At 44.5% G+C, this 72,089-nt stretch overlaps 3 protein-coding genes across 3 annotated transcripts in view; 1 reads left to right on the top strand and 2 right to left on the bottom strand.

Moving 5' to 3' along the window:
• The window catches only part of mmut (methylmalonyl CoA mutase), a 12,046-nt gene extending 8,368 nt beyond the window's left edge, over positions 1–3,678 (top strand). The window contains exons 10-13 of the mRNA XM_068577584.1: positions 925–1,056; positions 1,136–1,283; positions 1,794–1,961; positions 2,601–3,678. Coding sequence (XP_068433685.1) covers positions 925–1,056; positions 1,136–1,283; positions 1,794–1,961; positions 2,601–2,729 — 577 coding nt within the window. The 3' untranslated portion in view covers positions 2,730–3,678. The remainder of the gene's footprint in view (positions 1–924; positions 1,057–1,135; positions 1,284–1,793; positions 1,962–2,600) is intronic.
• A 1,421-nt stretch (positions 3,679–5,099) lies between these two features.
• Positions 5,100–16,513, bottom strand: opn8b (opsin 8, group member b). Its single transcript, XM_068577500.1, has 4 exons — positions 16,444–16,513; positions 9,075–9,368; positions 7,563–7,891; positions 5,100–6,869 (listed from the first exon to the last, which is right to left on the bottom strand). Exons 1-4 carry the CDS (start codon positions 16,511–16,513, stop codon positions 6,537–6,539), a joined length of 1,026 nt encoding a protein of 341 aa, XP_068433601.1. The 3' UTR covers positions 5,100–6,536.
• Positions 16,514–21,834: 5,321 nt separating this feature from the next.
• opn8a (opsin 8, group member a) lies at positions 21,835–32,540 on the bottom strand. The gene is made up of 4 exons (XM_068577499.1): positions 32,468–32,540; positions 26,235–26,528; positions 24,611–24,936; positions 21,835–22,233 (listed from the first exon to the last, which is right to left on the bottom strand). Exons 1-4 carry the CDS (start codon positions 32,538–32,540, stop codon positions 21,835–21,837), a joined length of 1,092 nt encoding a protein of 363 aa, XP_068433600.1.
• Between the last annotated feature and the right edge of the window lie 39,549 nt (positions 32,541–72,089).

Genomic DNA, 72,089 nt, shown 5'->3' with positions numbered 1-72,089 from the left:
CCTCGCGACGACAGCGATGAAAAATGAGACATCATCAACATCTTTCTGCCGGTAAATAAATGCCACAGATAATAAAAGGAAAAACATGGCGTTCAGTTTTACGAGAACAGTAAAAATATAACGGAACAAATGAAGTCACTGGATTACGAGAAGAGAGCCCTCAGCCTGGAAATTATAGGATAACAGCAGCTCACATATCTATAAAGATAAAAAATAAAGTAAGATAAATATACAGTAATAAAACAGAATGAAACAGTAAGAAGAATTATAAATATCCAGATGGTATAAAATAAAAATGTGTATAAAAGTACTTACATTACGGTACATTACCTTACATAATGTACATTACGTAAGGTAATGTACTGTAATGTACTGTACAATAAGTAATGTACAGTACAATATGTAAGGTAATTTACATTACATAATGTACTGTTCATTACCTTACATATTGTACTGTACATTACGTAATGTACTGTACATTACAGTACATTACGTAATGTACAGTACATTACATAATGTACAGTACAATATGTACTGTAATGTACAGTACATTACGTAATGTACAGTACATTATGTACTGTAATGGACAGTACATTACATAATGTACAGTACAATATGTAATGTACTGTAATGTACAGTACATTACATAATGTACAGTACTATATGTACTGTAATGTACAGTACATTATGTAATGTACAGTACATTATGTAATGTACAGTACATTATGTACTGTAATGTACAGTACATTACATAATGTACAGTACAATATGTAAGGTAATTTACGGTACATTACATAATGTACTGTTCATTACCTTACATATTGTACTGTACATTACGTAATGTACTGTACCTTTTCTTATTCATCATCGTGCAGTGAAACACATTGAATTAAGCTTGATTTAATCTAAAAACATATATTTCAGATGTTCAGTCGGTGAGATCACCGACGCCATGAAGGTCGTGTTCGGCGAGCACAAAGCCAGCACCAGGATGGTGAGCGGGGCGTACCGCAGCGAGTTCGGGGACAACGAGGAGATCGTCGGCACCCTCACCAGGTAGCAAACAAACCCAAATTAGCATATTGACAATCATTATACTCGGAGCGATTGCACCGGTTGATTCCTTTCACCACAGAGTCGCCGATTTCAAGAAGCACGAGGGCAGGAACCCTCGCCTGCTGGTGGCGAAGATGGGGCAGGACGGTCACGACCGGGGAGCCAAAGTCATCGCCACGGGGTTCGCCGACCTGGGCTTCGACGTGGACATCGGGCCGCTGTTTCAGGTCCGGCAGTGGAACGGAGAACACACACACACACACACAAAAAAAGACCATTTTAACATGCATTTAAAGCTCATATAGTTACAGTTTTAAAGGTTACTTAGGATTTACCCGTGGACCAAAACAGTCTTCATCTACGTCTGCTCCAACAAGAGGAAGTAGCTTCTTAATTATAGTTTGGCTCCCTACGTACGATATGTGATTAGATCATATTTGAAAAGGGACTTTTTGAACGACATTTGATTAAAAATGCCATAACATCCTGAGCCGGATACCGATTAATTTGCTGTAAGACGGGTCTGCGAGCAGTTTCAGGGCTCGTGTTCTCAGTGTTAAACGTATAAAACCTAACGTACCCGAACATTTCACTGTCGTCTGAAGGCGATGTGGACGTGGCGCTTTAAAAATGATGGCAGCACGAGCAGCAGATGAGAACATTGTCGTGTTTTGTCCTCTCTTGGTTGGTAAACCTCTCTCAGAGTCGTGTTTCTCTCTCTTCCGCCGGCTCGACAGACGCCCCTGGAGGTCGCCCAGCAGGCGGTGGATGCGGACGTGCACTGCGTCGGGGTCAGCACGCTCGCCGCCGGTCACAAGACGCTCGTCCCCGAGCTCCTCAAGGAACTGCGGAAGCTCAACAGGCCCGATATCCTCGTCATCTGCGGAGGCGTCATCCCACCGCAGGTAACCTTTTTTTTTTACCATATCAGCCAATTAGGTTTTTTGTTTGTTTTTTTTTGTTTGTTGTGTGTCTGTGGATGCATCGAGCGAAGGTTTTCTGATAAGGTCGGAGAATGTTTGGCGTCTTTCAAAGTCAATAAAAGTGAAGCAATTTCTCAGAACTCGGGGGGCCGTTTTCTTTCAGGAATTCAAAGACGGCTCTTCAGGATTTTATCTTCTTTTTTAAAAGGAGCCTTAGGTTGCGGGAGTTGCCTGAGTCAGCTTGATGATTACAACCCTCCACCCACACACACACACACACACACACACACACACACACACACACACACACAGTGAGCATTCACGCTGATGAAGCCACCTTTCACTGGGCCTCATCAGAAGCTGATGGGAAAAACTACTCGACCGCTCGAAAAACTGCAGATGCGACGTCATCCTGCCGTCATGTGGCCAAAGAGTCCATCTCTCCTGTTACAGCGCACTAATGCCTTTGATGACAAGCGGCGCAGGCTCATTCCTAATTATATCTGCTCTTATTCTCATCCCTTTTTCTTTTCGAGCATAATTCTGCTTTCTTCTTTCTCTACACGCGCTGCTCATTAACAGTCCGTGTGAACTGTGTTCCCGCCTCCGTGTGTTTCGCAGGACTACGAGTTCTTGTACCAGAGCGGCGTGTGCGCCATCTTCGGCCCGGGAACCAGGATCCCGCAAGCCGCCGTGGAGGTGATAGACAGCATCGAGAAGAGTCTGGAAAACCTCCGGCAGACCTTGTGATCGCACTCCAGCCTCCGAGGACTGTCCCTTTCACGCCGGCACCAACGACGAAGCCGCAAAGCCGGGAGCTCACACTTTTTGTACAGAATCGGTGACTCATGAGATTGTAAAAGAAAGAAAAATTAGTAACAGAATGTACAGCAGTCAAAAAGATTAAAAAACAGTTGGTATTGTACTAACATTGCATTTGATGTCCTCAGTTTGCCGATTTTGGTCCTGTAACGTCCCAAAGAACACAAAGTTATGGTCACAAATGTGGTGTTTAGTTTTGCTCGTTGACCGCTGTCACTTAAAAGCTAAAGAAATCATGTCCCACACGAGCTCTGCAGTCAGATAAATGGTGATTTCCGCCTTTTGCAGCAAGCCATGTGTGTGTGAACTGCTGTGGTGTAAATATCCTAGAAATGCTATAACATAAGAGGCGTACTTCAAATTTAAATTAAACTATAAAATCATGATAAATTTAACACTACATTTAATTAAATTAGTAAATGCTAAACAAACATACAACAGTACCATGGCACCTTGTTATTTTTGCAACACAATAAACCTACTTTGAACTTTTATTGTGAAATGTGTGTGGAATTTTCAACTATACAGCGGGGCGTCGTCAGCACGTTGCCGGTGGTTAGGTAGAAACACGCATCAAGAGAAATATCTTATCCACCCAAGGGTGGATTTTCCGTTGTTGAAAGTGTTTTTTCTTCTTCTTCTCTCTCCCGTCATGTTTAATTCATCCTCTTCAGCTCAGAGATGAAACAGTGGCCGCAATCTCATTGATGATAGCGTTTTCGTACGAGTGATTCTGAAGTGCTCTTTGTTCTAATAAAGTATGTGACTGTGTATGAAGATACTGCGCATTATCTTTGTTGTTTAGTATTCTTTTTGGAAATGAAAGTGTTTTTTTTAAGTAGGTTTGAACTGCATGGCAATAAATATAAGCATTTTATATCACTATTGTATTTTTTCTGCCCAGTAAGCACTGTTAGTTACTCATGGAGTCTTCCCAATTATTTATTTATATATATATATATATATATATATATATATATATATATATATATATATATATATATATATATATATATAAAATCTTCTTTTAAATTTGTTTTTTGTCAAAAAAAACAACTAGTGCCTACATTACCCACAAAGCAACTTGGCCAGCAACAGGTGGATGCGTTATGAGTGTGACGCTAGTAGCAGCTAATGTAGCTTCAAGCAGCTAGCGGACATAATGAGCACGACCCCGAAATGTGTCTGACACGGTTCTCACAAACAATTTCCAAAGGTTGACATTTTAAGTTGAGGTTCTCCACTTTTCCATTTCCTCATGTGTAAACATAGTTTATTTTTATTTCAAGCCACTGTGGGTGTCACACTTAAGCTGTGTTTAACATTTTCATAGTGCATGAAAAAGTATGTTTGTGTTTATGTGTGTGTACGTGGAATGTATGCAAATTTACACATTGACATTTGGGACAGGCTTAAGATAGACTCATACACTCGTTGACAGATTTTTTGCCATCCTCTGGCTGTCTTGGACTTCAGAAAACATATGTAAATGCCAGATCTCAAGAAGAATATACCTCTCGCTCTACAGATGATAGTTTGTTCCCCTTGACGTGTGATTGAGCGATCCTATCACGGTGAATTAATCTTTCACTGTCGTATTGTGTTCAGTCAGTGTTTATTCCCAAACATGACCAATGGATTGCACACACAAATATGTTGAGTGTTCATAGCTCTACATTTACAATTGTGTTTTTGAATAATTCAACACAGTCGACGGTGCTCACAAGAGGACGCAAAGGAAGCTACACGACACGGCAAAAAAACTAGCATTATTTTGTCAGTCGAGCTCATTGAAAGGGGAAGTTTAAAAAGGGAATTGCTTGCAGTGGATATATATATAAATGAAGAAACAAATAATAATCCCTGAGCAAAGCAACAGTTCTCACAGGCAGGGTGTGTAGTGTGAGCTGACATGATTATCACAACATCCACTTTCAAGGCTGGTTAATCTACAATGAAGTGCTGCTGTTCTGGAGCAGTGACGACAGGCGGTACACTGTCATGGGAATTTAGTTAATACCCCTGTGACATGATGAAAACGGCTACGCTGACTTAAAAAATAGCTTTTGTTCCCATAGTTCTAGAGGGTTTACGAGGCTGCAAATGATTTTAAATGATAAACCTTGATTGAAAGCTTTAAAAAAAATTAATTAAAAATATTAAAGAAAATCCAATTATAAGGCAAAAAACAAAACCTATTTATATATATATATATATATATATATATATATATATATATATATATATATATATATATATGTATATATATATATATATATATACACTAAGAACCGTAAAGTAAAAGTTTGAGGTAGCTTTTTGTGCCTCACGTTCAGGCTAACTTAGCAAACCCGATAATGCTAATGCAGGGGAGTTAGCAGGCTGTTTCGTTCACCACTGTTTCCAACGTAACACGTGAACTCTCTCGCTCGACTCCACGTTAAAAAACCTCCAAATACAACGTTTGACATTTGGGGAAATAGACTAACTTGATTTATCTCCTGTGTCGCTAACATAAAGCCACCACCACTAGCTAGCTAGTCTCGTCTAATCTGCAGCTGTCTTGCGCAATAACGGACCAATTGTTGGTCACTTAAAAAACAAAAACATGGGAAGAAAGTAACCCTTCAACATGTCTGTGTTATCTCATTTGTTTTCTTCACACAAACTGAAGCTGAAAATCCCCTTTCTCGGCCGATTTTTGTCACTTTCTCAGACATAGCTAAGTTAGCGGTTTCCCCCTGTTTATAGTCTTTATGCTAGGCTACGCTAACAGGCTTCCGGCTATAGCTTTATATTTATAGTCTCTATGCTAGGCTACGCTAGCGGGCAGACGCAAAACAAAAATGTAAAATGGTGTTAATAATGTTCTTATGAAATCCTCTCTAAGAAACCAACTGTGCATTTTCCCCAAAATATCAAACCGTCCAAAAAAAGAGCCCTAAAAGTATTTTCGTTAGAACCAGTCTAATGGCGATACTTGGCAATTTAAATAAATACAATATCTGGTCCAAATGTTTTTGTAATTAAGAGTGACAATCTTATCTTGTTCTTAAAATATAATAGCTGCTCACATTCTCTATTCTAGACAACATTTAGATTGGTATGAGAAGCCAACGTATACATTCATTATTTAGGGTAAACATGGACAATATGTGTTATTTTTGTAAACATTTTTAGAGGCAGACTTGTGAAACATGATTTACCATCTGTCACTTAATTTACAATTAGCACGTATACTATAAGGGATTCCCCCTCTAAAAGATAGTGATTTGGTGCCACAAAATTAAAAAGCACATTAAGAGTATCACATATTGAACCGAAAGCATTAAAGAAACAAACTTTTCTTTTTTCTGCTCAATAATACTTTTTCTGTGCGTGTCATATTCTGCTGTACGACCTTTGGTTTGTAATGTGTGAAAAAATGCTTGGAAAAATGGTTAATTTCTGGGCTACAAGGGTTTAGACGTTGTTATTTTAAAACCACCGATGAGCACAGACTTGACGCTAATCTATAGCTTGAATTTAAGTTTCACAGATTTCAACATTTTCTGCAAACATGCCCTTTCAACACGCCCTTTCATTTATTTACACATGAGAATCCAGTGCTAACCTGCTTGTAATGTTATGATTGCACACACCTGTTGGACTGGACAAAACACAAAACCTACAACGTGTGCGAGAGAACACTTGACGAGGCTAAAAAGTCTTTCTTGTCTTCCAATCCAAAATGTTTCACTCCGTGATCTCTCTTGCAGCAGTCAGTTCTTGCACATTGGACTTGACGTTAACGCTAACCATGTAAATGCTGCTGTCGTTGATGGTGTTGGAGAAGTTGCAGAGGGTGGAGCTGAAGTACAGCCACAGCTGCTTCACCTCCTTCCGGAAGCTCTGGCTGAAGATGTAGTAGATCAGGGGGTTGTAGACGGTGGAGCTCTTCGCGAACAAGCACGGCAGGAGGCTAACTTCGGGCGGGATGCTGCCGCTGTCGTGCAAAACGGACCACATGCTGACGATGGCGTAGGGCGACCAGCAGACCACGAAGCCTAAGCTGATGAGCACGGCGATCTGCAAGGGAGCGAGAGGATGGAGTCAGAAGAAAACCCCACACATTTTGGATTCTGATGTTCTGCATGTTGCTGCATGTTGCTCGTGCAGCGCAGGTGTTTGGTTCCTATGCTTCAACCACAAATCAAATTTTAATCCGTTTGTTTGCTTAGTTTGGACTTGGCCACTAATTAGCTTCAGTGAGACGCCTGTACCTTCCATCTGGTGCTTGTCAATTAAACAATCCAAACTTAAATACTTTCCACATGTTATTAAACTATTGACAGATTTGTGCAGGTGCCACACACAGAATAACCAGTCGTTAGCCGACTGCAGCTGCACAGCAACTGAGCTAGCTCAAGGTTTTAAGGATTTAATGTTAGCTTTACTTTTGTTTTGCTTGGAACGGTTCTCCTCTTTACCAGTGACTCCCAACTATTGGTACTCAAAGGAATTATATAAAAAAAAGGAAATCATTATGGAATTAGCGAGCCAGCTAGCTAACTATAGCCGTCTGGTAAATTAGCAGTGAAAACTTTGTCCGGCTTGTTTACTGTCACCAGTGTAGCATGACTGCACGCTAGCGCTAGCCACAGCTGCAACCTCACGTTACGCCCCCTCTCGCTTGACCTCATGAAGTCCTCTTCAACCTACACAGATCGACCTCAGACCCGTTATAATAATAGCGCTGTCTCGTCAGGAAGAGCGACTCACCGCCAACAGCCTCCGATGGAGCTTGACAATATTGGGGATCCGGTTGCTGTTGTTCTTCGAAATCCTGTAGGTGTGGTAAAGCTTGATGGCGATGCCGAAGTAGCAGCAGACGATGATGACGGACGGCAGGATGAGGTTGAGGGAGAACAGGGAGATGACGAAAGAGAAGCCCTCGTGTTTCATTTGTCCCCAGGCGAGGGAGCAGGACAGGCCGTAGGGCTCCGGGCCGTACCGCCCCCAGCCCACGAAGGGGAACACGGCCCACACCAGAGCGTACAGCCAGGTCCACAAGCACAGCATCTTCACCTTCCTCCAGCTGATTTTCTCATCTGCAGAGAGAAGAGGAATAGTTGGTTGGTCGTTCAACCTCACTGCACATTAAAGACCTTCTCGCCTTTTATTCAGACACACGTGTGCAGGTGCTTGCATGTCATGAGATGCAGACATCCAAATAAGGCAGCAGTATTCCTATACTGTGCCGTGACGGGAAGAGCTCTGGTGATCACAAGCTTTGGGTAGTTTTTGCTTTGATGTAAAAAAAAAAAAGAAAAAGACACGCTTAATGCACACGAAAGGAGGTTGTTTATATTAAGCCTGGAGTCAAGAGCTTTAACCTTTCCCTTGCTCTTAATTCCCTTATCTCCTGCAAGCACTGTCAAGCTAGTCTGTTTTATCTCCAGATCACTCTCGCTATTGTCAGATTGGACAAGGTGAGCTGTCATAACAGTGTGTTCTTCTTCTTCAGTGTTGACGCACGGCATCAACGAGAGAGCTGAGATGTCAGCTCGTGAAACAGAAAGTGATCAACCCGGGTGCTTATGAATATTTTGACATGTTGGAAAAATATGCTGTTTCGCTTTCTTGCCGATAATTGGGACGGGAAAATCTCAACTACTCTCACATCTGCCCAGTAAAATAAGCCTACAGCAAGCAGCTAGTTAGCTTAGCTTAGAATAAAGATGGGAAACAGGGAGGGACAGTTCGTCTTGCTGACTGTTTCCCTATGTTTCCAGTTTTCAAGCTAAGCTAAGCTAGAGGTGCTGCTGGCCACAGCAATTTATTTACTGGAAAAACATGAGAATGGACTCAATCTCCTCAGATAACTTTTGGCAAGAAAAAATAAAGCTTATTTCCCAAAATGCCAAACTACTGGCGTAAAGAAGCATAAAAGACCGAAAATCTGTAATTTAGAGACTCGAGTGGTCACCACAGGTTCCTTTGTTTGATCAAAAAGAAATACTAATTTGAATGCATACATACTTTTTCTACTTTAATACTAATGCTATTTTACTTTTTTTTAAGGACAGCTATCAAAAACCTTCACTGAAATATTAAATAGGTTTTCATCGCTACTGATCGAATCCCTCGTCACGTCCACACTGACCCCTTGAACACTGACGTTGGGTCATTGACTATAGATTTCCCGCGAGTCCGAAGGTGCTGCGTAAAGTGCCAACTTCTCAGGCGGCGTTCTACTTATCTGTGTTAGTCCAGCCTTTTTCCATTACTCACTGGGCGACTGCAGATTGAGGGACACGATAAAGCGCACGACGGCCAAGCCGGTGAGGTTCATGATGCTGGCGATGCCGAAGAAGAAGCCCGCCACGGCGTAGTAGACGCAGGTGGCGTCCCCCCCGAGCCAGCGGTGCCTCCAGGCAGAGGCCACGGCCAGCGGGTACATGGTGACGGCCGCCCCGAGGTCCGTCACCGCCAGATTGACACTCAGCAGCTCCGGCGGCTTCATCCTCGACGACCTTTTGACCGCCATGATGAGGACCAGCAGGTTTCCTATGATGGAGAAAACAGCTGAGACGGAAAGGAGGGAGTTGGAGGGGGATAAATACATAGCAATGAGCAAAATTCAATGCACAGAAATGCCAGATTTCTGACCTCGTCCAACAACGCAGGAAGGTCACAGAGATGGCGGAGGAGGGTTGCATTCGACACCCTTATATCGCAGTGTACATTTTTACAGAGAGATAAGAAACGCAGTCAATACTGCCCTTTGTCCAGAGCAAGGACGCAAATCTACAGACTCGGAAGTAAAAAAAGACGTCAGAGAGGGAATTGAATGCTCCTCTTAGGGTTTTTAAAATGTCACAGCTACTTTCACATGTCCATTAGTAATTCGTAACACCTCCTCTGAACATCCGCTACTCCGTTAGCCGTAAAAAGCTAAAAGTTGTACGGAATTAAATCCACTTTAGAGTTGACATTTTACACTGGACATGGCTTTTTCTACCACTTAAACCCAACAGTAAACCAATACATTTCAGGCACCTTTAGAGTTCTCAATTGCTCACAGTTTTTTACCAAGTAATGTGCTTTCAGGAGGCAACTACCGCTGTAGTAGCATTCAGAATAATTATGGGAATCAGCTAAGTGTTGAATGAGTTATAAGAAACGTTTTTGCTGAACTGTAGCACTAAAAATAGAGTACCGTGCTTAGCTTGAGGAATTTATCCTGAAAGGTTTTGCTATTCCATTTCCTTTGTCTCAGAGTCAGTGGTGTTTTGTTTTTAATGGGTTTTTGTGTTTGATGCCAGAGATAAGGCCTGCGGTTAACACAAGCTAAAGATATTTGAACATTTCGCCTACGATAACACATCAGTGAATGCCCCCTCTGTTTGTTTTCTAGCCTGACGTCACTTCATGCCATTTTCTGCGTAAAAAAAATCCTAAAAGTCGGGTTTGTTTGGGGGACATTTTCTCGTTGAATAAATGTTTAAGTATCATAAAAGTTTGTTTGCTCCAGACGGTCGTGAACTTGTGATCTACATCAGCCTAAACATCCCGTGGGCTTTTTTTGTGAAGGGAACTATTGTGTAAAGCGAACCGTCAGTTTAACCTACAGCATACTCTGTATGGCTAGAAACACTCTGTATGCTCACGCTCAGTTGCCTTCAGCTTTAAGATGAACCAGTTAGTCTTGACAGTGCTGAATAATTTCTCAGCACTTTGAACTCGTCAGTGACGCCGTGTTCCAAACTCTCGCTCTCTTGCTAACGGTAACTCACCCCGCCCACCTCCTCCGCCGGTGGAGAACGTGTACGCTAACAGCCTTTACATTTTAAACAGGCTTTTAGTGTCATCATCACCCCATCTGCGTTATGTGGAAGCTTTTTGATTTAAATCTGATAAAATTGACATTGACGACGCACCGAGACAGACCCATTCTGCCTCCAAACTGACTCTAAAAACCAGACAGCGCCAGCTTTTGTAATCCTTAAGCACAATGACCAGTGACCCGTTCACTTCCGGCTGGTCGATAATCACGAAAATCATGAAAGTGCAGCCAATCGCTCTGACCGCACTGCAACAAAAACCACAAGAGAATCAATGGAGACACCTCGAGTGACCGCAGGTCTTTGACCGTCTTATTACACAGTTCCTGGAGGAGTCAAAGCTGTGAGCGACTACAGATCATTTATGAGCCCAGACACGGGGGCGTTTGATGTTTTCCGACGTTTGTGGGACTTCCTCAACAAGTATAACGCAAAAATAGTTGTTCATTTTCCATGGTCGATAGCGGAAATGAAAACTGTTTTACAGGAACGTGACCGGATCAGTTTGCGTTAGCTAGTAAGGTTATGTGTTGGTAACGTAGCCGCTCCCCCTTTCTGCTGCGAGACCGGGTCAGTTTACGTTAGCTAGTGAGGCTACGTGCTGGTAACTTGGGGTAACGTAGCCGCTCCCCCTTTCTGCTGCGAGACCAGGTCAGTTTACGTTAGCTAGTGAGGCTACGTGCTGGTAACTTGGGGTAACGTAACTAAGGAGTTCATGGATGCAGACATAGTGAAAAAGGCTTTTGTTTATAGAGTTATTTAAAATGAATGCTGCATTCAACTTCTAAATAACATGCCCTTATTAAGTTACACACACACACACACACACACAATATTAAACACATTTACCGTGTTTGACTGCAGCAGGCAGTCAATAGGCACAATCTGAAAGCAAAAGTAATTTCATGGACCTGCACTAAAGCCAGGCAGGCAGAATCATGAGTGTATGAGTATATTTAGAAAGCTTTCAGTCGCCAATCGGTAATTTTCTACAGAAAAATGGACAAAAGAGTTTGATGAGGACACACTTCATAATAATACTGACCGGGCTTAATTAGGGTCTAATAGGGGTGAGTTAAGGGAGCAGTGGGATCAGCAGGTGGTGAGATGAACGTCATGGACAACGGCGATGTTTCAAAGCAACACAAATGCATTACAAAAGCAATGAGTCAATGATTTTTGTACAACCATAAAGCATGGAATATCTTTTTTACTTTAAAGACGTCTGTTCAAAATGGAGTTTTTATTATAATATGATGAATAATAATAGTAACGCATGATATTTTAAAGTTTTCCTCTGAACTAGAGGGTTTTTTTTAAAGTTATTTTAGGCTTTAATGAGTTAAAACATTAAAATATGCATGCATTGAATGTATCAAATACTATCAAATGAAATAAAACATCTTGATCCTGTTCTCTTTAGAGCGACTCATCGTAACCTTGTGTGGGCTGACTTAAAATATTATTCATAATGTTACAATATTATGTATTTACCTAAAACCTCAAATCTATTAAATCAGTAAGAGCAGTATGGATGTTATTTGGGGTCAGAAAAAGGGGCGGGGCATCGCTGGTTATCTTCCTTTTGACTAAAAATGGCATTAGTCTTGGAACACACTGTCTCTGAAGGTCCATTGCTACACAACACCCTGTAGGTCCATGCGACACGTCACCCTGTAGGTCCATGCTGCACAACACCCTGGAGGTCCATGCTGCAAACCACACTGTAGGTCCATGCTACACAACACCCTGTAGGTCCATGCGACACGTCACCCTGTAGGTCCATGCTGCACAACACCCTGGAGGTACATGCTGCACAACACACTGTAGGTCCATGCTACACAACACCCTGTAGGTCCATGCTACACATCACCCTGTAGGTCCATGCTGCATAACACCCTGTAGGTCCATGCTACACAACACACTGTAGGTCCATGCTACACATCACCCTGTAGGTCCATGCTACACAACAACCTGTAGGTCCATGCTACACAACACCCTGTAGTTCCATGCTGCACAACACACTGTAGGTCCATACTACACAACACCCTGTAGGTCCATGCTACACAACAACCTGTAGGTCCATGCTACACATCACCCTGTAGGTCCATGCTGCACAACACACTGTAGGTCCATGCTACACAACACCCTGTAGGTCCATGCTACACATCACCCTGTAGGTCCATGCTGCACAACACCCTGTAGGTCCATGCTACACATCACCCTGTAGGTCCATGCTACACAACAACCTGTAGGTCCATGCTAAACAACACCCTGTAGGTCCATGCTGCACAACACCCTGTAGGTCCATGCTACACATCAGCCTGTAGGTCCATGCTACACAACACACTGTAGGTCCATGCTGCACATCACCCTGGAGGTCCATGCTGCACAACCGCCGAGAGGTCCATGCTGCACATCACACTGTAGGTCCATGCTACACATCACCCTGTAGGTCCATGCTGCACATCACCCGGTAGGTCCATGCTACACATCACCCGGTAGGGTGATGTGCTACAGATCGATCAGATCTATTTTGACTACACCTTGCAGAAGGAAAGTAGCACCGTTGTAGCACTGAAATGCCTCTTACTGATAGCACTTTGTAGTTTGACTTTATTGACGAAATTGTGCTTTCCTGATTCTAGTTGTGCTGAGTTTGTACTCACGGTTGAACACACTTATTGTAAGTCGCTTTGGATAAAAGCGTCAGCTAAATGAAATGTTATATTGCTGTTGGCTGTTGTCATGTAAATGTTGACTGATGTTATTTTAATGTTGGGTGATGTGATATTAATGTTAGCTGATGTCTTATTGTACCAGGAGAAGAAGAATAGAAAGTTGACAGAGGGCACTAGGAGCCCAGTTCTTTGCCACGTCTCACACATCATTTTATATGAGTTAATGCCGTTGCAGCGCTTGACATTTTCCAATAAAAAGGCTACATTATTTTAATGTCAAATCAACCGCAAAGACGCTCCTCCAGGCGGACGAGAGAGAGATGAACTGCAGACGTGGAGTGAATGTCATTGCTGAAGCGCGACTCCCTCAGGAAACAAGTCCGATGTGAAGGTCGTGTTGCACGAAGGTGTCTCATTGCATCACCCCTCAATCAAAGCCAAACCTCGCACAGATACTCTTAACATATCGAGCTATGATATATATTAAATTAAAATACAGTTACAATAAGAAAATACAACTTTTAATTATAAATTCTTTGAAAAATCTACATATCTTTTCTTTTCGGTGCACTATTATAACTAAATATACCAGTGGCACATATATGAAGGCACTATCTTCCCAAGAGGTTTCTGTGTATTATACTTTTTAAATTATTCAAATAGAGCTTGTCATTGAGGAGATAATCCAAATTTAGTACGTCTATTTTAACCATTCAGGTTTTGGGAAAAACAGGGCTTGATGCCATAAAGTTACGCTCCTTAAATCTATTGATCTGCTGTCGGGTATTCAGCACTAATTACTGCCTGATAATGAAGATGGATATCTGTGGCTGCAGGTTCTCTGTGTGTGTGTGTGTGTGTGTGAGAGTGTGTGTGTGTGTGTCTGTCACATCCTATTGCTGGTTACACCACTGCTTGATCTCATTGGCTGCCTGTGTGAGATTAGAGCGCTCCTGTGGATGAGGAGGACGTGAGCCCTTTTGCCAGCTGCAGGATTCCCCGCCGCGTGTTAGTCGACAGCTGTGTTTTGAGGCGGCTTTTTACCGTCAGTCAGATATGTGAAAATGTGAAATGATTGAGGATTGTAACATGTAGTTACAGTAATCATATCTCTCTGCGAAACCACCCGTGCTGGGAATAATAAGCACCGAGAGAGGGGCGACTCACTGGGCCGACGCTCACCACAAGAAGTGGCTGAACGTGTCCACTAATGAACTGCAGTACACTGCACACACACACACACACACACACAGCATAACACCCGCATGTTTTATATGAAAGGCTCAGGGGATTCACACACACTCTCATTTGTCTTATGTTCCCCTCTGGAGGCATTCTCTAACTTTAATCCCGGCTAACGGTAATCTTAATTGAAGTCTTCACATGTAATGGTTAAATTGTAGATGGTAAACGGTTCATTAACCAGTGAATTAAATGCTACTCTTCGTGACTGAGAAGCTCTTTTGTCCCGGCAGCAGTTTGATCTTTTTAATGAACAACATTTTAGTCGTGGTGTTTAGATTAAAATCTAGCCTCTTTCTTTCTCGGTTATGTGTCTTGTTGTCGTGTTTCATACGGCCTTTTCTGGTGTTTGTTCTTGTCTGTTGTGCACTGTGAACCTTGTCTGTATGAGTCTGTTGTTTGATGACAAATGGGTTTCCCCACTGTGGCAATTTATCTATCTATGTATCTATCTATGTATCTATGTATCTATCTATGTATCTATCTATGTATCTATCTATCTATCTATCTATCTATCTATCTATCTATCTATCTATCTATCTATCTATCTATCTATGTATCTATCTATCTATGTATCTATCTATCTATCTATCTATGTATCTATCTATGTATCTATCTATCTATCTATGTATCTATCTATCTATCTATCTATCTATCTATCTATCTATCTATCTATCTATCTATCTATCTATGTATCTATCTATCTATCTATCTATCTACGTATCTATCTATCTATCTATCTATCTATCTATCTATCTATCTATCTATACTGTTCTCGTGGCTTGACGGAGAGCACGATCGGCCCCTTCCTGTTGAAGTCACGACTGAACCGCTGACTCTCTTTCTCCTTTAAGGGCTTACGAACACTTCTGATTTGGCTTATGAACTGTGTCGATCACTACAAAACACACCACCTTGATGTGAGGTTGAAACATCGCCGAGTCTGCACATCAAGGCGGCTGCAGCTCACGGGGAGAGTCCTTCTGGAGCCACAAGGTAGTCAGTCGCTGGTCCTCCTCGTAGTTTGCATGTAGAATTCAGTTCATTTTGCGCAGCCCCAAAACACAAATTTGCCTCGGAGGGCTTTGCAATCTGTCCACATACGACACCCCTGTCCCAGGACATCACGCGGGATCAGGAAAAAACCTTTTCCTGGAGGTGCAGGAGAGCAACAGAGGGGGACCTCTCCCCTCCCCCCGGATGGACAGAAGCAATCGATAGTCACGTGTACAGAATGAAGCATCCTGGAGCGAGACCCTGAACTCCAAGTTGCTTCACAGCTGCCCACCCATCTAAACTGCAGATCAACCCTTTCCCCCACTGTGGGATTCATAAAGGATTCATTATCCCGTCCGTCCAAGCCGAGAGTGTGCCTTCAATTTGGAAAGCCCCATGTTCTTTAATAAAAGAAGCATCTCTGTCTGTATGATTAGACACGTCTACTCCTGTCATTAATGTAAGTATTCATTCTTTATCTTTAAGTGTATGAAACCCTGGAGGCACTCGGTGGCACCGATTTCCTTGACAGTCACTTTTTGGTCCTAAAAGCCCACAGACACACTCATCTTTGTAGGTTTCCTTCGGTCAACTTGCACCACAGTAACATTATCATGGTGGACTCTATCCTAATCACGTGCTCGGGTCCCCATTGAAGAAGCTTTTGAAAGCAACTCCAAGTGTCGTCTCAGAGTTTCTGAAGAGAAAAATGTGAGACTTTCTCTTGAGTTCAACATCCCAGAAAGACGTTTTATCCACCAGTCAAACGTGCGTAAAAACTGGAATATGGAAAAGTATCATTTGAAGCAGTTTGATCCTGTTTGTAAAAAATACAACCCAGACATGAAACTATTTCTCTCTCACACATTGGTTACACGAATTTGTTTGTTTACTCACCCACAAACAGCAGATAACAACCTGCGCCGATGTCCACCGCCGGCGAGAGCGTGGAGCTGTAGATATCCATCAGGTCTCTGGTCAGCAGCAGAGCATAATAATGCTAATATTAACAATCCGTCTTCGCGGGTTGGAGAAAAAGCAGAGCTGCGCCACTGGTGATGCTCCCCGGTGTCAAATCCATCTGTCCTCGGCAGCCTTTATGCGCGCAGCGGCGCGAGACCTCCTGCGCGCTGGAGGATCCTCTGGAGCTGCGGAATGCCCGCGGATTGCGTAATGCGCGTCCACGTTTGAAGCGCAGCGTCTCCACGTGTGCGTGTGTGTGCGTGCGTGTGTGTCTGCATGTTTTGAGCTCACTCAAAGTGAGGCAAAAAAAAGAGGAGACTTATCCATCTTTAACATAAAAGAAGAAGGAGAAGGAGAAGGAGAAGGAGAAGAAGAAGGAGAAGAAGAGAGCAGCCTTCGGGCAACCATGCACCATGAATGTGAACCAGGCAGAAACGTGCAGGTTTCTTTTTTTAGCAGGCAAAAAAAAAGCCTTTGTTCGGCTCCACCCTCTTATGTCACTTCTGGTTGCAAAGATATAAATACAAAAGCAACATAGTGACGTCACAAACCACTTTACTGAATCCCCAAAGCTTCTTTTTGGAGTTGGCCTGTCAGAAAAAGGTTTATTTGAACCCCAATTGATTAGATTAAAATGCTGACTAACTTCATGTTGTCATCGTGGGCCCTCAGTATTTCTAAAGTCACGGCTGTGGCCGTGCTTGTTGCCCGTGATGTTAAATATGAATTAGCTTCCCAGCGTTCAGGTTTACGACACCTGATGATGCGCAGAAAGAAACTTATGTTTCCTTCTCCGTGGCTGCGAGGGTGTAAAGCGGTTCGATCCCCTTATAGTTTGCATGTGGAGGTTTCCTTGAGCGAAGACACTGAACTCAGTCACGCTACAGTCGCTACAGTCAGCAGAACCGTTAGCTTAGCATAGCACAAAGACTGGAGGCGGGGGGAAACAGCTAGCCAACTAAATCTGCCAACCGTCACCTCTAAAGCTCAGTAAATACCGGCGTTGTTTGTTTAATCCGTGCATTAATCCTGGTATGCATAAACTTTGTTATTCTGCTGCTGGACTTTTACTTTATAAAAAAGTTATCTAGTTTAGTTCTGTGGTTTCCAACCTGAGGGTCGGGGCTCTCTAAAGGGCCACAAGAAACATCTGATGGGTCTGATTTGTGTTTTTTATTTATTTATGATAAGTATATGACGAATGCAGTAATGTTTTCTTTGCTCTTTGACAGCGTACGTCCCGTCACATCACATGGATGAACAGCTCTCACTGTATTTATATATTTTGATATACATTAATTGCCTCTCGAGGGACCTCATTACGCTTTAGGACAACGCGAGCCGCACGCAATGTAATCATTTCATAGTGGTGGTTATCTCTTAATGGAGATCCACGACCTTTTGAGCGACACTGTCAATCACAAGCGAGTAACAAAGTGTCTTTCTCTGACAAATGCTCCGAAAAAAAAGCTCCTTATCTTTGAGATTGATCTAGTTTTTCCTCTTTGTATCGTCTTTGCATCGCTGTCGGCGCCCGCGAGGAGAAAATCCATTGTGGAGACGCTCGGCGTGCAGACTCAATCTGTCAGATGGGAGGTTTGTGATTATCAGCGGGAGAGAGATGTAATATTTTGACCACTTTGTCAGCTCAGGTGAGAGTGAAAAGGTGACAAGGCGGACGAGGTCTTTCAAAGGTTAAACCGGTCGACTTTTCGGAGGTGCGAGGTGTTGATTGGAGGCCGATGCAGCCGGAGGGGGAAGGTGTCGACAGGATGTTGATGCATTAATTAAACGAGCCTGTCGGGGCAACACAGAGAGACTCAACATAACGCCTGCAGAGGCTTTAAAGGACTCTGAGGAGTCTTCACTGTAAAGAAAGACCACAGAAACACAGTGTGTTGGTTTCCTCGAGGCCTCGAATGGACGCAGCTGCTCTCTGAAGAGGCTGCGACGCTTCCTTGTTTTGCATCTTCGCTGTCTGGAAGAAAGAATAAGGGAGAAGGAAGGAGGAGGAAGAATAAAGAAGAAGGAAGAGAAGAAGGAAGGTTGAATTAGGAAGAAGAAAGGAAGGAGGAAGAAGGAAGGAGGAATGAAAAAGGAAGGAAGAAGAAGGAAGGAAGAAGAAGGAAGGAAGAAGGAAGGTTGAAGAAGGAAGAAGAAGAAGGAAGAAAGGAGGGAGGAAAAAGGAAGGAAGAAGGAAGACGAAGGAAGGAAGAAGAAGAAGGAAGGTTGAAGGAGGAAGAAGGAAGGAAGGAGGAAGGTTAAAGAAGAAAGAATAAGGAAGGAGATAGGAAAAAGGAAGGACGAAACAAAGAAGGAAGGAGGAAGAAAGATGGAAGGAGAAGGAATAATGGAGGAAGAAGAAAGAAGGAAAAAGAGAAAAGGAAGAAATTCTTCTTCTTCTTCTCCTTCTCCTTCTTCTTCTTCTCCTTCTTCTCCTTCACTTCTCCAGGATCATACTTGTTATTTATATTTATACGCCTGCACGCTTCGGACTCGACAGATTGCTTGTCGCATGAAATGTGTTATTGACTTGGACTCTCGGTTTTTAAAATCCTCCGTCGGCCATACTTTGATTTATCTGGTGGACGTGTGGTATGGGAGCCCATTTTCTATCATAAAATGGGGTCATGGAAAAGGTCATAATGATGAGATACATAGTCTAAATTATGAGATAATAAGTGCGTGTTCGATTCAGTAATGCTGGCTTCTTCCTTTTTTATTCCAGCAGATAAAAAAAAGAAGAAAAAAAAAGCCAGTGCTAATTCTTCTCCTCCGCTAACGCAGCGCTGCTTTTCCTCTGAATGGAGCAGCTGTTGACCTTTGTCTTGTCTGAGGAGGACAATGGGTTTAATTCATGTATGATGTGGTTACAGTAACGACGAGTTTAAATGATTTCCAGAATTCACATCCAATTTATTTCCAATAGGATAAAAAAAGAGGACGACACGTTAGCGGCTAACGTTAGCGGTGACCAGAACCAGTGAACTCAACACCAGTACAATATCCTAATGCAGCTTATGTTATACTTATATCATGTGTTCATCCAATCATTTTCTGATAAAGAAATAATTGCCTCCCTTTGAAATAAAAGAGCACACAGAGTCTGGAGCATGAAAAGCAATGAATTTAATTATGTGGGCGTCGTAGCATTAAAACATGATTTTTATGACGTACGGCGGTCGGAAAAAATAGAAATTGGACACGGGTTTGGTGAGAATCTTGACTGTTCGAGGTTGACAATGAGAAGAATAGCACATCTTTCAATCCCCACAGGTGTCTCCTCCTCGTTAGCGGACGCGAGTGGGAGGAGAAAGCCCTTTTCAGCCCGTGGAGAAGTAAATGACACTGCAGGAGAAGTAAACAGATAGAAAACACGTTTGTTTTGCCGCATGCTCAAAGCATCATGGGAACTGGTTCATCCGTTCGCCTTGCTGCCGGAGGCGTGAAATCCATTTGCAAAGTTTGGTTTTGTGCTGTGGATACATTTAATTAATGTATTCCCCTTCCCCCCAATTACCTCCCAGCAAACCATTTGATTTTTTTCACTATATTATCCGTATTTCTGCAATGTTTTCTTTTTTTTCTTCTTCTCCCAGAGTTGCTGCAGTTTCCCTCATTAAACTCGCTTATTCAACTAATCATATACAGTAATGTAGCATCATCCGTGGCGGTAATACGTTTGTGTTCTTTGAACTAACCAAACATAGTTTGCCTTGATGTGGCGACTAATACAACTTACTTTATGATAATAATAACCTTCACCCACCTTTCCAGTGGAAAAAAATGGCGAGGTTTTACATGATTTTACAGATTTCTCGAAAGGTTCTCACCTAAAGATAATTACACGCTAAACTAACGAGACGTCGACTGATTGATTGATTGAAAAAGAACCATTTCACCGCGTCTGAGAAATAACACAGGTGAGGTTGATTGCGTATAAATAGCTCTGCAATTACGTTCAGAGCTGAAAGCTTTCAAAGCTCTGTGAATCCTAACAGCAGCCTTTTGAAGCAAAGACGCAGCCGGCGCGCTTAAAACTCTCTTGTGATTCATTTTTCGCTGTTTTAAAACTTGCTTTTCGTTACGGATAAGCTTCGAGTCAACTGCGAAATATTTAGTTTATTTTAAGAGGATGCAGATGATATCTCAGCCAGGCTGTGGAAAACAGAAAAGAAAAAGATAGCTATTTGAATAAATAAAGTATTTGTTTGATATGTATAGTCACAGAAACAAGTGCATCATCATGGCGTGTTTGTTCAGGGTCACGCAGGTCGTTCCATAAAGCAGCATTCTAAGCATTTCAATTGATTTTCTCTGCTTTCTGCAACATAATCACTTCTGTCAGGCGTCTCGTCTTCGAGCTTTATGATTACGCTGTTTGTGTAGGAATAAAATAAATAAAAACCAATGCCGCGACTGTTTTGTGTACAACAAGTTCCTTTGTGCGCGTGCTCGCGTGGCGGGGGGGTTAAACGTTTACAGCGAAAGGAAAGAAACTGTCATCACAAAGTTCATCAAAGACGGTAACACACATAGCTGTCTGGAGGCCGAAGGGAAGGACACACTGACAAAGAATTACACTGTCGCGTCTCTCGCTCCGCTCTCTGCAACTCAAATCCACATTTTCTTTCTTCCTCCGCCTGCGGTGACCTTCCAGTTTGAACTTAAGCCAACCTGGCAGTTTGTTTCACTCCTCTCACACTTCAACGACAAGATTTGACCCCACACCTCACGTCTGTGCGATGGAATATGCAGCCTACCTTAGCTTAGCTTAGCGCCAAGACCGGAAACTGGCACGTAACTGCTCGTAAAACTGTCATTTTTTTGTACTAAATAAACAAAATAACGTAATTGTTAGACACTCTGAGCAACAGACGCAGTATCAGGAGCTAGAAGGTTGAATAAAGTTGAGTGATTTGACAACGTAACTCGACACCGCTGAGTGACCAAGCGCCGCGGTTTGGTGCTCAAAAAGGAGCGCGAGCTTCAGCTACGTCGCAACTAATACTTATTTTGAGCAAACACTCTTTGTTTTGTTGCCCGAACGACGTTTATCACGGGCAGCGGACCTCTGCTCAAAGTGTGACGAGTCGGGATGAGATTGCGTCGTCAAGTTTTGGCGAGTGGGCTTTGAGGATGGTGCTAGCAGGCGGATTTGTTGTCAGCGCTAAGCTAACGGGCGGTTTGCTCTCACTACAGATTCACCAGATGGACATGAGCGTGGATTTAAATCTCTCATTTCGCGCTTGGCAAAGGAACTTCCCCTTTAAATAATGACAACTTAGGTAAAAAAAAAAAAGAGTGCAGACTGCGTCACGTGTGCTAGCCCAAAGGCATCATCTGAGTCATGGACTGTCTGCCAGCAGCTCCCATTACACTCATACTGGTTGCAGCGCCGGTCCCGTTCTCGAAAACGTTGCAGTCGGCATCTTTTACCGCTTCGCCGGCCTTGAGCGTCCCTCCTTCGGCGGGCGAGTCGTCCCAATGCGGACAACAGAACAGCCGTCTCTGCAGGCGGAGGAGCTCCTGCCAGGAGGCGCGCTGGAAGAGGAAGTAGATGAAGGGGTTGTAGACGGTGGAGCTCTTGGCGAAGAGGCACGGCAACAGGGTGACCAACGGCGCGATGCGGCCCTGCTCCCGGGTGTGAGACATGCTCCAGTAGCTGACGGCCACGTACGGGGTCCAGGCGAAAAGGAAACCCAAGCTGATCATCACGGCCATCTGTGATCAAGCAGAGCAAACGGAAAGGGCGTGAGGTGCAAGGTGGAGGTGGAGAGATGAGGAGAATACAACAGAAGATTGAAGGTGGAATACATAAGTTCGGCAAAGAAGATGAGAGAAAACAGAATATTCCTTTGTGGTATATCGCTCTGGAGCAACTAAGTCGCTCGGCACTGATGTCCACAACTATAATTAGGTATCGTCGCGTTACCACGGCTATAAAGGCCAAGATAAAACAGCAGACCGTCGCTCTCAGGGAAGTAAAAAATAGAGGAAGTCATGCAAGATAAGCTACAGTCGATTTATTTGAGCTTGAGTTATTTGTCAGTCATTCTACGTGAGGAATTATGGGGAAATGAACTGGAAGCAGGGAGGTGGCAGTCCTCTCCGAATAGCAATTTCCACCTCCTGATTGCCCCTCGCAGAAAATTAAATAAATATGGTAAATAACTTCAAGGCGCTTTGGGGGAGCGGTGGCTGTGAAATAAGATCTAACAAACTAAAATTAACTAAAGCGCGATGGAGGAGATAACAAGTAGATAAAAGGCATCGATTTAATTCATTAAATCCTTCGACGTCGGGTTACAAATCCGGCTCTTTGAGATTTCATTCTTGAGCAATCATAACCTATTTGTTGAAAGAACAATGCATTTCCGTGGGAAGAACAAAGTGAATGTTACAGGTACCGACACACGCATTCAAACACACTCACACTCTCTGAACAGTCACTTCCGCAGGGCATACGCTCCTACGCAAACTAATCTGTTGTGTTCACAGGGACACACGCTTTTTCGCCTGATTTTACTCGGTCAACTATATGTGGTTAATTTGCTTTTTCGCAACCATTCGCGGCAGAAAGGGGTTGCGGCTACGTTACCCCAAGTTACCGGCACGTAGCCTCACTAGCTAACGTAAACTGACCCGGTCTCGTGGAAGAAAGGGGTTGCGGCTACGTTACCCCAAGTTACCAGCACGTAGCCTCACTAGCTAACGTAAACTGACCCGGTCTCGTGGAAGAAAGGGGTTGCGGCTACGTTACCCCAAGTTTTCCGGGACATAGCTTCACTAGCTAACGTCAACTGACCCGGTCAGGTTACATTTTTTAAATTTGTTTTTCTCAACCATTGCCTCTAAACTCCCATAACCGATATTAATTCAATGCAACGCACTTTTGACTCCCTCGAGGATATGCATGCTCGAAACTAAATGCTTGAAAGGAGAAATTGCATGTTTGCGTAGATACGGCACGCCATCAGAGCTTTCAGAAGTAATGAGGCACTCAGCATCCCCTCTAATCAGTTTGCACTGAAGTGGAGTCACAATTCAAGGGAGCCAGAAGACAGGGATTTCTGCAGTTCTCACAGGAGCCATCGCTCTCCATGTAATGTCGTGTGTTCTTTCATTGCAGTCTTTGGGAGAACATTGTGCTTGTATTTGATGTACAAGCACTACTGTCATCCACTTGGCAAAGTACATTAATGTAATGTATATTTAATTAAAGATATGGTGAGTAATGCCTTCCTGAGCAGGGGCAAAGTTATTTGTAAATTAACGGATGAATCTAGAGTTATTTCCTGTTTCTTTTATTATTAAAAAATCTTATTTTAAGACCAAAACAGACACTTTATTTCTATGAAGTATTACATGTATATGTAGCTAAATCTGGATGTAACTTATACTTATATTCAAAAACTATTGAAAGACATAGAGGTGACCATTCGTTGTTCTTCTATCATGCATTATTCTCATTGATATCCCACACTGAACAAGCTTACTTAAGTTGAATTAATGTGTAAAATTGTTCCGTAGATATGCACTATTTGCGCCTGTTGTGCGTAATGTTTGATAAAATCGTGCCTTGTGTTCCTAAGAATTTATTTAGCCGTCATTTGAAAACTAAACCAAACATATATGACACTTTTATATTGACATAATTGGCTTTATTCCTTTATTTTGTTGTTAGCTTAAAGCACGGGAAATAGTCCAAAGGAAAAAAACTATGCGCCTGTCAAATGCTGCTTTGCTTAGATATTTTTCCTGAACATCGATGTACTCATGATGTGATGTCTATAAATATTCAGCTTTATAAAAATATTCAAAAGAACATAAAACAGACTAAAGATCTACAGAAATGGTCATACTTATATATTTATGTCATACCTCTTTTATCGCTTCCTTCTGTGAAGCAGGTTGTGCTGATTTAATGAGCTACATTATTTGTTACTGAGAGTATAAATATACATGTTTTGCAACTCTCACAATGATTGTCTTTGAACGCAGGTCAGGACCAAGGCCTTCTAATCACTATCTGCTTTTCAAAAACTAGATTTCAATGAGAAAAAACAGTCCAGTCGATGCAGCGTCGTCTCATACTCACGAGAGTGATTTTCTTCTCCACTTTGCCGCATTGGAAATCGCTGCTCTGGATGGACTGGTAGGCCCTGTGCAGCTTCCACGCAATGCCGAAGTAGGTGAAGAGGATGGCGAGACAGGGGATGAAGGTGCAGAGCAGGGACAGAGCGCTGATGAACGTGGAGTGGTTCAGGGACTCTCCGTAGCCGGTCCAGTCTATCGAGCAGGCCAGTCCGAACGGCTCCGGCCCGTAGCTGCCCCAACCCAGCAGAGGAAACGCCGCCCACAGGCCGGCATACAGCCAGATGGCGCTGATCACGATACTGATGGTTTTCCTCTGAAACTTGATGCCTGTGCACAAAGAATTTTAGATTCAGCTGAGTGAATATCATGGCACTTTTTATATTTGTATACTGTAGTATTTCTGAATATGGTGTTTGCCTCATGAAGCAGCGATTTTAGCGGGGTATTCGGTTGGTTGCGTTCTGCAACCTTGCCACTAGATGGCACTGAATCCCACACACCGCTCCTTTAAATCGTGTGTGCGAGAGACCGGTTCGGATGGATTCTTTGCTGCGTTACCTGCAGATCTGCATGCATTTGACTGGAAGTAAGTAGTCGGCTGGTTTAGCCTAAGCAGCGGGACTCAGCTAATGCTAACGCGAGCAGATGTAAGTGCGATTAACTCGCTCCGACGAAACACTTTACGGCATTAATCAAAAAGTTAACTTTTTTCATCTAGCTGGCTCTGATAAAGCGTATAGGAGTACTCATGGGATCAGTGCGTTAGCTGTGAGTTATAACAGTGGATGTTTGAAGCTCAGTGGGTTTTCGGAGCTGATTGTGAAGCCGGTGACAGGCTGCCGCCTTCCGTTGCGTTTACACAATAATCAATTGTATGAAATACCTTCAGCCCAGCGCTCCGTCGAGTGGCAACATGCCTGCTAACAATCCACCAGCACACCGCCAAGCACTGTTCTTCTGCTTTTTTTCTTATTCCCCGTTGTGTTCATTATCGCGGCTCCAGGTTTTGATGTAGGGACGTCTTTGTATGTCTTGTCAGTGTAGGATTTCTATACATCAACTACTGAAAGCCCACAAGGGAATCTGCACCATACCACGTGGCGTTAGACTTAAAGAATACCTAGATCTTAAACCCCCTGTGGATGTGCTTTTGATATATATATGCAGTTTGCTGCACTTAAGGTAATTACAGAATACGCCATATATTCTGTAAAACTTTACTCGGTGAAAAGATTTTTAAAAAGAACATCAGTGTTGTGTTATGTATTTTGTCTTACCGACCTTACTGTATATTGTTCGGCGGGTTTTTTCGAAGATTTAGTCAAACAATATCAGATCGATGAATCACGGCTGTGAGGATCGATCAGGGACTGACTGCTAAATCACTTTGCCGCATGTTCTGCGTTGGATCTCGTCAATAATCCTCATCGTCCACTGGAAAGGTTTAGCATTGATGATAGTCCGAAAGGCTCCGAGGCGATTAGGATAAAAACGGTTTGGGCCTTTGAGAAGATTTGTCTGATTTGTCTGCCCAATCTCATCTGCTTTGATTTCACGAAGCCAGCTGCCATTCATTTTTAAAACTCTTTAATCTCCTCTAATTCCCGTGTGAGATTTGTCGCTACCTGTCCTCGGTGGCCTTCCCGTGACCAGGTACCTGACCGTGCCCATCACAGCCAGCGTCATGATGCTGGTTATGCTGAAGATCATGCCCATCAGGCCGTAGTAGAGGCAGGACGCGTCGCCTCCGATCCACGCGTGGTTGAAAGCCGACGCGATGGACAGAGGGTACATGCTGAGGGCCATGCCGATGTCCGTGACGGCCAAGTTCACCGTCAGCAGCTCGGGAGCTTTGAGCGCCACGGGCCGCCGGGCCGCGCTGACCAGCACCGCCGTGTTCCCGAAGACGGACAGGACGGCTGCGGGGAAAGAAACGGGAGGTTTGCTTTTATCTCAAACATCGGCGGAGGTCAAAAGGTCAGCGACAGAACTGTGCTGTGACGATCTCTCTGAGGCAGTTATTAGTTGATTATTGTTTTTGTGCTGGTCACATGGGGCAAGAGATGAAATAATGTAATATAAAGCAAACGGGGCCTCAGTAATCTGATCAAATCTGATCTGGTCAAGTTATTCTTTTGTCAACAATTACAGAGAGTCAGTTGTTGGCAAATAGATATCAAGCTCCTTAAGAGAGAATCTGAACTTCTAAAGCATAAAATAGTGCAAGTTTATGCTAAGACATAGGGATAAAATAAAACATATACAAACAAAAATGTGATCACACGCTTTTTGTCCAGTGAAAAACAGTATTTAAGGTGATTCAGGTGATTTTTTTTTTACCGGTTTTCACAACCTTCAGGTTACACAACGACCTCACTAATTTATCAACAATGAACCCAAACCTTCTTTCATATCTCTCTCTCTCTCTCTCTCTCTCTCTCTCTCTCTCTCTCTCTCTCTCTCTCTATATATATATATATATATATATATATATATATATAATAAATAGGCTTCATAGCGTCCTTGAATCTTTAGATCTTGACAAGCACTCATCTGAATCCCTGCACTTTTATGACAACACAAATAAAATAATAGTAAATAGACATTTAGTGAGGAACACATATAATTGCATTTTGCCCTTTATCACAAATCTATCACATGTTCATTTTTCCCTCATGGTTGACCATAAGTGCAGCATAAACCAATCATGTTGTGTTGTAGTACTATACACACACATATATGTGTGTGTGTATATATATCTATATATATATATATAGATATATATAGTCACAAACAATTCACTGGCACTCCACCATCTCGGTCTCTTCAGTAGTATTCTCGCAACGTCATTATGAGCTACTTAAAGTCTCTGTAGGATTGATTTTTGTAATTAGCTCACAACTGTGCGGTGTAGAGTGGTGTACAATCTGCTGTAAACAGAGAAATCTTCACTCCATCTGTACACACACTACACCCGCGTGCGAGCGCGTTTGCGTGTGCATACATCCTCCGACATTGCCTATAAATATCATCATCATCAGTCATCTGCTCGGTAATAAAATGTCCAAGATATATCACCTCATCACGGACACCGAGGTAATTATCAGAAAATTTTAGACTTTTGTCCTTCTTGGTTCTACAGATAGCACCCAATCATGCACCCAGGCTTTCAGATGCTTGTACAGATCATCAATAAAAAGATTTAAAAAAAAGGGGGACAACATTTAGACTTGATGGACACCATTGCTAGCCCCCAATGAGGCTGATGTATGTATTTGGGGACGCCTCTTTGACTCACTTTTATAACTGATTATACGATCAAAAGCTTTGGAGGCGTCAATAAAACATGAGTATAAGATGAGTTTTGACCTCTATATTTGTTGACAATTTCATTTAAGGCATAAAAGTCAGTGCCGTGTTTGGCTGTAGCTCTTTAGTGTGCAAGTAACCATATATGGTCATTTACCTTAAGTGCCCTATAAGCCGAACTGGTTATCTGTTGAGTGAATAAACTCATTTAATCCGTCCAACAAGATTCTTTCTAGGAGTTTTGACAGTATGCTGGATGAAGCAATGGGCCTGTAATACTCTAGACTACCTACTTTACCAGCTGACCCGTGTTCATTATTTAAACAGTCCTCTCAATCCGGGGCAACAGTGCGTCAGGTTTTTGTCCCCAAAGTAGTCTTAATGGATTTTTCTCTCCCCGAGCAACATTGACGCCAATGCTCTGCATTCGTACCTTATTCATAATCTTCGCAGTCGTTTTAAACTCAACGAGACATCGATGTTTTCTATTCAGTTCAGAGTTCACGAATAAGTGCTTTGAGCCGCGGACATTCACAGCAATTACAGGAAAGTGCCGGCGTATTGAAAAGTGGCAAAAAAATACAAAATTTAAGCATATAGCTCTGTGTTTAATCTCCCAGAGTTGATGGAATCGTTCTCACGTTGGGAGATTTGAGCTGTTTTCTGCGTTTTCGAGCCGCAGCAACACCGGCTCTACTGAGATCTGACTCACTCGTCTGCAACGAAACGTTGAAAGAACTAATGATATTTTCCACGAATGCCCTTCAGCGTGAACCAATTGTTCAGGCTGATGGCCCTTCACATGAACATGTGAAGCTTAATGCATTCATTACATTTTAGTCTTTTGAAAGGAAAAAGAGTTCAGAGCCACATTGATCACTTCGAATCCACCACGTTACTCAGTACTACTGGGAGCGTCTACGGGAAGATATTGTTATTCATCAAAAGAAAAATGACAATTCAACCAGACACTCTCCTTCACTGGGAACGTTTCCATATGTATATGCCGTTCGCTTTGATATGTTGGATTAAAAAAAAGGGAAAATGTAACGCAGGAGGCCTTTTTTTTTGGCTTCAACTCTTCCGCCGGTCGTGACTTGGCAAAATTGTGCGGTGATGGATTTGCACAGAATCACAAGTGTGCGTAAACTCTTCCAACGGGGAGTCGTAGGAGGATCTCGTGGTTGAGTGTCAACATCAACGACAGCAGCTGTTGTCGTATACATGCCCCTCCTTTATTGGTGTGTATAGCAACACAGTCGCCGAACGCAATCTACTGTTGCTTTGTGTTGCAAAAGGTTGAAACCCTGGTTGAACCCTTGTTGTAGTTGTTTCACACTAAAAGGATTGCAATGATGGAATAATAATATATATATATATATTTATATATATAGCTGTGTGTGTTGAACACATGACTGTAAACTAAATCTGCACAAGCGACTGGACTGTTGCCTCAGTGACAGCGAAAATGTTCGATAGTCTGCCTTCAATAATGGAGTCCCGTGCTTATTCACAAGAAGAGGAACCCAAATTCAAAGGACTTGACAGGATTTTGCAGGATTTATAGACTAAAACGGCAAGGCACTTAAAAGCAAATCCCTTTTATTGGCTTTTGACTCAGTGTGCTTCCTGAGTCAACCCTTAAAGTTGCATTAATTGATTTTCTTTTTTGAGGAGGCGGCACAATGGGCGGTAAAAAAGACCACAAAAGGCGGTCTGACGGCTAAAGTGTATCCAGCAGATTAGGAAGCCACAGCAGCACCCATGTGGAGTTTTCTTTCTGACCAGATGAAGGTAACTCTGACGTAATTAAAACCTTCAGCTTCTTACTTAATCTGTTTATACGAGGCAGCTATATTGTGTGTAGACTATGAGTTCATATCCAATTTCTTTGGTGGATATTGCTGTTTACATGCCAGGGAATACTGTATTAGGTAGAAATGTTGTTCTGGGACATTTTAATTGCCTGTACAGTATTTGGAAAAATGTTTAATTATCTTTAATGCTTCAGAGTTATTACATCATATCTCCAGGGGAACACAGATTCCTTCAATTAGTAATAACATGAGCTGAGGAAATCTGTTTTTCAAGTAGTTCCTGACATTAATATGTTTGATAATGGGTTCGATACTTACACTTACTAAGGACGTAATTAAACTTTTAGCGTGTTTTTGAATCGTGAAGTAGTTTAATAATGTTGTGTAATCGGTTAGCTTTTCCCAAATGATGACCGCACTTCCCTTGGAGTAACGCTAACGTAACGTTAGCTGGCTAGTGAAGATCCATAAGAGAGCTAGCGGAAATGTTCCCTGGTCAGGACAGTTTTTTAAGCTAACGTTCCAATAAAAATCCACTTCTAATTGTTAATATAAATGCTTGTGTAATGTGTTCATTTGATTAAATTGCGTTAAACTAAAGTCTATCTTCTTACCTTTGTCACAGACAATTTTTTTAAAGTAAAAAAAAAATAGGGTGAAGATCCATAAGATAGCTAGCAGAAATGTTCCCTGGTCCGGACACTTTTTTAAGCTAACGTTTCAATAAAAATCCACTTATAAATGCTGATATAAATGCTTGTGTAATGTGTTCAGTTAAGTAAATTGCGTTAAAATAAAGTCTAACTTCTTACCTTCGTCACAGAATATTTTATTTCTTACCAACGTTAGCGTTGCCCTCACCACAGTCAGTAAAAGGGCGCTAACGCTAGTTGTTAACCGTTGTGTAGCATTAGCTTCGGTTATTATATAGCTACTGTACTCAGAGAGTTACGTTACCACAGTATACTGAAATAATACAGCAAAGTAGATAGAAAAAAACAATAAATATAAATATTGTGTGAGCCATTTGGCTTATTTATTATATTGGTCGTGTATTTTAAATCCAAAATGTTTAACGTTACCACAGTCATGCAAAACATATCAGGGAAAGTGATGTTCATGGTGTTGTGTAATTTTTCAGTTGTATCATTCAACGGAAAATGATAAAGAAAAGGAACTGTACATTTTTTTATGCACTTTTTAAATAATAAATGAAATCCAATCTCTTTTAACCAGCAGCTATAGCGGCACATCTTTTTTTATTATTATTTATCTTACATAACAGGCCCTGGTATGACGAGCTGGCATACATTACATGTTGACCACCTGTCATGATGGTAATTCACAGCTTTTGATTTGCACTGCCGGTGGCAGAGGAAGTTAACAACAGGGGAGGTCACAGCCGCTCGAATGAAGATACCTCATCGTTTGACGGCATGTTTTTCATGCGTGATGTATTTGCGTGTGGTGTACGTTGGTTCACTGGGAGATAGTGGAGTGTAATAAATAGCGCAGGTCCCGTGGAGGGGGAATTTGAGCTGCCAGTGTCGGTTGAGTCCTGACCCAATTACATTTTTTCTATAGTTGTTTAGATATTCCAGTGTTGTACTGCAAGACGTTCCATAGAGCTGGGATCTTGGCACAAAGAGCTTGCTTTCACTTTACACAGTATGCTTATATATATATAGTTTGAATATATTGATTTCTGCAAGGACAAATGGATAAATGCAGCTGCTGAATCAACATACATGTATATATATATGTATATCCCCAGTGACAGCTAATCCTGCTCTTCCTGCAGATCTTCCCACGATGGCCTGAGGGATCCTCCACCTGGGTGTGGAGTCATCTGTTGTTCCCTGAATGCAAAGCGACACCAGCAGGAGAGGAAGTGAAGCGACCGAACCTCCCTCACAGGTATACATTTGCACACGCGTGCACACAGACACACGTGTGTGTGACTCATTTCCTTACATGCAACATCGGCAAAATAGAGTTTAGTCATTTTTGGAGTGGAAAATGTGTCGTTGTTCTTCTATCCATCCAGATATTTCTATCGTAAGTACGCCAGCGAGCCTCTTTAAGTTTCTCAAAACCAAAATACAGGTTTTCTGATTTCAGGGGTCTGCATGCACAACACATAACCGTGATGCTTCAAAAAAAATTGGTAACCAGGATGTCTGTGCACACGTACGCACATCAGTGTTGACATTATATTCAATCTGCTGAAAGAGATAACGCGCTCAGCTAATTTCCTGTTGCACAATATGTTATACCAGGTGTTCTGGTTTGGAGTGAAAAACCAACAACGTAGTGTGTTTGTTAGAGCGACTCTGGTATTTGTGCTCTCGCACGCAAGTTTTCCCACAGTTTTAGAGTCAGAGAAGCAAGAGGTAAATCAAAATAATGGTATTACATACATACAACATATCAACCCTGTCTCCTAAAAAATATGCTGGGTGAACTTCATTTTCAGGAGACATGGTTGTACACAAAATTGGGGGCGTTTAACAATTAAATCATGCATCCGATGTGTCTTCCGACCTCCGGCGAAGCACACCCAGATTTCTCATCGGTTTCTGGGGGGTTCGAGCTTCATTTCCGCAGCGATAGGAAAGCTACGGCGTGGTGTCACCTTTCCAGAGTCCCAAAATAGATCCACGCGAGGCGCAAATATTAATCTCGCAGACGAGTCGACGTATTGAAATTGGATAAGTAAGCGACGCACTCACCGATCGCCGTCAGATACATCCCTGTCCAGAAATCCACGGCGGGTGACAGTTTGGACACGTATTTGTCGTCCATGTCTGGTGCGGTCCGTGAGTCAAAAAACGAACGCTCAAATTTATTTCCAGTCAGGAGAGAAGCAACACCTACGACAGGTTCTCCGCTCTCGTCCCAAAATGCGTTCGAACGGAGTTATTGAAAGAACGAGCATATTGTTTTCTGTCTCTCCTGTCAGCCCTCATTTCCGTGCGATGCAGGCTCTGACACCTATAGGGGTCAATTTACTTTACTGTATAGACTCACAGACCCCCTCCACTTACACAAGGCGCAAAACAAGCACACACACATGCACACACACACGCACACAGATTTTGATTATTAACATTCCCTTCATGCCACATTATGCTCAGCCCTCGAAAAAAAAAAAACACTCCACTTAGACGAACAATCATTTACACACACACACGCACAAATTGACACCTAAGCTGCATCTATTAAAATCTAAATGTAATTATGATGTTTTCTCTCGCTGGGTGCGGAAAAAAGTGATTCACACATTGTTCAGCTTTTCATCTCTCACGCTTATGGATGAATGAACGAGTGAACGTGAAACTACGAGTGGCTGTAGTCGTGACATCTTTTGAAGACTAAATGATGAAAAGCGAAGAAAGAACGGAAGCTTTATTGTCTATGATGCCTTTGATTGAATTGAAGATACAATAGGATGGGATTAATGTCTTACCCAGGGGGATTTATGGTGCAAATATAGGCCATTGTTTGTCCATGAGTATAATGAGTCCATTCTCATTTTTGTGTGTGTGTGTCTAAATGCATGGGGTTCGACATGATTACAATGGGGTTTTCATAAATGCAGAAGAGTCTATAGTTTTCTTTGATACCCTCCAACCACTCGTCTGTTTATGCAGCATATTATAGGAAACTGTACACAAACGGCGCCTTGTTGATTCACCGCTTTAAAGTTCGGTCTTGTCTTCACTCCGGGGACGACTGAACTCCTAAACCCTGGTAGCCTGCAGCGTCTTTATCTTGCACCATCTCCACACTTATCCGCGACATCTTTGCACCTCTTTGTGTGTGAAAAGGGCCGTGAAAACATCAGAGTTCACATCCTGCCTCTGTGAGCTATTAAAAAAAAGCCATTAATGGCAAACAGCTTTTAGTATTAAAGCCTCAATTAAACTTTAATGAAGTAAAATGTCAAATGTCGTTTTTTTTCCCCCTGTGTGAGTAAGCCATCTCTATGGAAGACCATTTCTCCAAGAAATGTTTCAGATTCTAAGTATGTGGCAAACAATATACTTATTTTCTTACTATTTAAGTATAGAAATGAGGAGTAAGAGAAGTAAAGGAAAAACAAACACATATCAATAAAGAAACAAAAACAATACCATAGTAACAAAACTAAAAATATAAAACAGGGAGAAATCATTTTCATAGGGTGAAGAAATACAGTCATGCCACTTATCTGTGACATAATTGCCCCATTTTTGCCAGAAAGCAGAAGGTTTTTAAACGTTCAATCAGTCAATGCATCTTTTCCCATCTCCAATATTTCTCTGCTTTCTTGTTGTCTCAGTTTGATGTCTTCTCAGCTCTGTGAAGACATCAAATCTGCAGTTTTCCAATTGCTTTTTCACACGCGTATCCGCTCAAACCAGCCAGCACTTTTGAGCCCTCAAAGCCTCCGAGGCCGTGTCCAAACCGGGTCCGGCTTTGTACTTTCGCTGAAGAATCGGGTTCAATCACGTCTCTTTCCTGTAGGACTGACCTTCAAAGCTTTTACTGGCACTTCTGATTCCCCGTGTGGAGGCTTCTACCGAGCTATGTGTACAACTTCGCAATCAAAGTGCATTTCATCTTGTTTTGTTACGACGCTGACAAAGAACACCTCTCAGTTTTGTTCTCAAGGTTTGTCTTCGCCCCCTGCGAACAACATCCGTGCTCTGAGCGCCAGAGTTGATTTATTCCCGCTTTTACCATAATTTCCCATCTCGAAGCGTGGCGCTTCAACAAAAGCCGGCCTCACACGGTCACATCTAAAAATACTGATTTCCATCCCACTGTTTTTTCCGACCGAGCGCTCATTACATTAACTAAGTAGGTGGACTTTCCCTTCACTCCCAAATCCCGATAGTCTAACGAAGAGCGCTCGGCCTCGATTGGAGTCTCTCATAATCGGGATATCATCGATCGGTCACGCGGATCGAGGGCGGAGCTTCGGTTGTTACCCAAGAGCAAATATGTTAAAGAGTCTCGTCACCAAATATAATCAAAGACAGATCATGCATTTAGTTTTATAACAGCTGAATCTCCGGTTATTGCCGCTATATTAGGCAATGGTTTTCTTTTGGAACCGGCGTCTAAATATATTCCTTAACTAAACCTTGTAAAACCGTGTTTTATAGGATATTTTATAGGATTTTTTTATAGTATTGACACTGGTATCCGTTGTTTTCAAGAGAGCTGATATACTTGTATTGACCACCAGGAGGGGCCACCTGCCTCGAGTCACTGCACACACTCTTCTGATTTCTATTGAAATTTGACCAGACTGTCATCACACTTATTACATATGGATCTAATAATATAACATATAATCATTTTTCAGACTTGTGTAACAGGGAATATGTTTTGAACCCTGGTAACCTTTCCCGTTATTGCACACTTGCCTGTGGCTATTGATATTAATTCACTATAACCTTTTTCTTAATGTCTGAACTCCATTATAGGTTCTCTATCGCTTACTGTGAGCACAGCATACATTTTATTGGATTTGTCTTTATATACATACTGTATATAGGGTTGGATCAGTCTCAATAACGGAGACTTCATTCATCCCCAAAGGGGAAATTTGTTTGTCACAGTTGCAAGCAAAGTTACATAGAATGAAAAATACTCAATATATATACATATACAACAAAACAGCAGAGCGTATTCATTTAGGAAATAAGGGGGCTAAGAGACAGATGCACACTCCTCTCTTTAGGAACAGTAGCTCAACATGTTTGTCCTTAAAATAGAGGATTTTCACCCCCGGCATCTTTTAGAAAACAGCCCATTTGGCCGATTCCAATGCTATTTGTGACTGATTCGTTCTTTTCTTCTTCTCACACAGAGCTTACAAATCCTTTGCCAGCGCACTCATTGAACAAAGAGCCCCATCAAACCCAGTCCAGTGGAGTCCAGTGCATGTAAATCACACTGTATTAATCACAGCCGTGCTGTTACTGAGAGCGGCGCCTCGTATCGCTGGATGAGTCTGTTGGAGAAAAAGCGCGACGCTGGAAAAAGTGGTGGGAAACATTTCACTTTTCTTCCCGATAAACATGAGATGCGGTACGGTAACGGACGAGGCCGCGTGGCATCATTGACCTCACGGCCGATGTTCATGCAAGTACCCCCCCCGGAGCGGCTTGATAGCACACACATTGATATCACCACATGATATCACTAGATGAAAGAGGCACGCATGCACCGAGCGGGTTGACATTAACCTTCTCCGGTCATGCCAATAACGACCACTTCCAGCACTTGTGGCCTATTTATACCACTTGACTTGTGAGCTTTTATGTCAGTAATTGCATCGGAGGCCTGGATGGTATTCAAGGTGGAGCTGGAAAAGATTTATCTTTATCCGCTTTTTTTTTTTTTACAGTCAACTGCAAAGATAAATACAACTGCTGAGTGAACAATATATATATGTGTGTGTGTGTGTGTGTGTGTGTGTGTGTGTGTGTGTGTGTGTGTGCATACAAAAAAATGTCATTCCAGGTAAGAGAGGACAAAATCCACAGTACTTTAAAATGTCATGTGTATATATATATATATATATATATGAAATGAAGCTTCAGCAACTCCAAGAAAACTCCATCTTGAGTCAGTTATTCAATTCAAGTGGGTATAAAAAACCTGCTCTGTAAGTTTATACGTCGTAACTTTGTGATTTCTCGTTTGTTCCTCCTCATCCGTGGAAGTATTGGACAATCTAGTGAAAGATGCACCTTTATCCATGCAGTAAAACGCAGCCGGAGCGGGCGAGCGACACGCTGGTGCACTTCTGCGTCCACGCCGCTAGATACGTCACATCGATGTGCGCTCACTGCGAGACGGACTGGATGCACTTCAGCTGCTGGATGGAGGAAGAAAAAAAAACTCTTTTTCTTTTCTTTATATTCCATTGTATGCGTCATGAAGACACGGCCGTCTGGGTCGATACACCGGACTCCGCGCCCCAGCTGGAGAGCCCTCCAGCTGGGGCGCGGCGGCGGCGGCGGCGGCGGCGGCGGCGGCGGCGGCGGCGGCGGCGGCGGCCTGGAGGGCTGTTGTGTCTCAGTGTCCTGACAGTGATTCTGCAGCTCTACTCTCCGGATAAGGAAACCCCTTTTGCTTCATTCGTACTCGTCGCTTTTCACGCTAACCGGCTCCATCAGATAGCAGCTGCACAACGTCAAAAAATAACACATTTATGTTCTGGATTTTTGCTGTACAATATTTTCCCATTTCCTCATCGTGCACCTTTTTTTTTTTCGTAAGTGAAAATCTACTTAGCTTGCTCTGAATCGGATCCCCGGCTTATAAGATTACACACTTGGGCCATATGTGGAGCGAACGTCTCCAGAGATTAAGGGTTTGATCCGTCAGCGCGGGTGGTCTGACTCGTATTGTTGGATTAAGTTTTGGAATAGAAAATGATCTTCTTATTTCAGAGCAGGTTTTTCCATCCACCACAGCGGCTTTTTTTTTATCGTAGTATTTTATAGAAACCCAACGAGGTTTGTGTGTGTGTGTGTGTGTGTGTGTGTGTGTGTGTGTGTGTGTGTGTGTCCATACTGATTGGGCAATTCAGGAGATCAGGGTTTTTGTAATATATCCGCGATTGACTGAAGAGGAAAAAAATGGCCAGCGGGGAGAATAAAAAGAAGTTCTCGCTCTTCCATTGGCTGCCATACGGTAGATTAAGTTCTGCATATGAGTTATTGATCTATTTGTTTAAAACTTAGCAATCTATCCGGTTCATCTTCTGATGAGAAACCCACAAAACTGAGACCAATTTTCATGTTTGTTGCTGTTTTTTTCGTCTGTCTCCGAGAGAGAGATAGTAGAGACTAAACGGAAATGCAATTACTGTCTGTCTGGGCGCAGCATTCCTCTACAGAACGGCCAATTTCACAGCAATTTTAGCGAGTCAACAGGTCGCATGTAATCTCAATGAGCGCCGTAATGTTTTCGCGCAGAGCGCCGCTCTGCGGCTAACATCCCTTGACCATTTGACGGCGCTAATCATGTGCAGGTTATTCCAACTGTACACAGCTGCAGGCCCCTCCACCTGCCCCTCTCAAAAAGATCACCAGCTGCTCTTCTAACAACCACCAAATGCTCCATGAAAACTGTTAACACTGCAACGAGACAATTGTACATGGCATGCATATTAAGATTATGCATTCAAAAGATTAATTCCCAGGGGAACTTGTTCCTCTCTAACCCGTTGAAAACGGTGGAACCAATTTGGTCTCCAGACCTCCTTTTATCTGTGTTTGAGTCGTCGTAGGAACCCCAAATTAATTCCAATACTTGTGTTTATTGTATGTATTTATTCAGCAAAGTCTTGGGAAAAAAATATATATCTGCAAAAAAAATCACTTTAAAAGATTTTTTGATCATAACTATGAACATCCAGCATGATATGAACCGGATTCCCCAAAAATGCCTCCTGAAGCGGTTAATAAGACATCTTTTTGGAAAGATTAGGAGCTAAAGAATCAGAATCTGCATCAAAAATCTCAATGAAACAAAGACTTGGCCTGTTAGGAAGGAGTTTCAGTCAAAAAAACTCTGTGGTTCGTTTAAAAAATGGAAAAATTACGTATTTCATGCCAGAAGATTGTCTAAATGGGGCATGCTGGGACTTAAAACCGGCGAGGGAAGGTTTCCAAAAGGTAAATTACACTTTCAGATCGTGATTACGAGATTCAAGCATCAAAAAAACACGGCGGAAGAGTCAATCGGATGTCTGTCTCCTTTAATAATCCTTAAAAACGTCAAACATCAAACTGGGTCACGACCCCCATGCGTAGCGGCACCGGCGGCCATCTTCCGGCCGGTTTGGTTCCACCCGGTTGTGTTACATTCATCACAAGCCGCAATAAACGCTATCAATTTTTTTTTACCAGTGAAAGATCTTTCAAGGTCCTCGTCTGCCACGCTTTGTTCAAATATAAGACTCACTCATGTGGTTAGTTCACAGAGCGTTCATAATCAGGTTTTTTTTACAGATAATTGAAAAAAGAAAAGTGCTCGCGCACGTAGGGGGTGGATTAGTAATTACTTTGTCAACCCCGTCATGACACACCGGCTGCAGAAGTTATAAATACAGCCTCTCGAGGAGGACGAGCCGCAGGCGTCGGGGGGGTGTTGGATAACCTCGGGGCCCCCTCGTGATGGCTGTCAGCATGGCAACGAGGCTGCAAACCCAGCGAGGTAATCTGCCGTGACGAATGACTCCTCACGGTGGCGGCGGCGGGTTTTTTTTTGCAATACTTTGACTATTCTCCACTCTTACGCAAGAGAGAGAGAGAGAGAGAGAGAGAACACAACAATAAGCACGCACACGAAATAGATAGGCCGCGTCCGTTTGTTGGACAACAACAACAACAACAACGACGATCGAACGTCACGCGAGCTTCTTTTCACACGGAGGGATCGATAATCGCTGGCGTGGAAAGGTCGTCTTGAGGGGCGACGCCACGGACCGGAGGGATCGATGAAACTCCATCTCGAGCTTTAAGATGGGAATCGGCTCGGCGGCGCCGGCACATGTCGACGGCCGAAGAGCAAAAGCTCCTGTCTTTTTAAAGAATACTAATAAAAACTTGTTTTCTTGCATAATTATATTTGTTAAGGATACACAATACGTAACACAAAAGAAAAAAGTGCAGATAGGAGGTCCCTTACTATTTTTCTGGATCATTTTGTCAGTTTTTGTACTGTGCATTCCCTCCAACCTCTGAATGAAATGTCCATGCATGTTTTTTAAAACATGTAAAACCTTTTTTTATATCAATGACTTGAGGGAAGTGATCTTAAAGTGAGCCTGACAGTCACGGCTACTCATCTAAAAGACGAGGTAATGTATGAACCGCAGGTGTCGGGACAGAAGTGGGTTTGGAGTTCCTGCAGTGACATCGCCATCTAGTGCCCTCATTGAAGGGAAAGCATCCGGTTCACAAGTGACAATTCATTTTGCAGCCTCTGTGTGTCCATCGAGAGAGCCGGAGCGATGCGGCGGCGATAACACGGCCTCTGCAGCGACTGCGTTCATGCTCAGCGACGGCACGCGTCCATCTGGATCCACTGTGACCTTAAAAAAAGTAATTGGAAAAAGAAAAGCCTTTATATTGGATCGAAAGAGCTCGCAGGGGTGTTGATGAGATGACGGCAACTTGAGCAGCAACATGGTGAAGATGCTCAAGTGAGTGAGGCATGATGGGTAAAGACAACGTCAATGACCTGATGGGGCAGAAATTTATCTGTAAATGAGTTCAAAATAAAATTATGTGTGGGTGAACGTGTCTTCATGCATTATTTTTCCGTATTTTCAATTTTTTACTTTACTATTAGTTGTATTTCATCTCTTTTTACGTTACGTTTGTCTGTTTTCTCTACTTTTCTGTCACTTTCTTCATTACTATCGTAAACGGATACACCCACACACACATACTCGTTTTCCCCCTTGGTGGGTTTTTTTTAATCAATTATGGGGACCATCCTTTTTCCCGTAAGATTTATCCCCCCTCTTGTAAAAAAGCATGCGAGGTAAGTCAAAAGACAAGAACAATAGTTGTTTGCTGATCCCTGTACATATTCTCCAATAAAAGTATATTTAATAAAAAAGAAAATTGATTAAATTGAATTTTTACAGTATTTTTTTCCTTTTCTTTGCAGGATGAAACTCCACAATGACAAGTGTCATTTTCTGATCCGTGCATTTTTTTTTGAGAACAATAACGATGGATTCATCGTAGCCGAGATTCTCCTTTGAGTACACAAGACCCCCCCCTTATGGCGCTCCAGCGCTGCCTGGCCGTGATTGACAACGTAATCAATTGCTATTGATCTGCTTACTAAAGACCGTATTAAGCAAACCAAAGGGAAGGGAATTTCTCGTCAGGGAACCATGAAGGGAAAAAAGAGAAAGAAAACAGCAGGGAGGGGGGGGGGGGGGGGGGGGGCAGGCGAGGCGGTGAAGCCTTTCCTGGTCATGAATAAAACATTTAAGGAAGCGCTCCATGAGTCTGGAGTCCCTCTGTACGTGCAACGGCGTCCAACTGTCTCCGCGAAAACTTCCCGAGACGCAGGTTTACGTGATTTTAAACAAAACCTCACTTCAATAATGCAAAAAAAAAAAAGGTGATGCATTCGGCGTATATAACGGCATCGAGCTATTAGAATATAAAATCAAAAGAATCCTAAAGGAGGTGCCCATTCATAATTCAGTGCTCTGTCATCTAAACAAAAAACAAAAAACAGCCAGTCGACGCCGCTGCTGCGGATGTCTGCACATTACAGCGCTTCAATCAGACAAATCAGCGCTTGTTTCCTGGGAGCTTTTTTCAAACGTAAAAGTAGCATTATCGGCTATTTTTAAAAAGTTTTGATTTTTTTTAAAGCGCGTAAGCTCTTATAAGATGCCAGCGTTCGGGTTTCTGCAACATTCAGCAGTTTAATATGAATCCCTGCTCTTTTTATTGTTTTTTCATCTACTGGAACGGAAGTGATTTTTTATAGAAATGCTGTTTTTTTGGGGGGGGGGAGAAACTTTGACGATGAATCGGCGCTGCAGCTCATCTTTATTTTCTTCTTCCTTATATCGATTAATCGTTTGGCCTGGTTTTTGTCCCAGAATGTGACATCATTAAATGTCCTAGTTCAACAGCTCAAAACCCAAACACAGACAATTTTCTAGATCAACAAATATTCAAGATTTGAGAAAAAAAGGATTTTTTTTTTGCTTAAAAAAAGATAATCTAACATTGCCAAAACATTGTTCTCTGTTGATCTGTAGATCTACTTGTTTCAGACCTGAATTAATTAAATATGACTTAGTAAGTCATTAAATCGCATGGCACACTATCACCACTAGAGAGCAGCATTGCTCATCTAATTCGGTCCATATCCCTCAAAGTATGTGCACAATTTTACGGGATGATAGTTCTTACTTTTACAGATTATAGACAGTTGTAGATGGTGCTCTCCTCCTATAAAAGTCAATCTGACATCCATATAGATGTTAGAGGAAATTACAAACTAATGAAAACGTATTAAATTACATAAATAAATAAATAATAAGTGGGGAGATCATTTCCCAGGTTCACGTGGTTCACAATAACCCATATCTTTACATTTAAAATGACTCAAATGAAGTCGAATTTCCCGCTCTGGACTTTCAGAAGCGTTATATATAATTTGTCAGATCCTTGTATCAAGTTAAAGATCCCACAATATCTTCAGTAAACCACAACAACCCCATTTCCACTTCACTGCACAATGATCTCTCGCTGAAATGTATTGGTGTCAGCATCCTGTGACCGCTAATGCAGATCAAGTTTCAGTGTTTATTTTTCACATAAATAATCACTCTCATTCAGTTTTCTTTCTATTTTTTCGAATGCTCTGGAGAGGCTTGATAAATGTAGTTTCCATGTGAGAGAGTAAAAACAACTCTGACAGCGCCGATGTTTTAACAGGGTAAGTGAATTTTGGCACCGCCAAAGGCACTTTCCTGTATTTCCATTTTTTTTTTTTTAGCGGTATACGTACAACTCGGCTCAATCAAGGCTGCATAGCGCACAAAGGGGGTATTTGTTTAATCATTTTGGCACCGACGGAGGAATGCACGGACGACCTGGACTCACAGCAGCTGCTTGTGTGGCGTCGGTGTACATGTGTGTGTCTGTGTACATGTGTGTCTGTGAACACGTGTGTGTGTGTGTGTTCCGTCAATACGCTCGTGTGTCGGCCTCTGCTGCATCTCCCACAACAACTTCTGCTTTCTTTTTTTGATGTTTCTTTCGGAGAAAAGGCGACAGCAGCAGGAAAAGCGATTGACGCTCGGTCGCTGTCGATCGCTTTTTTAACTAAAGGCACATTTTGGGGCGCTGACATGCTCACTATGGCCATGAAATGACCAAAATGTTACATTTCAACCTGTCGGGGGACATTAATATCTGCACCAAATATCATGGCAATGACAAGTGAAGCCAACGTAGAAGAGTTTTAAATACTTGCATTCTCTCTAGTGACCACAAGGTGGCGACGCCTCCAGTTGTCTCTGAGAAAGTCTCTTTTTTCAACTTGATCTGGTTGTATAGAAGTCTATATAAATGACTCTACTTCTCTCTTAATTTATTCCCTCAGTAAACATATCACAATACACATATATATGGCGAAATTGTGCCAACAAATACACTATTAAATATTAAATAAGAAATAACTACGCTAGTTACAACAGGTATTTTACTGTATTGCTGTTTGGGTAACTGTAAGCAATTTATATTTTTACTGCAGCTCTGTATGGCTCTGTATTTAAATTCAATTTAAATCAATTACATTTATTTTGTTTCGCCTAAAATCCCTCATTTGCCACAGCGGGCTTTTATGATCTGTACACATACAACATCCTCTGTCCTCTGAACAGGGGAAACTCCCCTCTCGAAAAAAAAAACCCTTTAACACTTCAGAGGTATAAAAATCCGCCCTGCAGCCATTTGCTTTCAGAGTGGTTATCTGCTTCACGGTCCCCAAAACACAGAGTCTTTAACCACAACCTGTCAGACGCAACATGAAAAGTGGGGCGCCGTAATGACCCCGCAGCGTAGAAAATACCCCACTCGCCACCTGAGGCCCCCCCCCCCCCCCCCCGACGGCGCACTGTCAGCGCACTGTCCGCTAACCGCTAGCGCGAGAAAAAAAACCACGTGGGGGCGGGAAACCCGATCCCTGTTGACACGGTGTTTAAATGACAGTGTTCCACAAACACAGAGTGCGGTGGTGGGCCTCCTCTCGGGTCGGGTGGGGGTGGTGGTGGTGGTGGAGGGGGAGGTGGAGGGGCCTGCAGCGGCTCCTGTGTACAGTTGGAATAGCCTGCACATGATTAGCGGCGTCAAATGGTCAAGGGATGTTAGCCGCAGAGCGGCGCTCCGCTCCGCGTGAAAACATTACGCCGCTCATTGTGATTACATGCGACCTGTTGACTCGCTAAAATTGCTGTGAAATTGCCCGTTCTGTAGAGGAGAGCTGCGCCCAGACAGACAGTAATTGCATTTCCTGTTAGTCTCTGAGTTTAGCTCCTCTTTCTCTCTCTCTTTCTCTCTCTTTCTTTCTTTCTTTCCCTCTATCGTTGCTGAACCGCCTGCATCAGAGACACAGCCGAAAGGAGATGAAGCGATATTTGCTCACGTTACTAGTCACAGCTTTAACACATGACGCATAGACTTCTACACAACCAGAGGAGTCACCCCCTGGAGGTCAGGAGAGAGAATGCAGCTTTAACATGTGAAGCATAGACTTCTACACAACCAGAGGAGTCGCCCCCCGGTGGTCAGTAGAGAGAATGCAGCTTCAACACATGAAGCATAGACTTCTATACAACCAAAGGAGTTGTCGGTAGAGAGAATGCAGCTTTAACACATGACGCATAAACTTCTATACAACCAAAGGAGTCACCCCTTGGTGGTCAGGAGAGAGAATGCAGCTTTTATCACATGAAGCATAGACTTCTATACAACCAGAGGAGTGACCCTCTGGAGGTCAGTAGAGAAAATGCAGCTTTAACACATGAAGTATAGACTTCTATACAACCAGAGGAGTCGCCCCCTGGTGGTCAGTAGAGAGAATGCAGCTTTAACATGTGAAGCATATACTTCTATACAACCAGTGGAGTCGCCCCGTGGTGGTCAGGGGAGAGAATGCAGCTTTAACACGTGACGCATAGACTTCTATACAACCATGGGACATTTGTTACACACAAACTCCATCTCATCAATCTTAAATCCTCTGCAGAAGTGCTGCACACAACGTTCACGTAGTGAAAACATCTTTTGCCGCGTACAGACCTCCCAAATTGACCCCGACCCTGTTGGGATTAACTCCACTTTCACAGGATTTTTCTGACGCCGTCGATTGTCAGGAGAGCTTTTTACCTAAGAGAAAAAAAGGGCACGTTGATGTATGAGCACGTATGGTGCGTATAATAATAATAATAATAATTTAAAAAAAAGCAGCTCCTGCTGATGGGAAAAAACGAAACGCTTCGAAAACGCTTGACTGCATCCAGGCCTCCTAATGGCACCGGGGCTTAGAGAACAAGCTCGCTCCACCGTGTCCAGTTCGATAAAAAGCTGGGGGGCTTTTTTTTTTTTGGGTGCGCGCCATCGCCGCTGGGCTTGGCAGGATGCAGTGACTCGCTGAGGTTTGAAACCCCATTAAATATTGTCACTTTATTTTAAGCAGCTGCCACACTTGTGAGTCCCACATCCTTCTGGAAAACTCATCAGGACACCGGTGCCGGCCGCGGATTGGCCAAAACGACATCCACACTGGGATTGTCTCGAGGTTGTTAAAAAAAGAGAAATGTGTTTCCTCTGGATGACTGAAGGGTAATGAAGGTTTTTTTTTTAATTTGTCTTGTCAGCCGGGTTGACGGCGTCGTCTGCCTGGCGTGTCGTGTCTTGAGACGCCGGGGCGGATTATTTATGGAGCCGTTCTCCTCAGAGCAAACCCATAATCCCGAGTAGATTTGGGAATTTTGCGACACTTTATAGCACAAACGGCCCATTCTCAGGGTTACCTCACCGTAACCTTCACTTTGTCAGTGCCTCCTTGTCTTGTGTCTTGTGTGCTGAATGATTGCTTACTGCCTTGGTTGTATAGAAGTCTATGCTTCATGTGTTAAAGCTGCATTCTCTCTCCTGACCACCAAGGGGTGACTCCTCTGGTTGTATAGAAGTCTCGGCTTCATGTGTTAAAGCTGCAGTCTCTCTACTGACCACCAGGGGGCGACTCCTCCGGTTGTATAGAAGTATACGCTTCATGTGTTAAAGCTGCAGTCTCTCTACTGACCACCAGGGGGCGACTCCTCTGGTTGTATAGAAGTCTCGGCTTCATGTGTTAAAGCTGCATTCTCTCTCCTGACCACCAGGGGGCGACTCCTCTGGTTGTATAGAAGTCTATACTTCATGTGTTAAAGCTGCAGTCTCTCTCCTGACCACCAGAGGGAGACTCCTCTGGTTGTATAGAAGTCTATGCTTGATATGTTAAAGCTGCATTCTCTATACTGAACACCAGGGGGCGACTCCTCTGGTTGTATAGAAGTCTATATAAATGACTCTACTTCTCTCTTGTTGCCCTCAGAAAACATTGTAAACATAAGTTTATGTCTCAATCTCTTGTTTCAAGTCTTCATTTAGTAGACGATGGTCCATTTAGAGTCAAACAGACTGTAAAGCAGAGGACGCTCGAGGTCGAGTCATTGTCTGTAAAAAAAAAAAAAAAGAAATAATTAAAAGCGATAAGATCTTATTTCACTATAAACAAAGCAGTAAAAAATGGAAAATGACAAATGAGTTTAACAGAACGAGATGGCTCCTGCACAGCAATGGCTGTGTTTGCTCCGTCTTAGTATTTCTGTCTCTGTCTGGTTCTCTCTTACACACACACACACACACACACACACACACACACGCTCATGTATGTGGAACGGTTTTGTCTCGCTTGCTGGACATCAAGCTGGCAATTTCGTCCTTATAGCATGCAGATGGTTGGTGTCACTCCAAGGTAAACCTGCGCTCTGCCAGACAAGAGTCCACACTACCTGCCAGCAGCCTCCGCTCGATCACGGTCTAGTAGCGCCCACCAACCCTGTGCTGCGTAGACACACACACACAGACACACACACAGACACACACACAGTCCTGTTCCTGTTGTCCTCCCAACGGCTGGGGATGAGTATAAACAATCCCGGAGCCGTTTATTGTTACAGGTATGTGCGCAGTCAAGGCCTAGCGACAGGGGTGAAAACGCCACTGTTTATTTTACATCCCGTTCTGAAGTGTGCCTGGAGACACACGGAACAGGATGAATAACACATTTAGCAGGAAAGAAAAGACAAAAAAAAGGCAAATAATCAACACTGGAGCAGAAAGACGGAGGGGGTGTGCGGAGGAATTTTTTTTGGCAGAATTTTGCAACAGCAGCACAAAATTGCGAGACCATAAAAGAAAAAAAAAAGTTTAGTAGAAACATGTCGTCTCAATGCTTTGTGAAAAAAAAAAAAAAATATATATTTTAGACCTGGGAGAAATTGAAAGGGGGTGGAGAGGGAAGAGGGGAGGGAAAGAAAAGCGAAGCGGCTTTGTTTTTGTCTATGAAAGTTAAAATGTTTGGCTTGGCCGAGCGCCACCGCGCAGAGGACGGGCCCGCTCACAGCCCCCCCCCCTTCTGTTCTGGTGGTGCCGTGAAGCCGGAGGTCAGCTCAGTCTGCTGAAACCGAATCCGGTGTCTCTCCCCACCCTCGACGGCATCGACGGTGTGGCCGAATGTGGCCGAATGGGCCCCCGAGGGGCACAAGAAGACGACCGACGTGATTGCGTTGTTGCTGAATCTTAACGAGAATTTTTCGCGGGGGCCCATGCCGCTTGCCCCCCCGCCCTTCCTCCTCCATCGCTGTCTCTCTGGATTACCTAGACATGCAAGGCCTGTCCAAGCAAAAAAAAAAAAAAAAGCCAGGTGCCTTTATCCTTCTCGCCTCGTGTGTGTTCTCAAGAAAACAGCTGAATTAGCTGAACGCTCGGTGAGTTCTTGGCTCGATGAGATCTCGTATCCTCTTTCGTGTTTTGAAACCTGTTCGACGTCTCTTGTCAAACACAAGTCCTCCGGCGGTGACAAATGCAGATATACTGTGACGGTAAAGACACACCTCTTTAACTTCTACTGTTCCTGCAACGTCCGACACTCGGATGAAGGTTTTAGACTCGATGACACGTCCACGTGAGCTGTGAAGGGTCGCCTCGGTTGCAAACAGGAGGTACTGTACGTACGGTAATGCGGTAATGCACGGTGGTCACAAGAGCCAGGCTTTATCAGAAGGCATTCCTGGTTTTTAGATATGTAATGCTAACAAATGAAGCTACGCTTACAAAGCAACGGGCTCTGGACGTTGTTTCAGAAGCCGGGTCCGTCTCTTTCTCGTGGGCTCGCGGAGGAGCTGAGACGGTTTGGGTATGCACGTTCCCTTCGTGGCGCGCAGTTGCAATATTATTGCCGTGAAATATTAGCATGCAAAGTCCATGGATTCAAGCGAGTTTTGCACGTCGCGGGCCTTTTTTTTGGTTCCTTTTTTCTCGTTTTAGCTGCACGGGAATCTTCTCAAAGACGACGGACTCCTCTTGACCACGGTGTCAGTTTGAGGAGACGTATTGCGCAATAATTGCCAACGGCGCGCTAACTCCCTCCGTATCTATTTTTTTCTTCTTCCAGCTCCCTCACACACCTCTCGGCTCTACATCAAGGGGATGCATTCTTTCGGCCGCGCCCCGGCGCTCCTGACAGGTACAGCGCCGGCATGAGAGGACGGTTTGTCCTGCAGAGCGCCGCCCGGCTGCAGGGCCCCCGTGTTTGGCTTGGATGCCAATGAATAACATTGTATGGAGGGAGGAAATTAAAAATGCAGGCTTGTAATTTACTGGAGAGTGGAACTGATTTAAAAGCTCTCTCTCTCTCTCTCTTCCCGTCGCTTCACTTGAAGTTTTCCAAATATGCCACAGCTGAGTGTGAACTGAGCTCCGTTGTGCCGGCAATAACAAGCCGGGCATCGCTCCCAAACCTTTACCCCCCCCCTTCAACTCCACTTCCCCATTACTTCTTGGCAAAGACACGCTAAAGTCAGCTTTCACCAGAACCAAATGCTGGACATGCCTAACTGATTTCACATCTCAAATAAAATGCAGCTTTATGCTATCAAGAGGAAGGAAAAGGTATTTCCTCCTCCGCCCTTGCAGTCGGACTCTGTGTGTGTGTGTGCGCACACACTCTCGAGCAACATTTTCTGGATTATTGCTTCTCGCAGTGAGTGTGTGTGGCCTGCGGTGGCTGTGGGTGGTTCCCCGGTGTGACACAGGTAACAACGGATTAATGGCGTAATTCATCTGACTTTACGAGGCAATCAAGCGTCCGTGAAATTGGAGCCGCCGCCTGCTTCGCCTGCTTCGCCTGCTTCGCCTGCTTCGCCTCTCTATTTGCTTCCGCTGCTGCCACCGAGTCATAACACAAAAAAAAAGTGTTTCATGTTCCTCCTCCATTATCTGCGACAATGTCAACGAGGACTAATGACGGTGAAACAATGACAGATCAAGACGGAGAGCCTCGCCCTCCGGCTCGCTGCTGAGTTAAAAGAAACTGCACTTGGATATTTCCTTTTTTTTTACGGCTTTCTCCCTTTTTTTTTCTTCTTATAAACCTCAAATTTGCTGCTGGGTAACTCGACCACTTCCTCCCTTCCTGTGAGATCAGGCCGGGTGAAGCCGAGCTGCTGCGGCTTGCAAACAGCTGGCACGGCACCCGCTTACACCTTTGGCACCTGTGGGTGGGCGTCAACACTGTCGGCTAAAACAAACAAGGCCGACGTCCAGCGCTTACCGCGAGTCCTGAGCGCTGGGGTGGGGAGCGGGAGCAGAGCGCCGCCTGCAGCCGAGGAGGCCAAACAGCGAGACGTGCGCGTTGACTTTCCTTAAAGCTGTGGCGTCCGGACTAAACTAGAGCTCGCTTGTGTTGTAATGGTATTATTTTGAGATGTGGAACAACTTTTTTTACATTTATTTATTTATTTTTAAATCGGCTTCAGTCCCTCTCCTGTCCTGCAGATGGCGATGTTGTCCTGATTTGAGACGTTCGCCGTGGCTATGTGTGAGGCCCTTTTTCTTTTCCTAATTGGTGACTTTTAACAAGCCCGTGCAAATGTCTCCCCGTCTCCATCTCCCGTTCCCTCTTGGCCTGCAGCCCCGAATCAAAGACTTTGTCACAAAGTCTTTGAGGGGGGAGGAAGGGTGCTTCCTTTCCAGAGCGCCCCGCGCGCCCACGCCGAGCGTCTGCCGCAGCGTCGACTTCCAGAAACAGGGAAGGTAAACTGAACGGATGAAGTGGCGACTGATCCTTTATTTGCCTAAAACAAACACGAGCTGGAAACCTTGCCCTCCGTTACGGTCGCATGGAAGACGTTAAAGGGGCTGCAGGGGCGCGCGCCGCCGCCACCGGTTTAATTTTCCTAAAACACGGGGGAAGAGAGTCCAGGGCCGGATAGACGGATATAAAACGAGCGAAAGGAGGGGAAGAAGGCACCCTCTGGGAGAGGAGTGAAACTTTCCACAGGTTTGCCGTGTTTACGCGACGCTGGCAGGGCCGAAGCTGAGGAAAGGATGCCGGGGGACTCGTTACAGAGCAATGTATATATATATTATATATATATAACATATATATGTCTTATCTTTCCATCGCTGCCCTTGCTCCCTTTCTCAGTCCCTTGTTTGCTTCTCTCTTTCCCTTCTCACACCCTAAATGTGCTGATGCGTGTCCAGGAAAAGGAGGCATCAACAAGCCTGAGCTTGATGACACAGCAGTTTTTTTTTGTTGTGTTCTCCTCCGTGACGCGAGCCCAGAACAATCGCTGAAACACAGACGTTCTGCTCCATCGATCGTTTTTTTTTTTTTTTAAATAAAGAAGAAGAAGTTTGAAAACAAGCTCATTTCACGGTGGCTGAAAGAGTGAAGTTCAAATAAACACAAGATTGAACTTTATGAAACACGAAGGGATCTCTTCTGCCAGAGTTTCCTCTGCAGAAGAATATAGTGAGAAACAATAGCATAAAAATATGAACATTATACATAATAGACAATTATTATTAGTGTAAAATATGTAAAACTGACAGCAATGTGAACTAGAACAGCAATAAGAGGCATAAATAAAGTAAATAATACAGAAAAGGTCTCTGAGAAGTGATGCTAACAACAATAGAAACGAAGATAGTCACATAACAGGTTGGTTTTCTGTTTGTTATGAAGTAAAACGTGATATTGCACATGAGGTGGTTAATATTAGTTGTTAGTCCTATTAGTCATATTTTAGCATTGCAGCAACATTCGTGGTCAGACTCCTCCCCCAGCGTCCTCCCCCCTCCCTCCCTCCCTCGCTCCTCTCGGACCTTTTGTGCTTGATAAAGTACGTGACAGGTAACCGCCACCTTTTCCTCTTTCCCTCGCCTCTTCACCTCCGCCTTTCCTCCTTAATGAATCCTCCTCTCAGATTACTCTCTCTCCCCTTTAACGCGTCCCTCCCTCTCCCTCCCCCCCTCACACACACACACACACACACACACACACACAAGCCTTAACCCCAGCTGCTGGCTCTCTGCCCACAGTTGAGGATGTGAAGGCCCAGCATCGCTGTGTGATCCCGGGGGGACGGATGGACGGTGGTCAGAGCCTGAGCGGCCGCAGAAGGGGTTAAACCACAGCGTGTGTTTGTGTGTTTGTGTGTCGCAGCGTGTGTGCGTCACCCGTCCCGTGGGTCAACCATCCTGCGTCCTGCAGACGCATTAAAGGCAGAGCGGAGGAAGTGAGGAGGCCGGGATGCTGCTGTTGAACGCATCGCGAGAGCAGCTTTTGTGAGGAGGGAACCGTTAGTTAAAAGTGGACGATACAAAAAAAAGAGTCTAATAATTCAAATTCAAAGAGCGTTCCTCTCGTCTAACGCTGCGTTAAAACTTCTTTGTCTTTATTGTTAATAATTCGGGCAGTAGAAACCTGGACGGAGCCGAATGATCCAGAAAATGCACCGAAAATAAAGAAATGTGTGTGTATAAAGTTCCCTTTGGGGTTTTCATGTGTGTTAAAAGTTCATTGTATACAAAAATGTATTCATATTTATATTTACACACATTTATATTTCATAAAAATGCCGATCTGTAATTTGCAGAATGTTTTTATTTCATAAAATCTTCCAGAACAACTGCTTCTGCGTGTGTGTGTGTGTGTGTGTGTGTGTGTGTGTGTGCAAACAGTGTTAGAGAAGCAGTGATGTAATGTTATGTACGCCTCCAGATGATGCAACATGTGGCAAACTACTGAGCTCTGTGAAGTTCATCACAGGTGGAAAACCTGTTGCATCACCTGAGCCAGGAAGCAGAGCAGCATGCTACGCTACATGTTGCTCTACATGCTGCTCTACATGTTGCTTTAGTCTTTTTCTGGCATGTTGATGATTATGAATTCATATATTTTCACCAGGCTCGCGCCGGAAAAGAATAAAAGGACAGGAAAGTGGGAGGAGTCGGGGTCGTGCTCGTCGTAATAAGTGGATTTAAAGGGCCGGCGCACGTGAGGCCCGATAGCGTTGAGCGTCCATCCAGAACGTGGTGAGCGCCACTCGTCTTCACACGCTCGCATACTTTGTTTGTTTTTACTGGTGCATTGTGGGAAATCGTCGCCTCGCCGCCTCTGCACCCGGGCTGTCAAACAAGATTATCGGGGGTCGAGTGCAGAGGATCACTCGGGGTTGTAAGGCCTCCTCAGCGACTGGCGAGGAGGCCGTCGAGGGCAAAAGGGAGACGCCATCGCTTCCCCCAGAATACTGAGACGTGAAGACATAACAAATGAATGTCTCTGAAAACAAAGAGTCCACTATTTTGAGTACAAACATATCCGAGAAAAAGACCGTTTCCTTTCTTCAATGGCCGAAAACAAAGACTCTCTATAAAAAAAAAAAAGAAAGAAGTTTCACTTTTTATGGTTTTCAGTTGCACGGAGGAGTTGGATGGCGCTTCAAAGTCGACCCGCTGAAGGTCTTCCCAGTGCAACAAGAACAGCGAAGCTTGAGGAACAGCACATGGCCCGAGACAGAAAAAACAAGACGTATAGTGTTCAAGTGTTCGACTGCTGACTGCTGTGTGAGCGCTGTCCCAGTACAAGAGGCATATTAGTATTGCAGAGGTACATAATCTCAGCAGGTAGCTCAGATTTACAGATTAAAGCCCCCCAAGTGACCCTCAAGTGTGGGACCCCAGGTCCTGCATGTTGATTTATTCCCCCTCGATCTGGTGAGTGCATCATGCACGCTCGGCTCGGGGTCGTAATTCAGACGGAAGAACGACCAAACGTACGTACAACGGGTTCTCGCGGTCATGGAAAACCTGGAAAGATCATGGAATCTTCAAAATGGTTATTATGGCAGGCCTGGAAAAGTCCTTGAATTCAAATTTAATCCCGAAAGTGTTGTAAAAGTCATGTAAATATGTTATATTCATGTGTTCGTGACGTTCATTCATGTTGAGTTTGAAATATTTAATATGATTTTAAAAGAAAGAGGCTCAAAATATCAGCAGCATACATACAGGCATCTATATAAATGTTTATTCTTTTAATCAAACTATTGTCTCTCATTCATTTGAGTCATTTAAGGTTTACTGTATGCTTTGAATCCTCATTGTTAGTTTAAATACTACATTTTATCACTTTTTATTACATGTTTGCTTATGGACATTTGGTCAAAAGTCACAGAAATTTGCTTTAAAGTCATGGAAATTGTTGACAAACGTTGAGTCAAACTCATTTTAGTTAAGGGGACAAAAGTTAAGACGACCACCAAAATATCATCAACACCACTTTTTTGTAATTTATTTTTTATTTTTTTTATTACTTTTTTTTAGTTAAAATTTAAAAACATAAATATATTTAAACTAAAAAAAATGTAAAGAAAAAAAAGTTTAAAAAAAAATAAATTTTTTTTTGGTTAAAATTTAAAAACATAAATATATTTAAACAAAAAAAATGTAAAGAAAAAAAAGTTAAATTTTTTTTTTGGGGGGTTAAAATTTAAAAACATAAAATTTAAATTTAAATTTAAAAACATAAATATATTGATGTTTTTTATGTATTTTTTTAAAAAGCAATTTAAAAAAAAAAAAAAGTTTAAAAAAATGTTTTTTTGTTAAAATTTAAATGAAAAACACAAATAAATTTAAAATAAAAATGTCAAAAATTAAATATAAAAAAAATAAGTCATCTTCACAGTTATCCGGTGGGCCGGCCTGTACACCCCGGCGGGCCGGATCGGGCCCGCAGGCCGTATGTTCGACACCCCTGGCATAGACCATTGAACGCATCACAATGCAACTCAATGCAAACCTCCTCTTAAGCTGTACGTCTTCGATACTGGAGGCATTGTTACGGCGAGCCCAGAGCGCTGAAATACAACATCAAGAGGTCAAAGCAAAGCTCACAAAACCGCAAAGCAAACTACAAGCAGAACCCCTCTCGGACCTCTCCGTCAGCACGGCTCGTTCCAGAGGGCGTCTGAGTTCTTCTGGAGCGTTGGCTTCGGTCTGGAGCGCTGTACGGGAACCCGCAAACCCCTTAACGCTGTGTTTAGACGCTCTGAAAAACAAGCCGAGGTTGGCACGTCACACATGACCCCCCAGTCAGCCGTAAATGATGTCACATCCCATTAGCCCTCCCTAGAAGCAGATCCTTTACCTCTGTGTGTGTGTGTAGTCGTTGGCTAGCCGTGGTGCTAAGTCAGAGTCCAGACACCTGGAGAGTGAAAAGGAGTGTTGAGGGAATAGTGGAGGGAGAGAAGAGGAAAGGGGGTAGAGGATAAAGGATGAGAAGTCTGTTAGAAGTCGTAGCCGTAAATCAGCCTGGAGTTTTTAGAATCGCGGAGCATCGAGGCAGCTGATTTATGACGTCTTTATAAGCGAGGCTTGTGGCCGTGACAAAGAGCAAATAGTTACAAATGGGGAGGCATTAACCTCTACCTGTGCCTGTCAGATTGATGCAGTTCCCCTTTGCTCAGAGAAACCCCCCCCCCGCCCCCCTCGCCGCCGCCATCTGACGCTGAGCAATGAGCTCAAGGAGTTACAGCTTTCCATAAAGGTTAGATATTCTGCACGGTCAACGGTGGAAAAAGAGGTACATGTGGCTCTCTGTCATCACTCGGTTTGGTTAAAGTGAGTCTTTTATTTCTTCTCTTTGAAAAAAAAACCCAGCGGACCGGTTACCTAACTCCTTTAAGGCGGCTCCCTGGGCATATTTTAACCCAGGAGTCCTCGTGAAAAATGAAAAATCTGCCCGGCAGAAGCAGCCCGTGTGTTCCCTCGAATGATGAAAACGAGGCGACGGAGCAACACCAACAGAAGTGAAAGTGATAAATTCGACAGCTACCCTGTGAAAACACATCAAACTCCAAATCCCCCTTTTTTCCAAACATTCCCCGACGCCCCCCTTTTCGAGCGCTGCCTTTGCATTTATTTGTTTTTTAATTCGCCCCAGTGCATTTTTAATAGATCCTTTACCTATAAATATCCGAAAACACACACGGGGACGTATCCTCAACGGTGGGGGAACCAAGAATAACACACCCGGGGACGGGAGGAGGGGGGGTAAAGGCTCAGATAGAAGGGTTGTGTTCATTATGACACGTTCAATTTTCTACATTAATGAAGCCGCCATGGCGGCATGGCGGTGGCAGGATGACGGACAGGAGGCTCGTCAGATACTCCGCCAAGTGCAGGGCCTCGCTGTCCGGCCGCTGATTTACGAAGGGACGGCGAGGAGGGGGGAAATACAGGAGTCATATTTTTTATCGGGTGGTTTAGGGTCGTGCTCACATGTGCGGGGGGGCTTGAGCCTGCGGCGCCCCCTCGGGACGCCATTCATCTCTCATCGCTGCCATGTTGATAACATCCTCCTCTCCGTGACACACACACACACACACACACTGAGAGGAACCTGGCGGTGGTCAGCTTCCTACAAGCGGAGTCACATAAATACACAAGCAGTGTTTAGATCACACTGGGTTTCTCTTCTTCTTCCTCTTCTTCTTTTTCTACGTCTTTCTGTGAGTTTGTGATTTGCGGATGTTAAACAGGAAGTCATCGAGCGGTGTATAAAGCCCGGTTTCCTTCCTGCTCAGACGGTCGTGTAATTTGTCCGTGTTTTAACAGCTCTACAGCTCCCTGTGTTTGGCCTCTTTTCTTTTTTTTCCTCCCACAATATTTCTTCCTCATGCTTTCACTACAAAAAAACAAAAAAAATTGAGAGAGGCCGTTTTTATGCCAGCTGTCCCTTGATGTATTCTGCTCATCAACTGCACATGTGCGAATACCGTTTTTCTTCTTCTTCTTCCTGTACTCATTTGAATATCACAATGGCTGATTATGAGGGTGGCATGCGTGAGCACAACCCTTCGGGGGGCGCGAGGCGAAAGGCGAGGACGGAGGGGATGAAAGGAGGCTGGAAGTTAATGGCCGCCTCGGGTCTGGCGTTGCATATCGCGAAGTCCAAATAAAACCAACAAAAAAAACCCAACAACCGCACAGCGCTCTGTTAGGATACGCCGTCGGTAAACAATGCGATTTAAGATGGTTGCAATATTCGGCGGTTTCCGTCCTTTCTTCAAGTCGGGGCGTGCAAATGGGTGAACGGGTCAAAAGGCTCCGTTTTAATATTGATGCAGTTTGAAACTGCAGATGTTTTGGGTTTCTAAAATACACGTTCCAACAATGCATCAAAGGTCAGATACACTCAACTGTTTCAGTATTTGGAAAGTTGTCTACGAGGACAACACGTGGCCCTTAAAGCGTCTTAATGAATAATATATATATATATATATATATATATATATATATATATATATATATATACATATATATATATATATATATATATATATATATATATATATATATATATATATATAGGTTCTTTGGCCTGGATTGGACCGCCATTACAACAATAAAAAGGGAGAGTGGGGTTTCACATATTTCCCGGCAGAAATAGAAGCACTCTGTGGGTATGCGGTGACGCTCTGAAACCGTTCAGCGCCCCGAGTTATTCACCCATAATATTTTGTTACATCGCTGTGCATTGATATGGAGCCAAAACGTGTCATTTATTTAGACAAATGGAGCTCACAAAGCTGTCATTGGAATTTCTTCATAAGGATTCTCTTCAGTTGACATGAATATGTCCCGACTTATTTCATAATGAGAGGAGTCTGCAATTTGAAACTAATGTGTTAATTGTTCACAGATTCATTTTTTTGTGTATATTTCTTTTTATTACCAAGGCTTCATAGTAACCAGGCAAATTGGAAAACTGCCCAAGACGCCCAGGTTCACCTTGTGACCGTTAGCTAGTAGTGCAAAGACCGTTAGCTAGTAGTGCTAAGACCGTTAGCTGGTATTGCAAAGACCGTTAGCAAGTAGTGCCAAGACCGTTAGCTAGTACTGCCAACAGCATTAGCTAGTAGTGCCGAGACCGTTAGCTAGTATTGCAAAGACCGTTAGCTAGTAGTGCCAAGACTGTTAGCTAGTAGTGCAGAGACTGTTAGCTCGTATTGGCAAGACCATTAGCTAGTAGTGCTAAGACCATTAGCTAGTATTGCAAAGACCGTTAGCTAGTAGTGCCAAGACCGTTAGCTAGTATTGCAAAGACCGTTAGCTAGTAGTGCCAAGACTGTTAGCTAGTAGTGCCAACAACGTTAGCTAGTAGTGCCAAGACTGTTAGCTAGTAGTGCCAAGACCGTTAGCTAGTAGTGCCAACAACGTTAGCTAGTAATGCCAATTTCTTATTCTCAATAAAAAGAATTGATAAGGGCCTCATAGTAGTTAGTTACTATCCCTTTACTGTTTATTATACTGTTCATATGTCTTAATACATTTGAATATAATCTAATAATCTCCCCATTAACGATCTATTCTGATAACAATAATCTATTTTTGAGCACGTAACAGGGGCCCAACTGTTCACTCTTTTTTTTCTCTGTGAGTTAATCCAGTCTATATGCAGCTGTGTGTGTAACTTTTTCAACATTTGTAATTGGTTAAACCTTTCAAGTTGTAAGTGATTGACCTCCGTCACCCCATCGACTACAATGAGTTACCAAAATGCATGCGCACCCCGGCCCAAAAAGGGCGAAATATTTGTGAAACAGCGCCACATCTATCATACTCGATCAGCGCTCGGGAGTCATCTGATCTCAACGTATAGAGAAAACAGAATGCTAATGCTGCGGTGATCCAAACACACTGCATTTTTCATCAGTGTCAGATACCGGCGAGTGACAGGAGGCTGGAAACGGAGAGGGAAGGCGCGCTGGGCTCCATAACTGCGCGGTAATGACCAGATGAAATGTATTCATGTATGCTGATCTGTTGCTGCTTTTTGGGCTCACGATGTGCCGCTAAACCAGATGCTACGTGCTTCCAATCCACTCATCTTTTTCCACTTGTGAAACGCCGGCGGTTCGGCGCCGCTGAACGTTGCCGACGCAAAAGGTGAGGTTCTTTATTTATTTATCGATGAAACGGAGGTATGGTGACACATCCTGCACACGGGTGCATGTGACTAAAGATACACAGCAACTGCTCCTGTTTTGACACCACACACCAGGCCGGTTACAGGCTCAAGATTGTGTTGGTTTTTTTGCAGGGGAAATGATACATGCGCTAATTTCTCTGCCGACAATTATTTTTGCCCAATCTGTTTTTAAAAAAAAAATAAATCACTTTCGAAGCGATATCAGAATAAAAGCCAAAAGACGTAATTGAACCCAGCTTTTTCATATTGACGAATGGGGGGAAAGAAGGATACTGACTTTATTTCATTTGCCACTGGGATGGTGCCTCTTTTAAGAATGAAAACCGCAAATTGCTCTCAACAATTCCTATACCTCTGGAGTTGACCACTTTAAAATTGGCCCGTTCGGAGATTATAAATATGGCTATTTGATGGCTCTGTTATTACGCCTGAGAGGAGGGGATGGGGGGGGGGCTTGTGGCTGTAAGGCCGGATGGTTTCTCTTGATGTGGGCGAGAGCTTTGAGCTTCCACACCGCACGCTTCTGTGCTCTCTGCAACAGGAAAAGCACAGGAGATCACTTCCAAATGAAAATGCATGCACGCACGTGCACGTGCACTCTCTCCGAGTGGAGGCGATAAACAAAACAAACTATCGGCTCGCGTCCCTCCACCCGCATCAACGCCCAAAGTGTGAGGAAGTGTATGTGTGTGTACACCTCTTTACCGCATGCACACACTAATCCAAAGCGTTCAGAGTCCGACGCTCACGTCGTCCGGGTCGCCAAAATCGGCGCCACATCTTTCTCTGTAGTAAATATCATAATAATATCTCTCTTCTTTATGAGTAAGTGTGCAGCTCCAGGCTGGTTCTTTGTGATTTTCTTGAGTGTTTGTCGATTAGTTCAGTTTCGTAAAAATGTCGACGGACACCGTGATTTGTCGAATCGAGGATTTCGTGTGACGGGTACTTCTTTAAAACCACGCCGATGCCCCTTTCTCTTGTCTGAACGAGGTAAGAGGTCGCCGGAGGCCGGCAGCGGGAAGTCGGCAGTCTCCTCTTTCCGCTAGACGTCAAATCATATTTCTGCGATGTATTATTGCGAAGATGTCATTAACAAAAAACTTTAACGCCCCCGTGTCGGAGGGGTTAAAGTGTTTTTTTATGGAACCCTTCAACCGAGACAAAGACTCCTTTACTTCCTTTTCGGAAAGGTCAGGGGTTTGCATCTTCACCATCTCTATCCATCCATTTATCCATCTTTTAGGGCCACGTGCATGCTGTTTACCACCATTATCTCTTCCTGTTCTCTTTCTGTTCTCGTGTGGGTGAAGGAGTCACGTCAGGCCACCGCGGAAAAAAAGCGGCAGGAGCCTCGCGTACGCATCATAACTCTTTATTGTCCCCGCTGAGCAGCATTTCCAGTAAACAGGGCAGTTACCGAGGCCAAGTTTGTGCGCTGCGAGGTCACGAGCGGAGTCACGGAGTCAAACGGTGAATACAAAAAAAATTTAAAAAGTAAATCCCGCAGTAGGATTTCTTAACAATCTCGTTTTAACAAGAACCCTGGGTTGTTTTCTCTCGCTCTCTTGCTCCCTCTCTTTCCTCCTCGTTCCCTTTTGCATCTGGCCATCTCTCTCTCACACACACACACACACACACACACGCACACACACCTCCCTTCCCCTTGCTGTGGGTAGCTGCTGCTAGGCTGACTCAGCCCTCGGCACTATTCTCGGGTCCCTGACGAGCGGTGTTGATGTAGCCTGTCTGATGGCCACACGCCATAAACCAGTCTTTGTTCCCCCCCCCCCCTCCTCTCTGCCACTTCTGCTGAGCCGTTCGCCTTCGCCTCTCCCTCCCAAAAAAGCTGCCGCTTGACCGCCCCGACCATTTGACGAAGCTTTGGATCAACAAAAGGAGTTTATCTTTCAGTAAGTGAGCGCCGGCCACTGCAGTGAAATGCGACACCGTTGCTACTGAAGCAAGAGGCCTCCAAAGCGAGACACAGGGGAAAAAAAAAAAAAAATGGCCGCGAGTGTCTTGATGTGTTTCCTCGTGGCCTTTAGAGGGGGTCAAGAGTGCGAAGATGTTCTTCGTGGAATCTCTTTATTAGCGGCTACTTTGATCCCATATTGCCAGAAACAGGAAGTGACTTCAGTATAAGGTGACCATATCCATAACACCAAAAAGGAGTACATATGCGGTATTTTGCAAATAATCGCATAGTACCGGCGTTCAGAATCCGTTGGAATTACGTCGATTGCGCAAATATTCGAGGAGTTACGGTCAAATCAATTTTGCATCCAGTTTGCATGTTACTTTCTGTCACCGGCGACAGGCTTCGTACTAAAAGGGTTAAATCAGCTGATTCTTGACAAACTGACCACAGATTTGATGCTTAAACAACTCCCTGAAAACATCCTAAAATGACATCGTGTGACTCAACAACAGTAGTATTCAGAGAATGTCGACTTTCAATTGTGAGTTTTCTCATCAAGTACAGAGAAGATTGAGAAACGGCCGCTGTGGACATTTTAACTCTGATTGGCGAAGACTCGACACGATGTTCTATTGTGAAGATGTCAACACCATCTGCCACTCCAAAAAGGAGGACAAATGCCGGACAGGGCATTGAAAATCCAGACTCTCCGGCCTAAATCCGGACGTCTGGTCACCCTACTACCTGAGGAAGAGGCGCCGAGTCGTCCGAGAGGAAGTGGGATGGTTTTGATCGTCCCGGATCGCTCTGTCAGGACGTTTATTATCAGACAGACAAGCGCTTGACAGCCCTCGCGACCGCAGTCTTAACAGTCGAGCGCTCTGCAATTTTTTTTTTTACCCCCCCCCCCTTCCTCCTCTCTCTCACTTTCTCCGTGTCTTTTCTCACCGGGGCCAATTTTTTTGCGTCATTCCTCGAATCCAGTCAAATAAATACGGCAATAAACAGAGGGCGAGAGGAAACCCCGGTCGGCCCTGTCTGCCCTGTCGTCCATTAAGATGTGAGATAAATTCAAAGCATGTCTGATATTAGCGTGCGGGCGGCCCCGGGGCCCAAACTCAAACCATCTGTCTGCGTGTAATCACGCAACGACTAGAGAGAGAGAGAGAGAGAGAGAGAGAGAGAGAAAGAAAGAAGGAAGGTTGAAAGGTACAACCCCGTCGCCGCGGAAGGCAACACGCTGCTTATTATGAGTGTTGAGAGACACAAATAAGAGACCGCGGCGTCGCCGAGAAATAGCGTAACCATCATCATATTATCGCATTTTGGGGTAGGAAATTCACGTCAAAAGGGGGACGAAAGGGGACCCTTTAAACATTCTCGGCGCGTCGCGCAAAGAGAGACTTTTTGGGGTCGAGGGTGATTGATGGGATGCCCGAGGGCGGGGGGGATAGATGAGGATGGAGGGAGGGGGAATAAAGAGGATGAGAGCGGCGGAGATGTGCTGACACAAAGCGTTGATCTGACGGCAGCGGGATCAGGAGGTGTGTGTCTGGTCTCTTTCTCGCTCTCTATGACCCACATGCCTGCACACACACACAGACACACACACATATATACAGATCTGGCAGCCGTCGCTCATCAGTCAGCTCTGTAAGCAGACTCTGCTTTTTGATAGTTGACATGGCTGCCACCGGCTGGATGTGGAAAAAGAAAAGAGTATTTTTTTTGAGGAGGTTTGAAATCTAACGCTCCATCGAAAGTAGAACCGACTTCAGCAGATCGTGTGTGAATGTTTGAAGAGGAATGCAATCCTTAAAATAAGAGCCACAGACTACTTTTTATCAGTTATATAAGGCTCAACAGATGCCAACCGCTAATCTAATGATGAATATCAAGCGCAGACTTTTTTGTCAGAAGCTTTTTTTATACTGAAGGTGTCGTGATTTTATTTTATTTTTTTCAGCAAATCTCCAGATCGTTTTACCTCGTGAAATCGAAGGAGCTCGTGGGTCGAGCTCCTTATGTCACATAAATCAATCTGCTGGAAAAAAAAGAAAAGGAAGAAGAAGAAGTAAGACCTGTGGAAGAAAAATCTCCATTCATGGCGGGAAGAATGAGTGCATTGTGCGAGCAGCGCTGTACTTCACTGTACGGCGCTAAAGAGACAAATCGCCCCCCGGAGGCTCCGCGAGTGGAGCGTAGTGGGAGGCCGACATGAATGCAGGACATTTCTCTCCTTGTTTCCCTCTCTCTCGGCAATTAAAAAGTTCCCCGCGTACGGCTGGAAGTGAAGCTGCGAGAGACACAGGCCGCTCTAATTGAAACAGGGCCCTCGAACGTCTTCAGCGGCGACGTGCCCCCACGTTTATTTATTTTCGGCCGTTTAACATGTCTGAGATCTTTGTCTCGGGGAAAAAGCTAATTGCTCCTTCCGACAGGAAGACGGCGAAGTCAACGGGTAGTTTATGTACAAAGAGATTTTAATCCTCCTCCTTGTTTTTCGGCTTCGGAGGAATCGGCCGAAAATATGGAAAGCATGAGGGTCTTTTTCTCCGTGTTATAACAATACGGGATAATCCCCCTCCCACTGTTTTACTAAGGTTGGTAAATATTTAAACTGTTTGCGAGCGGGTGTAAACTTTTGGTTATTGCCGGAGCGCCGGCCGAGAGAGTTCACATCTCTCCCCAGTTCAAGACGCCGTGAGATCATTTGTTTGAAACTCTTTTTGATTAGGGGTTTATGAAAATCCACAGAAATGCGCAAAATCGTCCGTCCATTTTTTTGGGGGGGGGTCTGGCACACTCTGAATAAAAGGCAGAAGAAGAAGAAGAAGAAGGAGGAGGAGGAGGAGGAATGTAATCACGGTGCTCTGAAGGATCTTTTAAGGATCTCATCCCAGACCACTCCGGTGAAGTAGAGAATGGGGAAATGTTAGACTTTCTCTCTCGTCGACCACACACTCGCTTGACTTGCTAAGTAACAGAGGAGCACTTCTGGAGAAACCAGAGCTTTTGATTTCTTTGTGCGCCTCACACACCTACACACACACACACACCTTAACTGTCTGCGTCGCAAAACCCCCCATGTGTGTGTGTGTGTGTGTTTTCGGAACGTCTGCGCACGCTTCTTTTTTCACGCGAGCGTGGATCTTTGTTGCTGAATGAGCTGAACGTCAGGTGAGCGGAGAGGAAGGAACCTCTGGCTCGCTCGCCCGAGCACATCTGCTTGCCAGCTGTGCATATGTTTACACCTGACCCCGGCCAAGTCACCGTCTGGGTCGCTCTTCCCTTCACATCACCTCAATGTACACCCCCTCCCTCTTTCTCTCCCTCCCTCCCTCCCTCTCTCTTTCTCTCCCTCCCTCCCTCCCTCTCTCTCTTTTTCTCTCCCTCCCTCCCTCCTCCCTCCTTTCACAACCTTCTTTCCTTCCTACTGTCGAGGAAACTCTTGCAACTCAAATGAGAGCTACTGCAGCAATGCTCAGTGTCTCTCTCTCACACACACATCACACACACATCACACACACATGCTCACACACACGCATGCACACGGACACGCACACATCACACAAACACACACATAAACGCGCACACACATACATACACATGCTCACACACACATGCACGAACACATACGCATGCATACAGACACGCACACACACAAATACACATGCTCACACACATACGCATGCATACAGACACGCACACACACACACATACACATTCTCACACACACATGCATGCACACGTACGCATGCATAAAAACACACACATAATTTGCGCACACACCTGCATGCATACAGACACGCACACACATACATACATGCACACATACACGCGCATGCACACACACAAACACACGTGCATGCACACACATACACGCACGCACACATCACACATACTCATGCACATACACACATACCAGACACACATCACAGAGACAAGCACACACACACAGGCACACACACACACACACAGTCACCACTAGAGTCGGCTCGGGCAGCTCTACCCGCAAACTCAGAAAATTGGTGAGATTCAAAGGTGATTAAAGTAATCAAAGCAAACTGAGGTTATTGAGAGAAAGAGAGAGAAAAAAGAGGATCATCTCAAACTTGCGGCCGTGAGCTAAAGCCAGAGAGCGTTGGGAAAGAAAAAAAACCGTCAGCGGGACGGAGGGAAGGCCGATTCACGGTGGTCACATGTGTCACGGCTCACATACGTCTGATACTCCAATTACTGCCCCATCCCATAATAACCAGCAGCGTTGCGTCATGTGCTTCTGCTTTAGGAAACAACACCACCACCACGCCATCACGTCCACAGACGGCTCTGTGTTGAGAAGACAAGTGTTTACACACCAGAAGGGGGAAGTCTGGGTCCGACTGATTACTAAACAACGCTAATCGCCACGATAGAAACAACGCATCATTAAAAATCAGCGTTCGATAAACACGAGGGGAGATATAGCCTTTGATGCAAAGGGTTTTTTCCCCCTTCTCGCCGGTCTGTAGGTGGCCGACCGCCGGGCCGAGGTTTGGAGCGCAGCGAGGCTTCGGTTTAGAGAAGGACTTGGGGTTTTCGAGCTGTCATTCTGTGGAAACAAACAAATCTTGGCAATCAAAGTCGCCGTTTGGAGCGAGCCACAAGTCTCATTCCTGCTCGTCCACCAGCCATGGACGGGTTTTTTTTTTTTTTTTTTCATGTAGAGGAATTTGTATTGTATTCTCAGCGCTCCTCGGCTTCCTCTGTTTACAGATCGCTGGTAAGTTACAGCTATTGTCTGCCTTGCAATTTTGGTTTGCCGCTTGAAAGACCTCACGGGGTCACGGCTCACGCTGTTCCACAGAAAGCCGTCCAGACATTGTGTAAAAAAAACAAAACAGTATCATTATTATGATTTTTCATTTGCACCCACCCCATGAAGCCTGATCTGCAGTATGAAGTCACTTCTCAGTCCCATTTTTTATCATTTTGGTGAAAGGTGTGAAAGACCACATTTCTACTCAAAAAACGATAATAAAAAATGGGATTTCAGACGTTTATTTACATGTATCAACCGTTTTATTCACATATTTGACTGCTTTTGTGAACCTAAGCTCTTTGGCAAACCGATTTCAAGCAACAAAACTGTTCAATCTTTCAGCTTTAATCATATTTTCTCTTTACGCGTTTGCCTTATGACAATGGTGCCTCATTATATGGAGAGCTGAGATTGTTCTGCAATTTTTGATGCAAAACATGTGGGTATGTATCTTATATTCAAGTGCCTTTAAAAGGTTAAAAAAAATCAAGAAAATGACCTCTGAGTCTGACAGAATTCATACTATTATAATAATTTTTATAAATAAATAGATGTCGTGTTATGTTCTTTAAAAAACTCTGACAACAACTGTTTCTATGTTTTATTTTGCATCAGCTTCACGTGACAGTGTTGAGCAATAAGCACACTTAAAGGGCCAGTGTGGAGTATTTAGAGGGATTTATTGGCACAAATGGAAAATAATAATTACAACCATGTTGCAGACTAGAAGAGACAAACCGAACACTGACATTTTGCTTTTTTCCCCCCCTCATTACCTAAAGGCCACCATAGTTTTCCACAGAGGAAGAAGAAAAGAGAATCAAGGGGAATTCAGCTGGCTGCAATCTGCAGCCTCACCACTAGATGTCTCTAGACAACACACAGGTCTCCTTTAACCACGAGTATAACCTCACGGAGTCCGCCATTGTTGACCCACCAATGATTCCCTTCAAATCCAGACGACTCTGGCTTGATGAAGCAGGGGCGGAGCTTTAAATCGGTTGCAATCTGCGACCTCGCCGCTAGATGGCACTAAACCTCACACGCAGCTCCTTCAGAAGAAAACAAGAGGCAGAAGGTTGATGGTGACAGGTAACGCGAGCGTGTCCATCGCGCCGCAATCTAACTTTTGGTGTGAAGGAATAGCGCGGCTGTGTTAAGCGCAATATATATATATATATATATATATATATATATATATATATATATATATATATATATATATTCATAATGCATCTCCAGTGTAATAGGCTGTAAAGTAAAGCGGTCTGGTCTGAGGCATGAAGCTCAAAATGAGTCCCACGCCGGCCCTTCAGTCATGTGATTTCCCACGCAGAGAGGCCTACAAACAGCCTTCGTCGGGGGGGGGGGGGCCGGGGTGGAAATTGGGGTGGTGGGGGTGGTGGGGGCCACGAGAGCCGGCGGGGGCCACATGGATGAGCACGGCCCGGTGAGCCAGACAGTTACGGATCGCTTGCTTTTAATTAGCGGCTTCGACATTGCAGTCCGTGTGGAGCTGCGAGCCCTACCGCAAACGCATGGAAGATGTGACAGCCCCCCCCCCCTCCTCCCCCCTGCCCCCACCCTCACCCCCCCACTCCCTTTGGGAGACACGGCCCGGGAAAAAAAAGGCTCCGGCATTACTGCAGCGTCTCGAAAACTCAACACAATGCCCAATGTGCATGCCAGACCCACGGCAATTAGCTTCTAAGGTTCCCCCTCGTTCCCTTTGCCTTCTCTCGTTCTTTTTTAATGTCGGAGAGCTTGGAAAGGCTCAATATAATCAAGTCAAGAAAAGTTTATTCTGTTTAGAATTCCATCTGGTTCCAGCGGGGTGTGGGGAGGGAGGGGAGGGGCTAATTTTAGCGGCGTGCAGAGCGGTATGCAAGCGAGGCTGCATGTACCATCCTACTTAGAGCGGTGGTGGTGGGGGTGGGGGTGTGTGGGGGGGGGGAGGTGGGGGTGCAGCTCAGCGCAGACACCCAGGCTCCTCGGCAATAGACCGGCCGCCTGGTGTTTCTAAACACTGCTGTAGCCGTTCTCCCATCACTCAGCACACCCTGTGTTCCAACTAAATGTGTCCCTCTGGCACTCACCACAGGATCCGAGGCTCCTCCACCCCCCCACTCCTCCACCCCTGATCCCTCCTTGCCCCCTCGCCCCCTCCCTCTCGCACTCACCCCCGCTCCGTATCGGTAACTTTTACTGTGTTCCAGCGGTCGAGCATCTCACCTCGGCTGCGTTACGAGCTGCGATGCCTTTGCGGCCGCCGCCGCTGATTGGACGTGGCACTTTGAAATTACCTCGAGTGGAGGAGGGGGGGGGGGGGGGCGACGCGGTCGGGGCCCCCGGCGTTATACGCCCGCGTCGTTTTTTCTATTCGGGACGAAACGGCGGCGGGAATTCCAGTCGCTGGGAAAGTATCGTCTTTGTTTGTCTGTGCCATGATTGCGGGATCGTGACACGCAAAAAAAAAAAAAAAAAAAAAATTATAACACAACGCTCTAATTTCAAGGTTTTTTAAAGAAGTAACCGAAAACACGCAACATGTGGATTTTACATTTTACAGTATTGCAAAAACATATCATGTGTTCCCGCTCGCGTGTCATACCTCTGCACCAGGCAAAGCTTTAATCACACACTTTACATTTTGAAGTTCCAGCGGGCGTCTTGCTGATTTTGCCGAGGAATCGCACTTTCCACCATCTTTTTTTTTTTTAAATTTCGGGGGGTCACGAAAAGTGAAGGTCCTCATCCTCTCTCTCTCTCTCTCTCTCTCTCTCTCTCTCTCTCTCTCTCTCTCTCTCTCTCTCTCTCTTTCTGGGCCCGCTGACTCGGGGAATAGAGGCGGACTTGTCCTCGGTCAGGCTTGCGTTACACCAGAAGCCTTTTCACGCCTAGCTGGAGAAATTTGAGAGCGCTTCTATACGAGCTCTGTGGGACCCGCAGCGTCCAGTAGTGATTCAAACCGGTGAAGAATAACACACCCTCACCTACTAAGTACTGTTCGGGCTAATATTTTCTCTTTGGAGACCCCCCCCCCCCCTCCAAGCTATCTGAGGAGCTCTGATTTGTTACCGTCTCCGGACGGTCGTTTGTCATTTTCCACGGCGAACGTCAGCATTTATTTATTTATTTTTTCGGGACTTCTCTGAGAAAAGCCCGCGAATCCCCGCTGACCATAAGTAGATTGTTTATGGTTTCGCTAATTTGAAATTTAGGGTGTTTGATGGATCACGGACGAGAGCGGCGGCCGCGTAAACCCGCCGCATCGAGGCATTCACACCCTCCATAATTAACAGCCCCGTCGTGAAAACGTCACGGCGCTGTAACCCTGCTATTAGTCCTGCCCCGATAGCAGCTATTCAGCATTAAAAGTCCAGCAGCCCAGTTGTTTTTTTAAACTTAAGGAGAAGTATGGATTGGTCATCAGAAAATAAGGTTATTAATCTCTGTCTGTATAGTCTTAACAAATGAAGGCTCAATCATATGGAAGCAATCTGGCCCCCTTCGGCCCTCCAGGAGACAGAAAACAGAGCCAAATGAAGAACATCCTTTCTCTTAAGACCTGTAATTTGTTTTTATTACCTATTAGGTGAAACACCTCATCCATCAATGTCACGGCCCTCACACAATGATAGCTGTCCGGCATGTAAATCAGCGAATGCGACGTATGGTTCAGAATTAAGTGGGCTGTTTCTCATGAAACGCTCCACTCTGTGGGCTCAGTGACCCGGCGGAGCCGCCCACGACCAGACGCTTTCCTTTCACGGGGCCGCGCTGGAAAACCCGAACACTTAAAAACTGAACTGATTAAGCACAGACCGAACTGTGTTTCTGTGTGTGTGTGTGCGTGTGTGTGTGTGTGCTACAAGTCAAGGAGCTAACGCTGAATAATATTAAAATACAAAAAAAAAAGGCTGACGAATGGAGAATCACTCTCTCGTGTTTTTGCATTTCATTTTATGAAGTAATCGAATGCCTTCGTTCCGTAATTAAAAGATAAATACATAAAGAGGATTCAGATCTTCATATTTTTCCACGTTAGGCTAAAAAAAAAATTGCTAACACAATCTCTGGAATAAACACACGGCCTTTTTTTTAACCGCACCGCACATTACACACTATTAATAAACATTACATGCAGTACATTACAGAGTACAGTTTGTCAGTTAATAACTCGCGGCTTCATTTCTCTGACGTGTGTAAATATTATTTATTTCACGTTAAAATCGCGCCAAGTCGACGTGGAAGATTTTATTTTTTACGTGTGTGAGTTCTTGGACGTCTACATTTTTACGATTACTTACTCAGCGCGTCGCGAGCGCCGCGGCGTCGCCGTCGCGAGGCGACTCGGCAGAAGCCCGCGCGATGAGTGACGGGTCTGGACTCGAGCGGCGCCAAGTAACACAACTCAAAGTACATGATACGGAACCGTCCAATACTACTGCGGAGCGTATCTGGCAGTCTGGCAGACCTCTCCGAATCAAGAAGAGGAGGGGGACCACACACTCTTTATTACGGCCAGTAAAACGTCCTCGTCGTGGCTCCACTGGGCGCTTTTTTTTTTTTTCTGCCCGCCCCGGCTACGACGAACAATAGCGGGATTGTGCGTTTTCTTTTTTGCGCGTAGTGGACCTATTATTTTTTCTAGCATTTGTTATTCTCACTTAGACTACAGAGGCTGGCTCCGCGAGCTGAGGGGGCCACGCCGTCTCAGAACCGAGGGCCTTTCTCGGGCCAGGAAAAACCCGGCGGAGCCAGACGAATAAAAAAAAGAAAAAGAAAAGACCCCCGAAATAAAAAATAAAAAGCGCCGACGCCGCGCGGCTCCCAATCTGGTTCCTGTCAGAGGGACATCAAGGGAACACCCGCAACGCAATCTCCAAGCGTCTCCCCTTCCTTTCTCCTCCCTCCTCTTCGGCTTCCTCCATCTCTCCCTCCACCCTTCAAGCGATACGTCTCTCAGACGACTGAACCGTCGCCAAAATGCTCCCAAAATGCTTCTTTCTTTTTTCCTCCTTTCTTCCCCCCCCCCCCCCCCTTCCCCACTCCCTCTTCGTCTCGTGTCTCTCTCTCGATGTTTGGAGCCAGCCCACATGGATTGGGATCAATTTAGGATGAAATGATAATTACCCTGTCAGTTTCAATTCCGACGTGATGAAGTGAGAAACAGGAAATGTAATAAACATAAATGGAATCAAGCGATTTTGATTGGACACGGAATTGAATCCGCAAAAAAAAAAAGAAATCCTTCGGGGTCGGGCGCCGTCCTCTCTCTCTTTTTCTCGCTCTCTTCGTGCCGTCCCCGCTGAGAGACAGTTACGCATTTATGCCTCGCCTCACGCCGAAATGCTGGATAAAGCGCATTGCTGCAGATAATTACCGAATTCCACATTCAACGCTGAGGCCGTGCGCCTGGTACTGTTTAGTTTGGAGCTTCATACATAATAAATGATTCGTGTCACATCTTTTCCAGAGGGGGAAACTTTCTTCGCCCCCTCCTACCTTTCTAGAAAAAAAAACCCCTCTCAGCAGACGCCAACATCTCTCAGTTCATTCGATCGCCGCGTCCAACACCTGAGCTAAAGTGAGTTTGTCGTTTCCGAGCATATTTGGCGTCGGGAGATCAGCGATAGCGCGCGGCTAACGGTAGCCGGCTCTAACCCCGTCATGTCGGCCGCCGCGCAGCTGATGTGTGGAGCTGATTCCTGGCGGGCCGCGCCGCCTGGATTTGTTTAACCCCGGCAGATCGACCTTCAAGACGGGAGCATGTGTGCAGGTAATGGCTGCCAGATGAGGCCGGGCCGGCTCTCGGAGGCCTCGTGGACGACTGCAGACGAGCGAGGACCGACACACACACAAACACACACACAGACACACACACACACACACACACACACATGCAAACAGGCACTCGGTTGCTGGAAGTGTTATGAGAGGCAACAGCGAATGTGCAAAAGGAAGAAAGCGCCGCAAGCCCCTCCCTCTTTCGGTGGTTCATTCAAAGTTCCACCTTTTTTTTTTTTTTTTTTTGTTCCTTCTGATTTTAAAAACATTGATATAAAGAACCTAAAATAATCCGGAGGCTCCGGCTCACCGCTGTGATGCCGCCAGATAGCATCTGGAACGAGAGGGAGAAGTGAATGGACACCGGGAGGTGAGGGAGGAGGTGTGGAGGGTGGGGGGGGGGGGGGCTGGAGGTGGCGAGGCGGACCGGCGGCGTCCGGACGCCGGCCTGGAGGAGCGGCTCCGGCCGCCGGCCGACCACAGTCTCGGCGGGATGAACGGGCCCCCTCTGTGACGAGGGCACGCTCCGGCTAATAGATGTTTCCACTTTGCATAATTCAGTCGCAGGGCAAACAAATAAATGTCGGGAGATTAAACACGGGCGGCGGCGGAGGCGGGCATCTTTGGCCCGAGCCGCGGCCACCCAGGAGGCCTCGGAGCGACCAGGGCACGGAAATAAACAAAAAACAACAACCCCGAGGATGCCAATACTGAATCGTGAGCGCGGAGAGTTCCCACTCTCACTGAATGCATCTTCAGATTTATGCAGATACTAAATAAAAATGAGCGTCTGAGTTCATCTCCTTTCGCGCTGCTCTGCAGCGTGGCGTTCAGGGTCAAGCTAAAAGAAACAGCCGTACGGACGTCATCATGGTCCAAACTGGTAAATGAATTCGTTCCCCTTTCGCTGTCCGGACGGTAGATTTCCAGGAGTGGAGCTCAGGAGGAGATCCGTCTCCTCTGATGGGGTCAATGTGACACACACACCTTCTTCTTCATCACCTCAACATGGTGGTTAGAGACCGCCGAGGGAGGAGAGAGGAGAGAGGAGAGAGGGAGGCGAGAGGAGAGAGGAGAGGAGGCGAGAGGAGAGAGGAGGCGAGAGGAGAGAGGCAGGAGAGAGGAGAGAGGAGAGAGGGAGGCGAGAGGAAAGAGGATAGAGGAGAGAGGAGAGAGGGAGGCGAGAGGAAAGAGGAGAGACGAGAGAGGGAGGCGAGAGGAGAGAGGATAGAGGAGAGAGGAGAGAGGGAGGCGAGAGGAAAGAGGAGAGAGGAGAGAGGGAGGCGAGAGGAGAGAGGGAGGCGAGAGGAGAGAGGAGGCGAGAGGAGAGAGGAGAGAGGGAGGCGAGATGAGAGAGGAGAGGAGGCGAGAGGAGAGAGGGGGCGAGAGGAGAGAGGAAGCAAGAGGAGAGGGGAGGCGAGAGGAGAGGAGGCGAGAGGAGGTGAGAGGAGAGAGGGAGGGAGAGGAGAGAGGAGAGGAGGCGAGAGGAGAGAGGGAGGCCAGAGGAGAGAGGAGAGAGGGAGGAGAGAGAGAGGAGAGAGGGAGGCGAGAGGAGAGAGGGAGGCGAGAGGAGAGAGGAGAGAGGAGGCGAGAGGAGAGAGGGAGGCGAGAGGAGACAGGAGACAGGAGGCAAGAGGAGAGAGGGGGCGAGAGGAGGGAGGAGAGGAGG

This window comes from Clinocottus analis, unplaced genomic scaffold, assembly GCF_023055335.1.
Source record: "Clinocottus analis isolate CAN_PGR_092001 unplaced genomic scaffold, fCliAna1.0.p SCAF_15, whole genome shotgun sequence".
In the NCBI taxonomy this organism is placed as follows: domain Eukaryota; kingdom Metazoa; phylum Chordata; class Actinopteri; order Perciformes; family Cottidae; genus Clinocottus; species Clinocottus analis.
The sequence above is the reverse complement of the archived record's forward strand: the minus strand, read 5'-3'. Positions and strand labels throughout refer to the sequence as shown.

Excerpts from the sequence above, each read along its gene's own strand:
- opn8b (XM_068577500.1), bottom strand. The coding sequence starts at position 16,513 with ATGGATATCTACAGCTCCACGCTCTCGCCGGCGGTGGACATCGGCGCA. Across the intron at positions 9,369-16,443 it reads TTGTTATCTGCTGTTTGTGG|CTGTTTTCTCCATCATAGGA; the intron begins GTGAGTAAACAA and ends TTTCCGTCTCAG. Across the intron at positions 6,870-7,562 it reads TCCATCGGAGGCTGTTGGCG|ATCGCCGTGCTCATCAGCTT; the intron begins GTGAGTCGCTCT and ends GCTCCCTTGCAG.
- opn8a (XM_068577499.1), bottom strand. The coding sequence starts at position 32,540 with ATGGACGACAAATACGTGTCCAAACTGTCACCCGCCGTGGATTTCTGG. Across the intron at positions 24,937-26,234 it reads GGGAAGGCCACCGAGGACAG|GCATCAAGTTTCAGAGGAAA; the intron begins GTAGCGACAAAT and ends CTTTGTGCACAG. Across the intron at positions 22,234-24,610 it reads TGGAGAAGAAAATCACTCTC|ATGGCCGTGATGATCAGCTT; the intron begins GTGAGTATGAGA and ends GCTTGATCACAG.